Source organism: Lepidochelys olivacea, assembly GCF_965140295.1.
Source record: "Lepidochelys olivacea isolate rLepOli2 genome assembly, chromosome: 20".
In the NCBI taxonomy this organism is placed as follows: Eukaryota; Metazoa; Chordata; order Testudines; family Cheloniidae; genus Lepidochelys; species Lepidochelys olivacea.
The window spans coordinates 18,500,130-18,562,105 of record NC_140430.1 but is presented as its reverse complement, the minus strand read 5'-3'; the positions used below and the strand labels follow the sequence as shown (position 1 = coordinate 18,562,105).

At 61.4% G+C, this 61,976-nt stretch overlaps 3 protein-coding genes across 9 annotated transcripts in view; 2 read left to right on the top strand and 1 right to left on the bottom strand.

Moving 5' to 3' along the window:
- Window positions 1–13,693, top strand: part of ELAVL3 (ELAV like RNA binding protein 3) — a 42,941-nt gene extending 29,248 nt beyond the window's left edge. For 2 of the 6 annotated variants that reach the window (XM_084610185.1, XM_084610188.1), the window contains 6 exons: window positions 5,099–5,321; window positions 6,660–6,763; window positions 7,183–7,336; window positions 8,053–8,278; window positions 11,266–11,304; window positions 12,605–13,693. In XM_084610185.1, the coding sequence (XP_084466311.1) occupies window positions 5,099–5,321; window positions 6,660–6,763; window positions 7,183–7,336; window positions 8,053–8,278; window positions 11,266–11,304; window positions 12,605–12,953 (1,095 nt within the window). In that variant the 3' untranslated portion in view covers window positions 12,954–13,693. The remainder of the gene's footprint in view (window positions 1–5,098; window positions 5,322–6,659; window positions 6,764–7,182; window positions 7,337–8,052; window positions 8,279–11,265; window positions 11,305–12,604) is intronic. The other 4 variants (XM_084610186.1, XM_084610190.1, XM_084610189.1 and 1 more) reach the window with 4 other exon arrangements.
- A 9,433-nt stretch (window positions 13,694–23,126) lies between these two features.
- PRKCSH (PRKCSH beta subunit of glucosidase II) lies at window positions 23,127–49,020 on the bottom strand. The gene is made up of 18 exons (XM_084610508.1): window positions 48,920–49,020; window positions 48,116–48,225; window positions 46,940–47,056; window positions 46,118–46,213; window positions 45,956–46,013; window positions 45,016–45,133; window positions 44,213–44,342; window positions 43,482–43,566; window positions 42,594–42,672; window positions 40,463–40,549; window positions 39,756–39,914; window positions 38,884–38,980; window positions 32,064–32,133; window positions 27,674–27,763; window positions 25,623–25,697; window positions 24,886–24,985; window positions 24,082–24,239; window positions 23,127–23,774 (listed from the first exon to the last, which is right to left on the bottom strand). Exons 2-17 carry the CDS (start codon window positions 48,198–48,200, stop codon window positions 24,099–24,101), a joined length of 1,587 nt encoding a protein of 528 aa, XP_084466634.1. The 5' UTR covers window positions 48,201–48,225; window positions 48,920–49,020; the 3' UTR covers window positions 23,127–23,774; window positions 24,082–24,098.
- A 463-nt stretch (window positions 49,021–49,483) lies between these two features.
- On the top strand, window positions 49,484–61,519 carry ODAD3 (outer dynein arm docking complex subunit 3). 2 transcript variants are annotated; one of them, XM_084610505.1, is made up of 13 exons: window positions 49,484–50,239; window positions 51,816–51,937; window positions 53,982–54,059; window positions 54,575–54,754; window positions 56,131–56,232; window positions 56,491–56,616; window positions 57,097–57,219; window positions 57,680–57,838; window positions 59,009–59,169; window positions 59,670–59,826; window positions 60,164–60,316; window positions 60,441–60,525; window positions 60,783–61,519. In XM_084610505.1, exons 1-13 carry the CDS (start codon window positions 50,155–50,157, stop codon window positions 60,908–60,910), a joined length of 1,659 nt encoding a protein of 552 aa, XP_084466631.1. In that variant the 5' UTR covers window positions 49,484–50,154; the 3' UTR covers window positions 60,911–61,519. The 2 variants fall into 2 exon arrangements, with proteins under 2 accessions (XP_084466631.1, XP_084466630.1); XM_084610504.1 differs by having other exon boundaries at window positions 49,486–50,239; window positions 60,161–60,316; window positions 60,783–61,518.
- Window positions 61,520–61,976: the final 457 nt, after the last annotated feature.

Below are 61,976 nucleotides of genomic sequence, written 5' to 3'. Positions count from 1 at the left end.
CAGGAGAAGGAGTCTGGGGTCCACCAGGTGTGGGGCGGGGCTGGGAGTCAGGACTCCTGGGTTCTATCTCAGCTCGGGGAGGGAAGTGGGGATCCAATGGGTAAAAACACGTGGAGGGAGGTTGCATTTGGGACCCCCCACACTCCCTGGGGCCCAGGCCCTCGGGCGAGGGGAGCATTCAGGTGGGTTTGCACAGGTCTGGGTCGGGGTGGGGAGGAGGGACCCGCAAACCCAGCCCCACAACAGGGTCTGGGAATGACCCCCAGTGCAAGGGGGGCCACGGAGGGGCTTCCAGTTCCCAGGGTGCTGGGGGGACGCATAGGAACCCCAGAGAGATCTCCCGCCTTCCACACCAAGGCAGCGGGATGTCTGCTCCGGGGGGCTAGGGCTGGGACAGCAGGGGGCTGAGGAGCGTTGCCGGGTGCGGTTTGGCTGGTAGTTCACCGCCGAGGGATTTGGTGTCTGGCCTGGGGCCGGGGATAATGTCGAGATCGATGGACGGATCAATAACCCGACAGGGAGCTGACGGCCACACCAGAGCAGCTGCAGGGGCCACCCAGCGCAGCAGGGTGGGGGTGGAGGGGTCGGTGGCAGGCAGGGTGTTGGCAGTGTGGGGGTGCTCTGCAGGCTTTGCCATCTGCCATGGGCCAAATCCTGCTCCCCCGGCAGCCAGTGCTGGCCCTGGTGCTCCAGGTCAGCACTAGGGGGCGCTGTGTTGTAGTCAGTGGGATGGGGGACTCAGCAGGGGGCGCCCTCCCCTGGCAATCCGCGCTGGCCCAATGCCCCAGAGCGGCGCTAGGGGGCGCTGTGCTGCAGGGAGCGGGGCCGGGGCTCCGTAAGGGGCGCTCTCCCCTCGCAGTTGGTCCTGCATGGCGCTAGGGGGCACTGTGGTTGCTTCTTCCTGATCAAATCGAAATCCTAGGCCGGGGGCAGGGCGGGGGTCAGTAGTGTCCCTTGGGACGCTTTTTGCAGCTGTTGGGGAAGGCGTGACCTTGGCCAAACACCCCAGCCCCTGGCGGCTTCCTTCGGGCCCTAAGCTGTGGGGCGGGGGTTGAGTGTGAGGCCCGGTGGATGCACAGAATTTGCCCGGGTATAACCGCGTGGCTTCGCGGGTCCGATTTGCTAGGTATCCCAGACATGCCCTGGGCCAGCTGCCCAGGGGAGAACTTTGCTAGCCCGGCTGGTCAGTCGGGAGCGTGGAAAAGCTCCGACCCAGACGAGCTGGCAAAAGCCCTAGGGCAGAGCCGGTGACACCAGCCGATCTGTGCTTTTGCCGGGCTAGCGTATTTCACTCGGGGGCGCTGGGGAGAGCGATGCCAGCCTGGCAGCATCCCTGCTAGGGACACTTTGCCAGGCCCCCTATGCTGGCAAAAGCCTCTAACACAGACCCAGCCTCGTCTATCCCGGAAAGTGAATTTGGACTAAGGTAGGGGGTGAATCAAAAGGCCCTGCGCCTGGGGAATGCCACGTGGGGATGGACGCTCGTGTGCTGGAAGGAAAAGGCCTTGTGTCGCCCATGCAATTGGGTTAAACGGTGCCATTTTTGGCCAAGGTATCTCAGCCCGGGTCTACATTGCAACCGTTGGCTGGCAGAGCTCTGCTGAGCAGGGGCGTAGCAGCACCGGCAAACTGCCCCTGGCGTAGATCCAGCCTTCCCCGTTTCCCCTGCGGCCGTCGAGTCCTTGCTGCCACCAGGGCGGTTTCGGCAGAACGGGCTCGCCTTTCCGGTGCCGTGTCCCCTCAGTGCGCCGGGCTACGGTTTCCAACCCCCTTCTCCCTCAGGCGCGCGGCTGCGGCATGGGGCGGCACGGCTCGGGCCAATGGATCCCTAACGGAGCCGCCGGGGGACTGACAGAACCGAGGAGGAGAAGCTGATACAGCCATGGCCTCCTGCAGGCATCCCCGGGGCGGCAGGAGGCGCGCCGAGATCGGTTTGTGGCGCTGATCTGGCTGCTGAATTTTGGGGCCCAGCAGGCCGCAGTCTTGGATCCATGCGCCGGGCTTGTCCTTGCTGTTGGCTCAATGAGGGCAGCTCTCCGGTGGGGGCACTCAGCACCCAGGGGCACAAGGCCACTGGGCACCTCCTGCTGCTGGAATTGCACCTCCGGGCCGCGCGCAGGATACGAGAGATGGGTTTGAGGAAATTGGCTCCCCGAGTCACATACCCCGATCCTGCTTCCCCCCTGCTAGCTGCTGAGAAAGGGGGATGTCTCCGGGGTCCTGCATCGCTGAGGGGCATTTCACCGACATTAATGTTGGCTGATCAGATGGGCCACGACCCCTCCCGTCTTTGGGGACTTTTGCACAAGCTGCAGGCAGGGCCATTTTCCCCCTGGCTTGGCCCGGTCTCACCAGAGGGACGTCAATGCCCCCTGAATGGGAATCGCCTCCTGGGATCTGCCCTGTGCTTCCTTGACTCACGAAGCAGGATGCGGCAGGATGGCTGCAGGGACAGGCGACTGACCATGGAGCAGGCTCATGGCCGATTAAAGGGCCGTTGGTGATGGAGGCTGGATTGGAGTGCGGGACAAGGTCTTTTCAGTCTGGTTGACAAGGGTCAGTGGCTGGGAGTTGAAGGTAGATAAATCCGGCCCTGGAATAAGACACAGGGAGGTGATGATGTGGCGAAGCTGCTTCCCGGGAAGGGGCTGGACTCACCATCGCTTGGGGGGCTTTGAAAGATGATCTCTCACTTCTGGGAGCGATTCTACAGCCGGGGGGGGGGGAGGGCCTGGTCATGGGGGTCCCCTCTGGCCTTGGAATCTGTCAGCCCCACTGTTCGTCCCCTTCCATCACGGACAATGAGAAGAGGAATCTCTGCATTCCCTCCGCACGCTCCCGGCTCTGCATTAAGGCAATGGCTAGAATCCAACCTCATGCTTCAGGCCTGCAGCCGGTTGCCTGCAGGGGTCAGGAAGGGCTGTCCCTTCCCCCACAGTGCAACTGAGCAGATGGATCCTGTCTTCCCTCCTCCCCCTAGTCTTCCTCTAAAGCGTCAGAGCTCAGCCAGAGAAGCATCCTATCGCTAGGTGCTGGCTGGTGGGGCTTGCTCAGGGTCAGACTGGCTGCCCGATCAGGGACAGGGAGGAATTTCTTCAGGTCAGATTGGCAGAGATAGGGGGTGGGGAGGAGGTTCGCCTTCCTCTGCAGTGTGGGGCTGGGAGTATCTGGGCATGTCCCTGCCATGGCGGCGGTGTCGGGGGCTCCTGGCTCCCCCCGGTCTCTGCCTGAGGCTGGTTTAGGTGCGATCCTCGGGCTCCACACGGGGCGTCCGGGGGGAAGGAACGGCCTGGAGGTCAGGCTAGAGCCACAGGCTGTCGACGCAAGGCACCTTCCCTGCAGCCAGGGCGGCGCTGCAAGTGCTGGGTTTGCTCAGCCTGGCTGGATGCAGGCCACCGGGGAGCTGAGTGCTCTGTGTACACCCCAGGGTGGGGGGCGCGCGAGGGCGGCGTGGGCCCAAGAGCAAACAGGGACAGACCAAGGCTGGACGTGGGGCGGTTTCTGGCTGCTAGGGGAAGGCAGATCTGGTGCCCCCAGAGGAGCCGGGCAGGCGAATGCATTGGAAAGTGGATCAGTGTCTCAAGGGGAGGGTCTGGGGGGAGACCTGGGGCAGCCGGGCCTGGAGGATCCAGCGTCCTCGGAGCGGGAGGCGGGTGGCTGAGGCAGGGTTAAGAGCACTGGCTGCAGCCAGGACTGGGACGGGGGTGTTAGGAAGGGGGGGCAGCTGATTCGGGGTTCATTGGGGCATTGGAGGGGGTTGGTTTTCCCACGCTAGATGGGGCAGAAATAACCAGGCCAGGGTGGGGGTTGGAGCTGGCTCCTCATTGCTCCGTGTGGGGGGAGGGGAAGGGGTCCTGCTGCAGGGAGCGCACGGGGGGGGGAGGCATTTGGGGGCTTGGCTCCCCAAAGTGTTAGAGCAGCTGGGACTGTCTGTGTCCCCCCTGTCTGTCTGTCCCCTCTGCCCCGTGTCTGTCCCCTCGCCCGTCTGTCTGTCCCACCTCGCCCTTCTGTCTGTCCCCTTGCCCATCTGGCTGTCCCCCCTGCCTGTCTGTCTGTCCCCTCCTACCCGTCTGTCCCCCCTCACCTGTCTGTCTGTCCCCCCGCCTGTCTGTCTGTCCCCTTAACCTGGCCGTCTGTCTCTCCTTGGCCTGACTGTCTGTCCCCGCACTGCCCGTCTGTCTGTATGTCCCCCGTTCCTGGCCCGTCTGTCTGTCCCCCCTCCCTGGCCCAGCCATCTGCCCCCCAACCGTCTGTCTGTCCCCTCTGCCCAGCTGTCTGTCCCTTCCTGGCCTGGCCATCTGTCCCCTCTTCCCTGTCTGTCTGTCCGTCTCCCCTTCTCGGCTCGTCTGTCTGTCCCCCCTCCCTGGCCCAGCCATCTCTTCTCCCAGCCTGTCTGTCTGTCCCTTCCCCCTGGCCTGGCTGCCTGTCTCCCTTGGCCTGTCTGTCTGTCTGTGCCCCTCGGCCCAGCTGTCTGTGACCCCCAGCAGTCGGTCCCTCCATCCCCGGGTTTCCTGGGCTCTGGATTTGGCAGCCTGGCCGGGGTTTGCCAACAGAGCTTCCCCGGTCCCTTGGCTTTTCCCTGAGTGTGGGTGGGAGGGTGTGTGTCCATCTGTCTGTCCATAGTGCCCCGCGATGTCTCCACTCCCCGGGGCTGAACCGGCCTGGCACCAGGACGCTTGGCGACCCATTGGGGTGGCAGCGAACGCCAGGGCATCCTGCTAGATCTCCCCCATTGAAGAATTCCCCCAACCCCGTGGAGTGCCCCCTTGGATCAGTCCCCTCTCCCCACACAGCGTCCCTCCTCCACGCAGCACCCCCTAACCCCATCCATCACCCTCTGTCCCACTCAGGGCCCTTCCCCCAAGAGGTACCCCTTCGCCCCCACAGTGCCCCCTAACCCCATCCACCAGCCCCTCTCTCTGCCCCACACAGAGCCCCTTCTCCCCTCCCCCTGGCAGCACTCCCCTTCCCCCCACGCCTCCCCCACAGATCCCCCTAACCTCATCCAGCACCCCCCCATCCAGTGCCTCCTTCCCCCTGCCCCACACAGCGCCCCCTGCCTGCAGAGCGATCACCCCCTGCCCCCTCTTGTCTCCAGCAGATAATCAGCACCATGGAGACCCAGGTGTCCAACGGCCCCACCAGTAACAGCGGCCTCCCCAACGGGCCGCCCCTGAGCGCCAATGGGGCGGCCGACGACAGCAAAACCAACCTCATCGTCAACTACCTGCCCCAGAACATGACGCAGGAGGAGTTCAAGAGCCTCTTCGGCAGCATCGGGGAGATCGAGTCCTGCAAGCTGGTCCGGGACAAGATCACAGGTACGGGGGGCTAGGGGTCGGGAGTGAGGGGCACCGGCAGAGCCCGGGGCGCGGGGCAGGGGTAGCGGGGGGCTAGGGGTCGGGAGTGAGGGGCACCGGCAGAGCCCGGGGCGCGGGGCAGGGGTAGCGGGGGGCTAGGGGCCGGGAGTGAGGGGCACCGGCAGAGCCCGGGGCGCGGGGCAGGGGTAGCGGGGGGCTAGGGGCCGGGAGTGAGGGGCACCGGCAGAGCCCGGGGCGCGGGGCAGGGGTAGCGGGGGGCTAGGGGCCGGGAGTGAGGGGCACCGGCAGAGCCCGGGGCGCGGGGCAGGGGTAGCGGGGGGCTAGGGGCCGGGAGTGAGGGGCACCGGCAGAGCCCGGGGCGCGGGGCAGGGGTAGCGGGAGGCTAGGGGTCGGGAGTGAGGGGCACCGGCAGAGCCCGGGGCGCGGGGCAGGGGTAGCGGGGGGCTAGGGGGCGGGAGTGAGGGGCACCGGCAGAGCCCAGGCCGCGGGGCAGGGGTAGCGGGGGGCTAGGGGCCGGGAGTGAGGGGCACCGGCAGAGCCCAGGGCGCGGGGCAGGGGTAGCGGGGGGCTAGGGGCCGGGAGTGAGGGGCACCGGCAGAGCCCGGGGCGCGGGGCAGGGGTAGCGGGGGGCTAGGGGCCGGGAGTGAGGGGCACCGGCAGAGCCCGGGGCGCGGGGCAGGGGTAGCGGGGGGCTAGGGGCCGGGAGTGAGGGGCACCGGCAGAGCCCGGGGCGCGGGGCAGGGGTAGCGGGGGGCTAGGGGCCGGGAGTGAGGGGCACCGGCAGAGCCCGGGGCGCGGGGCAGGGGTAGCGGGAGGCTAGGGGTCGGGAGTGAGGGGCACCGGCAGAGCCCGGGGCGCGGGGCAGGGGTAGCGGGGGGCTAGGGGCCGGGAGTGAGGGGCACCGGCAGAGCCCAGGGCGCGGGGCAGGGGTAGCGGGGGGCTAGGGGCCGGGAGTGAGGGGCACCGGCAGAGCCCGGGGCGCGGGGCAGGGGTAGCGGGGGGCTAGGGGCCGGGAGTGAGGGGCACCGGCAGAGCCCGGGGCGCGGGGCAGGGGTAGCGGGGGGCTAGGGGCCGGGAGTGAGGGGCACTGGCAGAGCCTGGGGCGCGGGGCAGGGGTAGCGGGGGGCTAGGGGCCGGGAGTGAGGGGCACTGGCAGAGCCTGGGGCGCGGGGCAGGGGTAGCGGGGGGCTAGGGGTCGGGAGTGAGGGGCACCGGCAGAGCCCGGGGGGCAGGGCTGGGGTAGCGGGGGGCTAGGGGTCGGGAGTGAGGGGCACCGGCAGAGCTGTGCGGATAGGGGCTCAATACCCCCCCCCCACTCACTCCTCTCCCCACCCCCAGGGCAGAGTTTAGGTTACGGGTTCGTGAATTACGTGGACCCAAATGACGCAGACAAAGCGATTAACACCCTGAATGGGCTGAAACTGCAGATGAAAACCATCAAGGTGAGCGGGGGGCTGGGGGGGCTGGGGGTGAGGCTGGGGGGGGCGGGACGAGGGGATGAGGCTGGGGGGCTGGGGAGTGAGGGGATGAGGCTGGGGTGGCTGGAGTTGAGGTTGGGGGGGAGAAGGGGATGAGGATGGGGGCGGATGAGGGGATGGAGGGACGGAGCTGGTTGGATTCAAAGACAGGGAGGGGTTGGGGGGGTAGCCAGGAACCCCCCCCCCCAGCAACAGACAGACCCATGGAGTCGGGGGGGAGGAAGCACCACAGATCCTGCCCCCAGCTCGGATCAAGGCCTAGTTAGAGCAGGGGGCTGGGCGCCAGGACTCCGGGGAGGGGAGGGGCGAAGCGCGAGGCAGTGGAGGGGTTGCCCCCTCTTGTCTCCCTGGCGCCCCCGTCTGACCCCTCCCCACCCCACAAGGTCTCCTACGCCCGGCCCAGCTCGGCCTCCATCCGCGACGCCAACCTGTACGTGAGCGGCCTGCCCAAGAGCATGAGCCAGAAGGAGATGGAGCAGCTCTTCTCCCAGTATGGCCGCATCATCACCTCCCGCATCCTGGTGGACCAGGTCACAGGTAGCGGCTGGGAGCCCCCTGCTCCCGGGGCGGGGGGTGGGAGCCCGGACTCCAGGGTTCTCTCCGAGGGGCTGGATCAGTGGGGCCCGGCAACTTCAGCAGCATCCTGCTCCGGCCCCTCCCATGCCCCCCCCGGGTCAGACCTATGGGCCCATCTGGGCCTGGAGACCGATGGGCTGGGGGGGACGGACCCATGGCTCTGATTTGGCCCAAATGGGGGAGGGGGACGATCCTCATCTTGATGGGCCCAGGCTGCTGTGAAAAATCACCTGGACACCCATGAGTGCTCAGAGCCCCCTGTCCTGTGGTGCCCCCCCACTGGCCCTCTGCCCCACAGTAGCCCCCACTGACCTCCTGCTCCACGGCACCCCCTACTGACTCCCCCACTCCCTGCAGCACAATGCCCCCTGCTGTCCCTCTGCCCCGCTCCCTGTCCCATGGTGCACTCCCCCACTGGCCCCCTTCCCCACGGGACTCCCTACTGACCCCCCTGCTCCCTGCAGCACAGCACCCCCTACTGCCCCCTGCCCCACGGTGCCCCTCACTGACCCCCTGCTCCGCTCTCCGCCCCACGGCATCCCCTGCCAAGCCCCACCCTGGCCCCCTGCCCCACAGGGCCCGCTACTGACCCCACAGCCCCCTGCCCCACGGTGCCCCTCGGCGCCACGCTGAGACCAGCCCAGCCCCCCCCGACCTGGCTGCGCTCCCCCCCCCAGGCGTCTCCCGAGGGGTGGGCTTCATCCGCTTCGACAAGAGGATAGAGGCGGAGGAGGCCATCAAGGGGCTGAACGGGCAGAAGCCGCTGGGGGCCAGCGAGCCCATCACCGTCAAGTTCGCCAACAACCCCAGCCAGAAGACGGGCCAGGCGCTGCTGAGCCACCTGTACCAGACCACGGCGCGGCGCTACACGGGGCCGCTGCACCACCAGACCCAGCGCTTCAGGTGAGGCGCCCCAGGGCATTGGCCCCGCCCCTCTGCTTGGGAGCCCCGCCCCTTTCCGGGTCACCCCACCCCTTCAGGCCCTGGCTCCGCCCTCCTACTGCTAGCACCTGCCCTTTCGCCAGTAGCCCCGCCTCCTGTGCCCTGGCCCCGCCCCTTTTACTATTAGCTCCTTCCCATGACCCCTCCCCTTTTGCCCCACCCCCTCATCCTTTATGGTTAGCACCTTTCCCAGCCCCTCTTATTAGCTCCTCCCATTTCACTAGTAACTCCTCCCCCTTTGCTGCTGACGCCTCCCCTTGTTCTATTAGCATGTCCCCTTGTGGCCCTTTTTACCATTGGCCCCACCCCTTAAACTAGGAGCCCCACCTCCTTTGTTCCTGCCCCACCCCTTTGCCAATAGCCCCACCCATCTCTGCACACAGCTCAGTTAGTCCTGGTTGCCCCGTGACGAGGTCGGGGACTGTGAAATGACCCCCCTGGGTACCTCTCCCCCGGGCACCCCACCCCCACCCCCACCCCCTCTGTCTCTGCTGGGGCTGGGGGGCTCCCCATCACCTCTCTCCCCCCGTCCACTGCTGTCACCCCTGCCCCCGCTGTCATGGGCGCTGGCTCCATCACAGAGGTGTGAACCGTCTGGGACCCCTGGGGGGGGCCCGGTCCCCAGAGCCGGGCGGTGGGGACAGCTCAGTGCTAAGCAGGGTCAGGCCGTAGATAGGACTTGGATGGGAGACACCCCCACAAGGGGCTGAATTGGCAGCAGGGAAGTCACCACTTGCTGGGCCGGGGTGGGGGGGGCACCACCTTGCAGAGGAGATATAAAACTCAGTTCTTAGTAGCTGGGGTCCGGGGCATGAACCCAGGCATCCTGGCTGAAATCCCGTCCTGCCCCCAAACTCCTGCCAGGGCTGGGCTCCTCCCCCATTGCCTGGCGCCATCTGTCATGCGGCATTGGCTAGAAAACCAGGCCCCACCCCAGAGCCGGCTGCATCCCAGCAATGGGGCTGGATCCCCAGGTGTCGAGGGAGAGATGTCCGTGCACGCCGGCCGGGGGGTCTGGCTCTGTGGGGCAGGAAGGAAGGGGGCAGCTGGGACACTGTTGGCCGTATCTGCCCGTCTGAAAGGCAGGTAATGGGTGGCATCTTGGGCAGGGCACCCTGTGCAGGGACTCGAGGGATCCTTGGAGAAACAACCCCCTGCCTCACCCCAGAGGTGGCTGCATCTCAGCCCTGGGCATCAAGGCTAGGTGGGCAGCAAATGAGCGGGGTGGGGTGGTGGAGACCATTCCTGGGGAGCCGGCGATTCAGGGACCTCAACTGTCTCAACCATAAGGAGAGGGAGTGGGGGGAGAGGGGCATACTGGGTGCATGGGGGGGTGGCGGGGGGCAGGTGCCTGGGTTGCCATGGCATCTGTAATTCCCCCCTCCCAATCTCAGTAGATTCCGCCCCCCCCCCCGCCATTTTAATGTTCTCACACATCAGGGGCTTCGTTACTGCAGCCTGGGAATGAGGGGCTCTGAATCTGAGGCCCCCCCACAAACAGCCAGTCCTTCACCCCCAGACAGGCGCCCATCCCCCTCAGCCCCCCGTTGTCTCCAGCTAGGTCCAGTTCTGGAACCAAGCCTGCTTTCCTTGTATATTTAACCCTCCAGCTTTAAAATTAACCCCCCACAACAGTATAATAGGGCCTGACCCCCCCCATGCACCCCAAGCCAGGACTGCAGCGTGTATACAGCCCCGCGGGCAGAGCCTCCGCACACGCGTGACCCGTGTCCCACTCCCTGCGTGCGCCACCCGTGGCCGAACCGCTCGGACGAGTTTGTGTCCACGGGGGTTGCTGGCCTGAGTGTGAGAAAAAAATTACATGCAACATGCATGTGCATCCAGCAGTGTCCGTGTGCATCATGCCTGCATCATGCATGCAGCGGGACCCGTGTGCTGTGTGTGCAGCCCCTGCAGGGGGTGCGTGGGCTATTCCACACGCTGCAATGCCGCGTGGCGCACACACGGCATGCGTGTTGCACGTCTCTTCTAAGCAGCCACACGTAGCATGCCGTGTGATTCAATAACTCCTACACAGCTCCTGAGCCCACATGTGTGAACTGCCACACGTGGCCAGGCAACACGCATGTGTGTGAAGCACACACGCCTTCATGGATGCAGCATGTGCTACATGGAACATTCATGCTGCCAGGCACATGTGTAACACATGCAACAGAGTCACTGTGCATGCGTGTGCATTTACCCGTGCCACACAATCCTCGTGCATGCGTGTGTATTTACCCGTGCCACACAGCCCTTGTGCATGCGTGTGTATTTACCTGTGCCACACAATCCTCGTGCATGCGTGTGCATTTACCCGTGCCACACAGCCCTTGTGCATGCGTGTGCATTTACCCGTGCCAAACAATCCTCGTGCATGCGTGTGTATTTACCCGTGCCACACAGCCCTTGTGCATGCGTGTGTATTTACCCGTGCCACACAATCCTCGTGCATGTGTGTGCATTTACCCATGCCACACAGCCCTTGTGCATGCGTGTGCATTTACCCGTGCCAAACAATCCTCGTGCATGCGTGTGTATTTACCCGTGCCACACAATCCTCGTGCATGCGTGTGCATTTACCCGTGCCACACAATCCTCATGCATGTGTGTGCATTTACACGTGCCACACAATCCTTGTGCATGCGTGTGCATTTACACGTGCCACAGAGCCCTCGTGAATGCGTGTGCACTCTCACCTACACCCAGGTGCACTGACACGTGTGATGCGGCCGCCGTGCAAACACATGCAGGGCAGCCATCACGCAGCCGGGTGCCCTCCCATGGGCAATGCAGCCGGTGTCGCACACATCCCCCATCTACACGCGGTGCCCGGCCCTTTTCTGCCCCATAACCAAGCCAGAGGACCACGCAGGGCCCCCCTCCCCGCTTTACAGGGTCAGCTACTAACCGCGGCCTCTCCTCTCCTCTCCGTCTTCCTCCCACAGGCTGGACAATTTGCTAAACATGGCCTACGGCGTTAAGAGGTAACGAGCCCCCCCCATCCCCCCCAGCCCCAGCCACCAGCGCTCGGAATTAACTAGCCCCCCCGTACTGCCCGTCCCCTCCCCAAGCCCCCCTGCCAAGCCCAGCCTGACAGCACAGACCCCCCCCAACTTCCCCCATCTCCCCCTGGGACCTTGGGCTCTGCCACCAACCAGATCCCTTCCCTGTGTGCCTGGGGTGGAGTGTTGGGGCGGGGGTCCTGGCCAGCGGGATGCCAGGGGCCTGGTTCCATTTCAGGCCTGCTGTTGGAAAGGAAAGAACTTTTGGGGGTCAATTCTGTGGCGTCTTCTTTTAAATCATAATCACAACCCCCTTCCCCCCCCCGCATGGGAACAGCTGGCCAGTGCAGAATGCCCAGCCCCCACCCCCGGGGTGTCAGGGCCTTGGGAGTCCGGCGGGGGGTGGGGGACACATGGGACGCGTCACTCAATTATCCCCTCCCTTGGGTTGGGGTTTGACGCTCTTCAGAGCCTGGTCGGTGTGCGGGTGGTGGGGGCGGGAACGTGCCCAGAGGGGCCTTCGAGTCAGAGCCCCCCCCCACAGCTGGCCCGGGCGGGAACATGCCCAGAGGGGCCTTCGAGTCAGAGCCCCCCCCCCCCCCCCACACACACAGCTGGCCCCAGCCACACTGGCTGCCTTGCCTGGTACCTGCTTTTGTTATTAGGCTTAGAGACCCCGCCCGAGATCCAGCCCCCCTCAGACCTCAAACAAGACCTGGGCCCCTGTTGTGCCAGGCACTGCCCAGACCCAGGGACAGACAGTCCCTGCCTCGAAGACTTTACAATCGAAATAGACCCAGGAAGGATCATTATCCCCATTGCACATGTGGGGAAACTGAGGCCCAGAGAGCGCCAGTGGCTTGGCCAGGGTCACCCAGGGAGTTTGGGGCAGAGCGGGGAGATGAACCCGATTCCGGGTTAGGGCAGCGCAGTCCAAAGCCGCCATGCCCGGGGGTGGGGGCTCAAATCCTGGTCTGGCCCCCTCCCAATGGAATTGCGGTGGGGGAGGGGCGGAGGGCGCTGCAGGCGAGAGCGAGTTTGAATCCAGATCCCAGGCTCTGCTGCCTCCCTCGAACCTTTGCCCCCCGGAGCTGATCTTAGGGGCTGGCTAGAATGTAGGGCCCCCTGCACCAGGCCTGGGGTGGTGGCCAAGGAGGGACCCCGCTCCCCGTGCCCCGGGCAGGCGGGTCCCCGCTCCCCGTGCCCAGGGCGGGCGGGTGCTGTGCTCCGGTCCAGCCCACGCCCGCCCGCCGCGCCGATGCCCACGTTACACCCAAGGTAGTCCTCTGTCCTTGATCTCCAGGTTCTCGCCCATCACCATCGACAGCATGACCAGCCTGGCGGGCGTCAACCTGACGGGCGCCTCCAGCGGGGGCTGGTGCATCTTCGTCTACAACCTGTCGCCGGAGGCGGACGAAAGCGTCCTGTGGCAGCTCTTCGGGCCCTTCGGCGCTGTCACCAACGTCAAGGTGATCCGCGACTTCGCCACCAACAAGTGCAAGGGCTTCGGCTTCGTCACCATGACCAACTACGAGGAGGCGGCCATGGCCATCGCCAGCCTCAACGGGTACCGGCTGGGCGACCGCATCCTGCAGGTCTCTTTCAAGACCAGCAAGCAGCACAAGGCCTGAGCGAGGGCCCGAGCCGAGGGCAGGAGAGAGGAGCCATGGCAGAGACTGGGCAGCCCCCCCCTCGACACCCCGACCTGATGGAAAGAAAGACAACCCCTCCCCCAGAACCTCCCGCCCCATGGCGGGCATCGTCCCCCACCCCGTAGTGGGCTCCGTCCTCCCCAATTCCATGGCGGGCACCATCTTCCCCCCCGATGACCCCGATGGCGAGCGATGGTGCCCAGCCCTGTGGCGGGCACCGTCCCCCCCAGTCCCATGGCGAGTGACCCGTGGATGGCGTGCGATGCCCCCTGGGGGGGATCAGAAGGAAATGAACGCCTCGCAGCCTCGGTGAAGAGAAATGAGCTGCCAGGGAGCTGTGACGGGACATCGAGGGGGCGCCGGAGTCCCACCCCGCCCACAGGCAAGGCAAACGTAAGCCTGACCTCCCCATGCTTCCCCCCCCGGAACTGTGCCCCATGGCATTGCGAGGACCCCAGCGGGGGCAGGAGAGGGGACCCCCGTTATGTGCTGAATTCCAATGGCCCCTCCGTTTTGCGGTCCCCCTGGACCTCCCTTTACATCCTGGCCCCTCTAACAGCCATCCTGAGGTTCCCCCCAACATTGTCCCCCATCTCTCCCCCTTGGATTCCCCCAACCCACATGTGTGGGGAGGGGATTCCTGGCAGGGCTCTCAGTGGTGATCAAGAAGCACCCCTGGGCTGGGGGGGCAGATGGGTGAGACGTTATTGGGGGTCGGGGCTGCTATTCCCAATTAGCACTGGGCAGGGGGTGGGGTGGGGAGGGGCTGCTGCTGTTGAGTTGCTGGGGGGTAAAATGCTCCCCTGAGCCCCCGCTCCCTTCGCCATCAGAACATGGGGTCCCAGCCTGGCTGTCGGGGAAGGGCCATGGTGCCATCTGCCATTGCAAAGCGGACTCCTGCTTTCACCCAGCTGGGGCGGGCTCAGGGGCGGACTCGGGGGATCGGGGCCGGTGAACCTCAGCTCGAGTGACTCCAGCCGGGGCTCGTTCCTGACTAAAGCCCCGATCCTGGCAAGGCTGGTGTGTGTGTGTGGGGGGGGCATTCGGGTGACCGGTGTCTTTAAAATCCAGGCATGCGTCTCTTCCAGCCCCGACTCAAGAGCCACTGGTTTTGCCGACAGCTCGGCCCTGACACAAGGGCCACATAGTCCAAAGGACCCGGTCCCTGGGGCCAGTGGGTGCTTAGCGCCAAAAGCAGGGCATTAGTACAAGCCCCACCCACTTAGTGCAAAGGCCATGCCCATTCTGCGAATGCCACACCCACTTGGTGGGTAGGCCATGCCCACTCCGTGTGGCACTCTGTCCCCCTCTAGTGGTGGCTGGATCACACACAGAGGTGGAGGAGCCTATGCCTACTTGGTTAACAGGTGGTAGCAACCCTTGTTTACAATGCAAGGTCCCGGGTTCAGGGCCCACAGCTGATGACCCCCCGCCCCGGTGTCACCCTAACACCTGCCTGGCTCCAACAGCGTCCGTGCGCCCTCCCTTTGCTCCCAGCGCCGTTCGCCGCACTGCGTTTCCAGGGGGCCGTGGTGATAAGCCCAGCCCCAGGGTGGCCATTGCATGGGTGGCTGGAGCCTCACGCATGCGTCGGCTGCTGGCAATTCATGCCGTCCAGGAGACGTGACTGGGCTGTTGTATCAAATCCGCGGGTTGACCCTTCAGAACCGTGCTCCAGGGCCCGAGGCTTAGGGGCCGCGTTTTAAAAGGCACTTGCTTGCAGAGAGGTGCCTGGGGGGGGTTTGATGTCAGTGGGAGTTAGGTCTGTAGCTTCAGTGCCTTTGAGGATCTGAGGTTAGGTGCCTCCCTTTAGGTGCCTAACCCCCTTTGACACCATTGGAGGTGCTGAGCCGTAGCGGCCTGCGTCTCATTGAAATATGGGCTGCTTAATTGGTCTAGAAATTGGATCCCTCCTTGTTCCCTGCACCCCCTAAAGAGCCCCGATCCCCAGGCAGCATTTACCCTTTCCCTGCTGCCCCCCCACCCTGCCACGCAGTCTTCAGATTGCCCCTGCTTTCTTTCCAAAACTGCCCCGAGAAAAATGAGGAAATGGGGAGGGGGGGGCACAAAGGGATGTTTAAATAAATGGATTGAACCCATTTGAAAAGCAAGAGAAAGTTACCCGCCCCCTCAACCTCCCCTCCCCGCCCCTGTGTTAATTTATTTCCTAAAGAACGGTTGTTTTTTTGTTGCCAAAAAGGGGTGGGGTGAGGGGGAAAGGAGCAGGGCTTCCTCTCTCAGCTCGTGAACGAACAAATGAAATAAAATAATAATAAATAATAATAATAATAGAAAAGGCTGAAAACAGAAATAATAAAAAACCAACAAAAAAATGGGAAAAAAATCTATTTTTATAAAAAAGGGAAAAAACCAACCTCGCTGGGAATTTTTACTGGGATTCTTGAACTTCACACACACACACATACACACACACACACAAAGCAAATAAAAATAAGAGAAAATCTTTTTTGTTTTTAACAAAGAGGTTCTGTGATTGCCCAACTCAGGGCCAAGATGGGAATGGAAATGGTTGTTTTCTTTCTCTGGGTTTCGTTTCAGAAGGGGGGGGGCGTGAGCATTCACGATTGTTACCGAGGATATTTTTTTATTTAACATTTTACGACAAAAAAAAAACAAAACAAAAAAAACCAAAAAAACAAAACAACAACAACAAAAATAAAACCTAGCAGAGAAAAGCAAGGGAAAAAAAATTTAAGAGAGGATTTAAAAAACGCCCCAAACTAACCAGAAACACAACTGATTTTATCCAGGGAAACATGCTTCATATTGACATTACTTACATTTACACCCAATTCCATATTTTTGAAAAAGAGCGGTGGTTTCCTCCTTCCCCTTGTTTCTGGGGTGAAAAACTTTGGCAGTGCGTGAACCTTTCTTATTGATTTAGTGTCTGTATCATAGTCATGCCTGGGAGCTCTAGGCTTGGATCAATCTCATTGTGCGAGGCCTGGCACAGATAATAAACCAGTCAATGGAAGTGGCACAAAAGCATTTCTGATGATCCAAGGTGAGGGTGGATAAAACAAATCCCAACCCTGAACAGAAATACAGGAGTGATTCGCTTATTGATGTCTCAGAATTGCATTTGACTGGGTCGAGAGGAGGATCAGTTTCAGGGCATCTCATATGCTCATGGGTTCATAGGCCTTGATAGGTTCATAAAGTTTCAGGGACCATTGGATCATCTAGTCCAGTGGTTCTCAAACTGTGGGTTGGGACCCCAAAGTGGGTTGCAACCCCATTTTAATGGGGTCACCAGGGCTGGCTTAGACTTGCTGGGGCCCAGGGCCAAAGCCCGAGCCCCACACCCAAGGCTCAGCCTGAGGGTTTCAGCCCTGCAAGTTGGGACTCAGGTTACAGGCTCCGCACCTGGGGCTGAAGCCCTTGGGCTTCAGCTTTGTCCCGCTATCCCTTCCCACCCCAACCCAGGTCAGTGGGGCTCAAGCAGGCTCAGGCTTTGGTCCCCCCTCCTTGGGTCGTGTAGTAATTTTTACTGTCAGAAGGGGGTCGCAATGCAATGAAGTTTGAGAACCCCTGCTCTAGTCCAACCGGCTGTATGGACCAGGCCAGAGAACTCCATCTGGCAATTCGCCGACCCAGCACATACCTTGTGGTTGCACTAGAGTGGCGTGTTTAGAAAGACAACTCCCCCGTCTGGATGTAAAAACTCCAGTTGCTGCACAGCCTGTCTTGCTCCGCGGGAGGCTGCTCCAGGGGTTCACCCTTCTCGCTGGGCAAACTCGGCACCACTGTTTCCACTCTGAAATTGTCTGGCTTGGAAGCTGGATCTCCCTTTGCCCTGTGGCATCAGCTCTGGTTCCCCAGAGTCGGGGACTGACTGGCAGTGGTCAAGCTGCTGCCTAAGCTTCGCTTCCATTGGCAAAATTGATTTGAGCCCTCCTGTGTCCCAGACTAAAGGCAAGTGTCCAGAGCCCAAAATTGCTCTCTGAGGCCTTCTCTGAACCGGCCCCAGTTTTTCCAACAGAGGAATGCCAAAGCCATCATGGTGGCAAGCTGCATGCTCTACCACGGTGCCCTGAGCATGAAATACCAGGCTCCAGCTAAAAGACAGGACCTCACCCACCCTGTCTCTCTAATACCATGAGGACACCAAGGTAGCAGAATGCCCATAGCATGGCCTACCATGATGCCCTGGCTGTGAGCTCTCATGGAAACACAATGCCCATAGCTGCCTCCTTCGTGCCTCATGTCTTCTCCCCTGAAACGGTGGCCTCAGCGATGCCTCAGCAAGAGAAGCCAAGCCCTGTGTACCCCCACCACATCACCTACGGCCATGCTACGAAACTGATCCACCCAGGAGACCCACATCTTTGCACCAGCCCTCCCCCTGATGGGGAGGTGCTACTTTCTTTCAAGCCATGGGATAGTCATGGGGATGGGATTTGTTTAAGAAGTCACTGTCCAGCCACCTATAGCCACCCTGGTCAATTACCCCAATTCCCAACCTTACAGCTGGGGGTAGGACTTACAACTGGCCAAAGCTGGCTCTCCTCCGCTCTCAGGAAGGTCTCTGGAGCTTAACCGAACGCTGCACGGGACTTTTTGGTCAAAACTCTTCCTGGGGACATCAAATTGTTGAAAAAAGGAGCATGTTCAGGGAAACGTCTCCTTCCCCCGCCCCCCCGACGTCCAGCTCCTGCATTGGAAACCTGAAAATGCAGGGCCCAAACCTGGAGTTTTAGGGTTTTCAGCTAAAAATGTCTCGGTTTTTTGCCAATATTTGGCTAACAAATTTCTGGTCACTGGCTGAATTCTGTTGTTTCAGTTTTATGCAGGAAATTTTCTAGGATTTGGGCCAGATTTTTCCAGGTTTTGGCCATCTCTGGCCAAACATTTACCCGGGTTAGGGAGGTTTGGGCCATAATATTTTGGGAGATTTGGGTCATTTCCCCCCATTTTCATCACTCCCCCCCCTCCCAGTTTTCAGCCAAAGGGTTTTCAGGTTTTAATTTTTGGTTCAACATTTACCAGTTGTTAACCGCTCAATTCCTCCCAGTTCTGAGATTTGTTTTGACCAATTCTTTTCCCTTTTCATTGGGTTTGGGTCAAATTTTCCCATTTTCAGCCAGTTTAGGCCATTTTTTAATATTTTGGGGACGTTTGGGGGCCAAAAAATGTACCAGTGTTTGACCGTTTTATTGTCAGGTTTCAAAAATGTTGGTCCAAATAAATTTCTGGTTTTGGTAATTTTCAGCCACCATTTTTCAGCTTTCTGCTGCCAAATGCTTAATTTGTTTTTGGTTTTCCAATGAAAAATCGACATTTTCCAACAGCGGGAAAAAGAAACCACTGTTCTCTCACCAGCTTGAATTTAACCACGGCCTCTGTCGGGAGCCACTTTCTCCCAGTGCTGATCGTTTGTAGCAAAGCTCTACCCTTGGTTAATTGCTTTTAAGGATGTTTCGTTTCAAGGCGTTCAAAGGGGCAATTTCCTGGATTTCTGTTGAAAAAACACTTTCCTTGAAGTCCAGCCATTTCTGAGAAAATATCTTCCAGTGTCTCACGTCTAAGCCAAAATATAGAGCGAATAAATCTTTCAGGAGTCCCGACAGACTTTTTAAACAATCATTCGTTTTGCTCTGTAGGCTTCTTTCGTTCGTAGCAGCACAGAGCAGCTTCAGTGATGGAAGGGAACGATCCGTAGAGTGGTGTTACTAACGCACCTGTCTGCTTTTCTTTTCTACTCCGCCCTTCCAAGAGCGAGCGGAAATTACGTTGATTTAAACTAACTCCCAAACCTTAAAAAGGGGGAAACGCAATTGCTCTTGCTTTAGCCAAGGCACGTCTTGGCGATTCACGTTACAGCTCACCTCCCAAACAACACACATCAGCTACTTTTGAGTTTAGGTTTTGTTTTTGGTTTTTTTTAATTTGATTTTCGATTTTTGGTTTGACAAAAACGAGACCAAGTCTTTCACTTTAGAAAACAAACGGGACAAAAAACAACGTAAAAAAGAGAACGTAATGATAATTAAACCTTTTAGCATTAGTTGAGTTTTAATTGTTTAAATGATTTAGAAGTTAGTTTAGGATTTCTTGATTTTTGAAGATAAATGTGTTCTGTGTTTGTAAGAATCTGTGAGAGCTTCTGTTTGCGAAAAAACATACAAAAATGACAAAAAAAAATTTTAACTGGCACCATTAACTTGTATCTTTTTGCGGATTTTAGCTTCTTGTAGTTTTAACTTATTGTTAACTTAAATATTTATTATTACTGCCTTGTACGAGTACATTTGTGTATATTTATGTTATCTCATCAGATTTGCAAGTTAAAAAGGAACTATTTTTTAATTTGCTGAGACGTGGTTTTACCTAATTTATTTATTAAAGAAAAAGGGAACAGAAAAATCAAATAATAATCATCATAATAAAAAAGACTAAAACGTGTAAGGACAGATTCTCCGATCGAGGCGAAGTGCACTGACTTAAATTAAGGGGGATAATGTAAGCAAAAAAAGAAAAGCATATAGATCGATTATCTACAAAAGTGTGTCTGTGGGAATCAATGTTACGTCGATTACTTTTGTCTTGTAGGGGGGAATTGCAAACCTGTTTCTGCTCTTCATTCTTCTAGCAGGTTAAGGGAATCAAATTTCTAGCTTGTCGTTTTTATCTATTCTTCTTCTTGTGTGTATTTATTAGCCCTTTCGCCCCTACATAACACAGCCCTCAGCACTCAACCACCCCCGCAACGTAAAAGCAAGGATCGATTTGATTTGGGTGATGGATTTCCTTTTATTTCAGTTTTTTTTTCTTTTAAAAAGAGCCTCCCATGAAGCCAATATTGTGCATGTTAAGGGGCAAATTGCAGTTCCCTCTGGACCTGATTCAGCAACAGATTTAAGCATGTGAGCAGGATTACAGAGCTAACTAAGATCAGGGGGTTTTACCTTGCTGGGCCCTGCACAAACCCTGACCGAGATCAGGGCCCCATTGTGCCGGGCGCTGCACAGACCCCGACCAAGATCATGGCCCCATTGTGTGGCGCAGGCACAGAGTGAGCAATGGTCCCTGTCCCGAAGAGCTAAATACACAAAGGCTGGGAGGGGAAACTGAGGCATGGCCCTGGGAAGTGACTTGCCCCAGGTCACACAGCAGAGAGAGGTGACCCTACCCACTGGCCACTCCACAGCCGTGCGGCATAAAGAACATTGCTGAATCAGGGCCGGTGGAGAAGAGCTGACTTTGCACCGCTGGGAGTTGCCGCCGGCTGGATTGGGCTGGAGAACCAAGGTCTGGTTTCTTTCAAGCCTCCCCCTCTACCCCCCACCCGTCCTTGGCATCTGATGCGCCGCCTGCAGCTGCAGACGAGCTCTCAGCAGGGGAAAGGAGAAAGCTTCTCTCCATAGCCGATCAGGTCAACCCGTCGCCCCCAATATTTTTTCTAGTAGCAATAAGCACTGTCGGGTTATTCAAGCGAACCGGAGATCAGAACAGGCCGAGTCTCCGGCCGAGCCAGCCCGGAGGAGACGACTCCTACTTCCTTTCCTAGTTGCGAGGACAATTTGCTCCCGAGAAATGGGTCGCGGAAATGGGGGGTGGGTTTCATAACCTGGGGGACATTCTCCTAATCCTCTCTCACCCTCCCCGCCACCTACCTTGTAGTGGATTTAGTGGAGGGGGCGAAGTGGGTTGCTGGAGACTGCGTATTTCCCCCCCCCTCCGCTCTGTAGTTTCACGCGGTTCATTTATTTGCAAGGGTTTTGAAGCCAAAACCGAAATCACGCCGGGCAGGGTGAGCGAGGGGCTGAGAGGAAGGGGGTTTAGGGGGAAAAAAAGAACAAAAAACTGCGGTAAAAAAAACACACACACAAAGCTAAAGCTGATTTCAATGACACTTTGCATTTAGTTAATTTATTACTGGGATTTCCGGCACAGCGACTGTAAGGAACTTTTACATGGACTTGTTGAATTATTTGTACTTTTCATGCCAGAAAATTAAAAAGTTCAGAATCTTACGCGTCTCTCTCTGTTGTGTGCGGGGTGGGTGGGTGGGGGACGACGCGTGGAGCTGGGCGTGTGTGTTTGTGCGTGCGAGGGGGTGTGTGTGTGTTCGCGTGGGGGTGCCTGGCGTTAGAGGGGTGGGCGTTCAACCCTCCCCAGGCCGCAGCATTCCCAACTGCCAAATTGTAAACCAATCACTCCCGAGGCCTTCAAAATCCTGAGCGTGGCTCAGAAATCATGGTATTTGTAACAAGCACGTGGGTTCAGATGTGCGTGGGTTCACGTGTGCGCAGGTCATAGAGTATCGGGGTTGGAAGGGACCTCAGGAGGGTCTAGTCCAACCCCCTGCTCCAAGCAGGACCAATCCCCAACTAAATCATCCCAGCCAGGGCTTTGTCAAGACGGGCCTTAAACACCTCCAAGGAAGGGGATTCCACCACCTCCCTAGGGAACCCATTCCAGTGCTTCACCACCCTTCTCGTGAAAAAGTTTTTCCTAATATCCAACCTAGACCTCCCCCACGGCAACTTGAGACCATCGCTCCTCGTTCTCTCATCAGCTACCACTGAGAACAGCCGAGCTCCCTCCTCTCTGGAACCCCCTTTCAGGTAGTGGAAAACAGCTATCAAATCCCCCCTCATTCTTCTCTTCTGCAGACGAAACAATCCCAGTTCCCTCAGCCTCTCCTCGTAAGCCATGTGCTCCAGCCCCCTATTCATTTTTGTTGCCCTCCGCTGGACTCTCTCCAACTTTTCCGCATCCTTCTTGTCGTGTGGGGCCCAACACTGGACACAGGACTCCAGATGAGGCCTCACCAATGCCGAATAGAGGGGAACGATCACGTCCCTCGATCTGCTGGCCATGCCCCTACTTATACAGCCCCAAATGCCATTAGCCTTCTTGGCAATAAGGACACCTTGTTGACTCCTATCCAGCTTCTCGTCCACTGTAATCTCCAGATCCTTTTCTGCATAGGGCTTTTTGTTTCCTGTTGTGACCCTTTTGGGGGTTACGTTCTCCAGACACCCTTTCCACGAGGGGGGGGATGGGACACCCATTCTGAGCATGGCAGGCCCGAGCCGCTGGCGAGGAGCGCAGGAATGGGAGGTGCTCTGGGGGCATTAAGCCGTGTTGCTAAAAGACCCTGAGCCCTTCCAGAAAGCTGGTCATCAGCCAAGCACGCAGCACTGTCCAAACGCGCTCAGCCCCATTTGACAGGTGGGGAAACTGAGGCAGAGGGCGGGACCATGACTTGCCCAAGGGTTGGGCAGAGGCAGGGCTCAAAGCCAGGGCTCCAGGGGCCCAGATCGGTACTCTCGCCCCTGCCCATTAAACCCCTGACCGACCGTTTGGAAATGGAGACTTCCTCTAAAATGGGAGTGTTCCCTCGGCTAGGGTGGCCAAGCTCCCTTGGACTCCAGCAGCTGGGGCTTTCCGAGCGAGACGCCAAGGGGCACGACCCGGAAGGGCAGCAGAACAGACTCAGGGCCCAGAGCGCAGCTCTGCCCTGCCTTGCCAGGCACTGGGGTGGGACGATGCAGACTGGGCAGCTTGGCTGGGCACTGCCCGGGGCCTTCCGCTCCCCCGCCTGGGCCCCCTTCCTCCCCTATCCGCCTCCAATGGGTCGGGGGGGGGGGATCTGGGGCAGATCAGCTGGGGCACAAAGGCCAGAGAGGCCTCCCCTCCCGCACAAGACACGAGCTTAGTGCAGAGCCCCCCTTAAAACTCAGGCAGGTGGGAGAGGAAGGAGCCTGCCCCACCCTCCCCCTTGATGGGGGGATGACCTGGGGCACTGTCTGTGCTGGGAGCTCCCCCCCCACCCAGCAGGCACCTGGGGGCTCAGCTAGGAGTGGGGGCAGGGGGGGCCCTTTGTTATGGAAATGGGGTGGGGGCAGCAACAGGAGGGAGCAGAGGAAAGGCACCAAAGGCCCCCCCTTAGCTCCCTGCCAGCCCAGAGCCGGCAGCAGCGGGAGAGGTCCATGGGATGGACATGGCGGGGAGGGGCGCTCCCCCCCAGATCTGCCAGTGCCCCTCACTCCCGGCCCGCAGCCCCCTGCTAGCCCAGCCCCTGTGCTCCTGCCTGCTCCACCGGTACCCCTCACTCCCGCCCTGCAGACCCCGGCTAGCCCAGCCCCGCTGGTGATGGGCTCAGGACAGACGCAGAGCTGGAGCGAAACTTTTCTTTATTGAGATGGAAATCCTTGACGCATGTTCTCTCCGCTCGCTCCCGTGGCGCTGGCCGGGAGCCGGGACCCCTGAGTGCCTCCCCGCCCTCGGCCTCCCGGCCTGGCTCAGTCGACAGCAGGGGCTGGGGCAAGGGGCAGCTCCTGGGTGTGAGGGGGGCACCCTCCTGGCATGGAAGTTTTTGGCCTCAGGACCCTCTGCTGATGACAGGAGCCCCCGAGTCGCTGGGCACGTGGGCGGCGCCCCCAGCAGATCCACCCAGGGCGTCGGGGGCACTGCCAGGGACCTGTGCCAGGCTGAAGGGGAATCCAGTGGAGGCAACCTGTAGCAGCAGGGCCCGGCCCTGTGCCGGGTGGGGAGCTGGCAGCTGCCCGGCGGGCACAGGGTACGACTCTCATTCTGGTGTAGAAAAGGCACCAGGGATCTTGAAGATCCAAAATTGGCTGGCAGGCCATGGGCGTCTGTCCGGACAGGCGGGTGCTGGGAGATCCCGGTGGGGGCAGCAGGGGGCACAGCTGTGGGCAGTGGTGAGGTCTGGATCAGGGCTGGGGGAGGAGAGTCACTGGACCAGCATCCTCAGCCACCCCCTGGAATGGCCTGGTTGGGAAGTGGGGCCGTGGGAGAGATTCTCTGTGAGAGAAAGAGAAAGAGAGAGCGCGAGCAGGTGCTCCGTGAGATGGGGGGCACCAGGCACTGGGAAGGGGACGCAGCCCCACTAATGCCAGCAGGAAACCCCTGGGGCCCCCGAAGAGCAGCAAGGATCAGTCACACATGGGGAAACCGAGGCACGCCCAGCCTGGGCTATCGAAGGACCCATGGCTGGTCCTATCCCTGCTCCGGGCTCCAGTCGCTTCCCCCCCGAACCAGGATTGGACCCCCCTCCACTCCCGGTCCCCCCAGCGCCATGAGGTAGGGGGCTGGGCAAGGAGGCACATACCTGGCTCTCCTGGCCCCTCACAGCTCGTCGTGGTCGGCGGCGCCAGGGTCGCGGGGCTCCTGGCAGGCGGCTGGCGTCACCAGCTCCATCAGGTACTCGCAGCGGCTTGGCTCCGTGGTGGACGTGACCACGGTCTCTTTGCCGCATGTCAGCTTCACCTGAGGGCCGGAGGGCGATGGTGAGCCTGGGGTGCGGGGAGAGGTTCCCAGCCATGCCCTGGGGCACCTCCGGAAAAGCCCCCATGGCGATTTCTGTTTCAGTCTGCCTGTCTGGGCCCAGAGACACCCCCCCCGCCGCCAACCCCCCAGTGCCTGCCTCCAGCCCACAGCCAGCCGGGCGTCTGAGCCAGGAATGGCTGGGGGGCGGGCGGATCTGACTGGCTGTACACAGGGGCTCCCCATGGACCTGCGGGCTCTGACACTGAAGGGGGATGCAGCACTGGGGCGTGGGGGCAGAGCTAAGGGGGACACCGCTGCCGGCGGCTGCTCCAGGGCTCCCATCCTTCGCCGGGCAAACCTGGCATCACTATTCCCAGCCTGGCGCCGTCCCTCGCCCGCCCTCGGCTGGGGGTCAGAGGGCCCTTGGCACCAGCTCCCAGGACCGAGCCCTTCCCCAGCCCGCTGCCCTGTGCTCCTCTGATGCCAGCCCAGGCCGGCTCAGGGCAGGGGAGGGGCATCTCTGTGGGCACAGCGCCGGCTGGGCTCACGCCCCGCCATGGGAGGATGGGGTGGGGGGCAGAGGGTGGGGGCGGCAGGCCGGCTCAGGGCTGGGGTGGGGGGCACAGGGCCAGGCCGGGTCACTCACTGTCGTGGAGCGGTTGGGGCCCTGCCAGCAGCCTGTCCCGTGTTCATACTTCATGAGGCTGAACTTGTTCTCGTCCGGGCCGGCCCACGAACCCCACGTGCTGCAAGGGGGGTGTCAAAGGTCAGCACCCCACAGAAGCCACCCCTGATCCCCAATGCCGGGGGGGTGGGGGGAGATAGAGGCCTTGGGAATGGATCATGGGGCCTTTCCCCTCTAGCGCCCCGCTGGCTCTGCTCCCACCTCAGGGCAGGGACAGGCTGGCTTGGGAGGGGGCAGGGGATGGGGTGGAGAATGAGGTTCTTTCCCCGCTACGGGACTCCAGCTCCAGTCGAGTCCCAGGGTGAGGACTGGCTGGCCCAGGGGGGCAGGAAATAGGATTTGGGGCCTTTCCCCGCCGGGGGGCGCGGCTCCGGCACAGGGGGGCTGCTGGCCCGGGGGGCAGCGAACGGGGCCCGGGGCCTTTCCCCGCCGGGGGGCGCAGCTCCGGCACAGGGGGGCTGCTGGCCCGGGGGGCAGCGAACGGGGCCCGGGGCCTTTCCCCGCCGGGGGGCGCGGCTCCGGCACAGGGGGGCCGCTGGCCCGGGGGGCAGCGAACGGGGCCCGGGGCCTTTCCCCGCAGGGGGGCGCGGCTCCGGCACAGGGGGGCGGCGAACGGGACCTGGGGCCTTTCCCCGCCGGGGGGCGTGGCTCCGGCACAGGGGGGCCGCTGGCCCGGGGTGCCGCAAGCTCTGTCTTACCCCAAGTTGGTCTCGGCTCCGCCGTGTTTGGGTTTCTGGGACACTCTGTTGAAGGGGCAGAGCCGGTAAACGTACCTGCCGGGGGGGGGGGGGGAAGAGAGCGTGGTGAGGGACTGACACCCCCGCCCGGGGCAGAGCTGGCATCTCCCCAGCTCTGCCTGGCCCCAGCCTGCGTGACATGAGTTTGACGGGACTCGGCCCAGCTGCAGCCCCAGAAGTAGGCAGAGGCCAAGCGCCCCTCCTGGGGCTGGGGGGCCCCCCTACGCTTTCCTGCTGAGGCCCCGTTCCCATCCCCCTTCATTCCCCAGCCACCACCCCTGCTCCTCCCTTCCTACCCCCCTCCCGCTCCATTTCCCAGCTGATCCCCCACCTCCCCCCTCGTGGTGCTACCTCCTGGGCAATGATTTCAGGGGATTGGGGGGTGGGGGGAAGGAACCTGCCTTAAAGAGACAGGACAGCCATTGGGAGCTGCTCTGTGACTCTGGGGAAATTAGCCCTAAATAGCTACCAGGAAAAAACAACTCGTTAGTGAGCGCATCCATCTGGCAGCCAAGGAAATACGGGGGACGGGGACGGGGATGGGGGGGGACATGAAGCACAGCAGATACCACCCCCCTCCCCAGGGCTGTGCAGAGATCTGGAGAAGCTGATCCAGGCAGGTTAATTCCCCCTGCCAACGGCGTGAGGGCCGCCTGGATCTCAGAGCACTCCACACAGCGGTAGCCCCAAGAGAGTGAAAGGGGAAATCGAGGCACGGAGCCAGCAGCTTGTCCTAGGGTCAGAGCACAAGTGAGATGAGGCACTGAGGATAGAAACCAGCCCCCCAGTTTCCCAGCTTGGCACAAACCACCAGATCCCCCCTCCCGTCACAGAGCTTGGACAGAACCCAGGAGTCCGGATTCCCAGGCAACCCTCCTCCAAGAGGGGGGTGGGGTCTAGTGGTAAGAGCAAGGGAGGTGGGTGTCAGGACTCCTGGGTTTTATCCCCAGCTCAGCCATTACCACACCATGTGAGTGTGGGCAGATGATGCCCCCTCTGGGCCTCAGTTTCCCCATCTGTACAATGGAGATACGCTCATAGGGGGGTTGGGAGGATACATCTGTGAGAGATTAGGAGGGGTGAGAGAGAGACGGCACCACTCCTGTTAGGTTCCTAACAAGGGGCTGGGTTTTCCCAGTTCAAATCCCCAGGCGAGTGCTGAGCAGTTTAGGGGCGGGAAATCTGGGGGTGGGGATGGGGGGTTGAGCCCCAGGAAAAGTCCTGGCCTAGCAGCTCAGCTCTGCCCCCCAGCTTTCTGTAAAAGAATCGCTGAGCTGGAATCAGAGCTCAGACCCTGCCTCCCCCCGGAGCTGAGCCAGGCCTCAGGGACGAAGTTTGACCTGTTTTGAGGGGGGGAGGAAGAAGTGGGAGATTTTTCCGCTCCTCTCCGGGAGGGGCCATGCCACGCCGAGAGCCGCTCACCCCACGTCCGACGACTGGCCCAGCCAGATGCCAAGGAGTCAGCTCCGTTCCTGCTGCCCCCCACTGGCGCCCAAATGTGGGTTGGGCACCCAGCTGAGGTGGGCTGGAACAAAACGGGAGAGGTGCCAGGCTGAGTCAGGGCGTGGGAGCTAGTGGTTAGAGCAGGAGCGTGACAGGGTCAGGACTCCTGGGTTCTATTCCTGGCTCTGCCATTGTCATACTGTGACACCGGGGCCACTCCCCTGGTCTGTGCCCCACCCCCGACCGAGAGCTGAGTGGGAGGGGAAACTGAGGCACTGAGCAGGGAAGGGACTTGCCCCACGTCATTCAGCAGGCCGGCAGTGGAGCTTGAAAGAGAACCCAGGCGTCCTGATGACACCATCCCACGGGGCGTCGCTCGAGGTTAGCGGAGCGCCATGACGCTGGGTGTTGGGCGTCGCCCCCAAGGCAGAGCTGGAATCTGGCCTAAAACCTTGGGCTGGCTCGGAGATCCTGGAGGTGGGTCAGTCCCAGGGCGCCCCAGTGAAAGTCTGTGGTTCGAGGGCAGAGCCGTTCGGTAGGGGGGAATCAATCCGATCACCGGCACCTACTCATTGGTGGCGAGCTCGTAGCACTGGCTGTAGAGATACGCGAATTCCCCCTGGGGGCCAAAATCAAACGAGATCTCCTTCTCCAGACTCCTGGAAGGACAAAGTGGGGGGGGAAGGTCAGCCCCATGATTCAGCTGCTTTCAGACCCCTGGCTCTCTCAGGTACATACATGCCCCGCCCCCCCATCGCCGGAGTATCTGGGCTCCTCCCAATCCCCCTGTGAGGGATATTGTACTGCTGGGGAAACTGAGGCACAGAGCGGCTCAGTGACTGGCCCAAGTGACAGAGCAGGGACTCCACCCCCATGGCCCCTGCTTTGCTCCCTGGGCCACCTAGACTCCATGATTTCCTGCTCTCTCTGGGTCCATTGGGATGCCAGCCCTTTACTCCCAGTGGCAACTACGGGTTTACTAGATCCCTCCCCACATTCACCCTGTGTGGCAGGGCTAGGGCAGGGACTCCCCAGCACCCTTGGCTCAGGAGTCAGCGGTCCTGCTCCTTCCAGTGGCATTAGAGGTTCACGAGGGAGGAGCTGCCGGGCTTTGTTCTTCCCTTGCTCCCACCCCCCGTGGAGCTCGCTGGCATAACAAGGGCAGCTGGAGACAGCGTCCCCTTTCCCACAGCAGACGTGGCATCTCTCCCCCTCAGGCTGGGGAAAGTCACTTGCCCCATTTTAGAATGGGGAAACTGAGGCAAAAAGAGGCAACAGTATGCGGGGGGGTGTTTGTGTGTCAGGGCCTGAGGTAGGAATAGAATCCAGCCCCCACCACGCAATCCACTTGACCCCACTCCCCTCCCCAAGCTGAGAACAGAGCTTAGGAGTCCTGGCTCCTAGCTCCCCCCTGCTCTAACCACTAGACCCCACTCCCCTCCCAGAGCTGGGGATAGAACCCAGGAGTCCTGGCTCCCAGAGTTCACTTTGTGCCAAACAGGAATTCTCAGACCTCAAGTCATCTCCCACTTGCAATGGACCATCCCTGCCATCAGCCCCCTGGCCTAGCTCATGGAGTAGGGGGTGATATGGGGGGACACGTGGTGACCCAATGCCAGGCAGTTCCTGGGCTTGACCCCAGCCAGCCCCTGGGAGGGGCAGAGATGGGGTATTGGGGTGTATGCGTGTGGGTGTATAAACTTACTGGCCTCACTTTGCTCCCGCCACACTTGCCAGCTGCCACGGTCCGGACCCCAGAGGACTCGGGCACCTGCTGTCAGCGAGGGGGCTGTCTGGGTTACCTCCCCGGTATTGGTAGCTAAGGCTACTGCCAATTACTGGCCTCTCTTGGGCAGGCTGCTGCAGTCAGCCGGAGAAGAGGGGAGGGGGCCAGATGCCTTGGCCAAGCTGCTGAGCTCTAGCTTAATTGAGTGCTGGCAGCTGAGCTTTCCGCTCTGGGAGGGGAGTTGGGACTAGTGGTTAGAACAGGGGGCTGGGAGCCAGGACTCCTGGGTTCTATCCTCAGCTGTGCTGCTAACTTGCTCCTAGACCACGTAGTAAGTCACATCCCTCTCCCGTGCCTCTGTTTCCCCACCCGTGGATGGCAGAACAGAGAACCCCTGCACTGAGGATCATCTAAAGAACACTTTGTCGGAGTGGGGGCATGAACGGCAGACGCCTGGCCAAATCCCAGCCTGACGGATCTTCCCCCACAGCTTCCTATTCGATCAGCCCCGCTCCACTTCCTGTCCCACGCTGTCCAGCCTGGCCGCTGCGCTCCACCCCAGTATTGGGGGGCGGAGTGATGCGTGGAGTTTTCGTCCCCCCTGATGGGATGGAAGGCTCCATGTTCGCCCAGGCTGCTACTGGGGCTTGACCAATCCCACCCACCCTGTTCATAGGGACACAGGCCACAGAACTTCTATCTTGATTTCAAACCGGCCAGCGGCACCTTATGCTCCCTGTTAATTTCCAGCCCGAAGTTGTCTGGCTCCAGCTTCCAGCCACTGGATCACGCCGGACTTTCTCTGGCTCCTACCCTGTGGCTGCCCACTGCCCTTACACCTCAGCTCTCTCCAGCTCCCCGGGGCCGCTTGCTGTTTATGGAGCGAATCTGTCCCTCCCAGCTGGCTAATGGCTCAGACCGGTGTCCCCCGGGGAAGGCGTCACATGGCTGGGGGGGGGGGGGGGAACGCCCTTGGATTTGGAAGAGGGGCTCCACCTACAGGCCCAGTCTGGCACCTGCTGCTGTTTTAGGGGGTGTAATTGACATCGGTGGATTTTGACTGATCATAACAGGCTGCCCAGCTGGAACTCCAGGGGGGGCTGTCTACCTCACTCAGGGGGCCTGGTAGGAACAGGAGAAGGGTCTTTAGAGCCCACCCCCACCTCCCCCTGAAATGGGTTATAGCCTGTAGCTCGTTCTCACATTTAGAGAGGCGGGGAGCCAGGACTCCGGAGTTCTATCCCCAATTTCAGCAGGGAGATGTAGTGGTTAGAGCAAGAGCAGAGAGGGAGCCAGAATTTCAGGGTTCTCTCCCTGGCTCTGGAAGGAGAGTGGGGGGTGTGACGAAGTGGGACTGTTCTTAATGTTTCCTCTGAATAGTGTGGGGGTGCCTCAGTTTCCCATAAGCAGTTCTTAAGTATCTAGGGTGTGGGGTAAGAGTGTATGATCGTTGCAGAGCCCTAGAGGGCAGGTGTGTGCAGGGGTCTGGACACAGAGAATGGCCGACACCCTGTTTCCTGGCAACTGATGGCCTGGGCCCTTCCCCCCTGCAAGGTGAGAGCTAAAGGGTTGGAGAACAAAGGGATCCGGTGACCTCCTGGCCCGGGAAAGGGACAAAGCCCAGAGGAGGAGGGGCTGGAGAGAGTTTCAGTTGGGGGCTGGCTGGGGAGGAGGAGTGAAGTGCAGACGTGGTTGTCTGGCTCACTGCCCCCCAAAATGGGCCCAGCTGAGGGGTCCTGTTCTCTGCACCTCCAAGCTCTGTTTTAGACCATGTTCCTGTCATCTAATAAACCTTCTGTTTTACTGGCTGGCTGAGAGTCCCGTCTGACTGCGGAGTTGGGGGGCAGGACCCTCTAGCTTCCCCAGGACCCTGCCTGGGTGGACTCGCTGTGGGAAGCGCACGGAGGGGCAGAGGAGGTGAAGGCTCCGAGGTCAGACCCAGGAAGGTGGAAGCCAGGTGAGCTGTGTGTCCTGCAGACAGGCTGCTCCCAGAAAGGAGACTTCCCCAGAGTCCTGCCTGGCTTTGGAGGGAGCAGTTCCAGAGCATCGCCCGGGGACTCCGGGACAGGAGGGTAGTGGGTTAGAGACTGGTGAATGCAGCTCTTAGTGTGTGTCTACCCGTGGCTGGGCCCTGGCTGACTTGGGCTGCTGGGCCGTTTCATTGCTGCAGGGACTACTGGGCTCAGGCTGGAGCCCGAGCTGTGGGACCCTCCCGCCCCGCAGGGTCCTAGAGCCCAGCCCCAGCCTGAGCCCGAACATCTCCCCAGCAGCGAGTCAGCCCCGCAGCCCGCGTCAGCTGGCACGGGCCAGCCTCCAGTGCCTAGCTGCTGTGCACGCACCAGAGCCCAGTTCGGGAAGGTATCACGTTGTGAGAGATCTCCCAGCACGGGGGGGTGTTTCTCTCCGCTAAGGGTACTGCTGGGCCCGGAGTTCGGGGGGGGGGGGGCAGGGCGCAGCGGCCCATCATGTACGCGATCAATAGGAGACAGCTTGGGGGGGGTTTTTATAGTCAGCTTCCATCTCACTGTAATCCCCTGGGAGGTGTCAGGGCTGGGGTAGGAGGGAAGGAAAAGCTGATTTACTGCTCCAAATAAACAGCTCTGAGGGGACACGTGGTCCCCTGGGGGTGGGCGGGTGTCTCTATTAAAACCCCCTCCCCCCCCCAGGCAGCAACACTGCAGTCATAACAGCCAGGCTGTGACGTGTGACAGCAGCAGAGATCAAGGAGCATTGTCAAGAAGGGATTTTCAAAAATCCCCAATCCTCATTAACAGCTTAATTGGTGAAAGCTAATTGGCTTTTGGCCCTAGCTGCAGTTCATCTCCAGTACAACGCTACGCACTTTTACTTTCTGGGTCTCTGCAGCCTGATGCTTCGGTTGTTTATCCCACACCTGCGCTACCCACTGGACCACAATCCTCTCCCAGAGCGGGGAACAGAACCCAGGAGTCCTGCCTGCCCAGATCTACCCGCTACCTCACACCCCGTCCTAGAGTGGGGAACAGAACCCAGGAGTCCTGCCTGCCCATCTCACGCTTTAACCATAAAGTTCCCCACCCTCTAGCATGAGAAGCTTTGTCATGTTTCTCGGCATCTGAGGCTTCTCAAGTTAATTTTGTTAGGGGCCAGCCGGGGGGGAGGAGGGGGAGAACGACGTGGAAGTGGGGCCCCAATGCCAAGCCTGAACTCCTGCCACACCCCTTTCACCGCCCCCTCTCCGGTTGCCCCCTTACCGGATGGAATCCTCCATTTCCTTCAGAGACTTTTCGGCTTCTTCAAACTGCTCCCGGGCCTTCTGGGCGGCTGGAAGAGAGGGCAGGGAGGTGAGGACGGGGGCTGGAGAAGGCCACTCTGCTTTGCCTATGGTGTCCTTGGGGCGCAGCAGCCTGGAGCACCCCCTTCAGGAAAGCGGAGAGACAGACGCTGTGGCCCATTTGATCCCTGGCTGCCATGTCGATGGCAGAGGCAAGTTTGCGTGGCCTGTTAGGAGCCGGCGTGGGACTCACCAAGCTGCTTTCACGCAGGCCCAGCAGCCGGCTACTTCCTGACCTGGCTGGATTTGAACTCGCAGCCTGAGAGCCCAGGTCCCCACGAGCCACCTACAGCCCCCTGCAACAGCCTGGGGAGCTGGAGCTCTGCGATACATTCAGAGAGGCAGCCAGGCTCTGGGAGGGGAATGGGGGCTAGTGAGATATGAGGTGGGAGTCAGAACTCCTGGGTTCTTTCCCTGGCTCAGGAAGGGGAGGGGGGGCTAGCTGGGTGGCAATTCAGGACTCCTGGGTTCTAACTTCTTCCCCTTTGGGGGAGCAGTTGGACCATCCCTTCAGGGGATAGCTGCAGAGCCCTCACCCCCCCGACTTAGCGGCCCAGATCCACTGCCGAAGAGCCCCTCCTCCAATGGGAGGAGACAATCCAGCTCAGCCTGGGGGCTGGTTCGGAAGATGGTTTAGCTGTTGCTAGCAGGTGCTCTCTGCAGCTACCAGCAGGACTTGCCAGAGGCCGCGGCCACGCGCTGCTCCTGCCTTGAAGTCAGCCCAGTTAGAGGGTGGGAAGGGGAGAGGCCGCCCCACATCGGCACCAACCCCTTAGCCCGCGGAGAGAGAGGCGTGCGGTAAACAACCTACTGCGCCTGCGGGACAGGCAAAGAGGCTCATTCTGCCGCCCATCTCCGTGTGCCCCCCCCATCCATCTGCCGTGACTCCACTCAGACCCGTTTAACAGGGAGGGGGCAGAGACAGGGTGGCCCCGGGGATCTGGAAGGGGGCCATGAAGTCCTCCCATGGCTGGTGCCAACCTGAAGCCCAGGAAGTTAACAGGGGAGCAGAAGGCAGGGCCCATAAAGGCCTGTCTGCACAGGCACAAGTGAGTCCAGCATAGCGCCCTGGTGCGGAGGCTACCGCGCTTTGAATTCACACGCCAGCTTATTCGGGATTAACGCCCCAGCAGACGAGCCTAGGCTGGCCAGTGCCCCCCCTGCAGAGGCTGAGCCCACACCGGCCTGCTGGGCTTGACAGAATGATCTGAACTAGCCAGAGCAAGCAGACAGCAGCAGCTACTAGCCGTTCTAGGAAGGCCCACAGCTTGGCCCCTGCACTGCCTTTCTCTTCACCAGTCCGCTGGGCAAAGGGGTTCGCAGAGAGAGAGAGAGGACAGGCTGGTCTCTGGGACTGGAATCTGGAGCCCATTCCTGGCTCTGCCACCGATTCACAGAGAGCCCGGGCAAGTCACTGCATTTCTCTGGGAAAGGGAGGCCAGCCCGGAAGCCAGGGTGACAATCCTGCCAATGTCCGTTCCACCATCCCCAGCATGTTCTCAGCAGATCTCAAAGCCCTTTAAAAAGCAGCATTTCCCCCCTTTTACAGATGGGGAAACTGAGGCACAGGTGGGAAAGTGACTTACCCAAGGTCACCAGGCAGGCCAGAGGCACAGCTGGGAACAGACTGTAAATCAGCCACACCTAGGGAGCTGGATGGGGCGGGAGGGAGGGGGTGTTACTTTGACTAATTACTGCTAAGTAGGTGATTTGGGAACGGTTATTTATCCTTCTTCTCCATCCCCACCATGGGTTCCCCATCAGTATTTACCCTGGCCCCTGCACACCCTCCCTGGATTGACCTCACCTAGCAATGAGGCTCATCTTCGCCGGGATACCCCGGCGAGATGGGTGAGCTGCCGTACAAGGGCTTTCCTGCAGCGCCACCAAGGCCGGTGGGACATGCAGCGCCCAGCACGACGGGGCCCGGGTCTCCTGAGGCTCCCACAATCCAGTTAAGGGCTCGTCTCCACCAGTATCCGACCATACAAACCCGCCATGGGGACGCCAAGCCCTCCAAAGGCAGGGCTGCTGCTTCACAGCGGGTTTGGGGCTCTTAACAGGGTGCCGCAGGACACGGCGGCATCGATCTTCTGATGGTTTCAGCTTAGGGTTGGCTGGAAGGTGCTTCGATCAAACACACGTTTCCAGGCTTGGTGAAGACGAACTAATGGTGCCATCCGGCCTCCCCAGCTCATGGCCTGAGCGGGACCATCCTGCCTTTGCGACCAGCAGCGAATCTGGGGCAGAGCCAGGCGCCGGAGCCCCGCTCCCAAGGGCGGCGTTGGGCCATTTCAGCTCAAAGGAGCAGCTTTGGGTATCGATCGGCTTCCCGGAGGTCGCGGGCCCAGGAGAGGCAGCTGCGCTTAGCCAGGCAGACGCTGACGAGGCTGTGTTCCCGGGGAGATGCCCGCTTCCCGGACGCAGACGCCCCTGGGACCCTTCCAGCTGTTACATTGCGGCAGTAAAGAGCCCGGGCTTCTGTCTGGTACATTTCACTGGACTCTGCCTTGAAGTGTTGACAGCTCGGGTTGGAAGCAGCGATGACATCGGCCACTCAGGCAGGGAGGCAGCTGGGGGGCTTTTACCAGAACTCCCTTTCTCTTCAGGAGCTGTAACCGGCCTGACGCCCGGGTTGGACTTGCAGTTAAGGCGCCGGACCGGGATTCCGGAGATCTGGGTTCAAATCCTAGCTTAGGCACCTGTGTAATATTAACTTCGCAGAAACAGGGCTTGCATCTCTTCATGCGTTGAATGGGGCTCCGGAGAAAGCTGGGTTCAATGGGGTGTGGCTGCAGACAGGATGCTGGGGTAGATTGGCCCCCCGGTCTGAGACAATCCCCGTAGGCCTCATTTATTGCTGCACGTAACAAATGCTTGACAGAGAGAGCCAAGAGGCAACTTGGGCTGAGCCCTGGCACTGTGGGCTGCATGGTGCCAGCAGTCAAGCCCCGCAACGAGCAGAGAAGGGGACAGCGCCGCTGTTCAGAGAGGGAGCTGGACGCAGCCCGGCGGGGAAAAGGAAACTCGAGGCCACGCTGGAACAGCAGCATGGCAGAAGGGAGGTGGAGCACCAGCCCAGAACTGGCCAGCCCCTGCCCCACAAAGGTGACCTTGGGCAAGCCAAGCCGGGGTCCCCTTGCTGCATCGTTACCCCGGGGGATCGGCCCAGACAGCCCTGCCCGGCTGTGAGCATCCCCACTGCAAAGCCCGAGCCGAGCAAGGGCGCTTGCCCGGATGCGTCCCGCGGCACTCTGTGCTGAGCCGCTCGGGGGCGCTTTCCTAATCAGCGGGGGTAAACTTGTCTGCCCTTCGGGGGAATTGTGGGAAGGGGACAGGAGGACTAGGAGCTCGTGAGCAACTCAGCCTGTGTCCTCGCTGCAAGGCGGGCGGGTTCCAGCCAGCGTGAAACCGCAACCCAGGCTCCAACAATGTCACCCCTCCCCGGGGCTAAAAGCACCAACAAACCCGAGGCAACGGGTTCGCTATGTGGGGCGGACAGACCCTCTGGGCTCGTCTCTGCGCTCCAGCGAGAGCTGCCTAGCTGCGAATCCCCCTGCAGGCTGCAGCATGACCTGCCCATGTCAGAGAAGCCAGGGCCCCGTGGCAGGACAAGCCCCAACGCCGGCCGCACCCAGCTGGCTTGAGCCCAAAGCACCCGGCTAGAGGTGCGTGTGGACAGGAGTCGGGGGAGGGGCACCCCCGAGTTACACCTCGCCCTAAGAGCGGTGAAGGCCAGTCCTCAGCCTCTCTGAGCCTCAGTTTCCCCCATCTGTCCCTGGGGATAACAGCACCGCACCGCCCCCCGGCAGGTTGGAAAATCCTGAGGTGCTCAGACACACAGATGACACACAGCTAGGGGGGTTGCCAGCATTTTGGAGGACAGAGGGAGACCTGGGCTACAGACAACAAAATGACAAACGTAAGGTGCTGCCCTCAGGGAAGAAAAGCCAAATGCACAAATACAGACTGGGGGATAACCGGCTTGGCAGCAGCCCTGCTGGGAAGCATCGGGGACTTGTGGTGCATCACGGCCTCAACGTGAGTCAGCAATGCAAATGCAATTTTAGGTTGCATTAACAGAGGCTGAGCATGCAAGTCACGGGCGGCGAGTACCGCTCTGCTCAGCACTGGCTGGGCCTCAGGAGGAGGACTGTGTCCAGCTTTGGTCGCTGATTTCTAGAAAGGATGTAGAGAAGCTGGAGGGACCCAGAGGTGAGCGACAAAGACGATCCAAGGGATGGAACGCCAGCCACGCGAGCAAAGGCTGAAGGAACTGGGTACGCTGAGTTTGGAAAAGAGGAGATTGAGGGGGACTTGACAGCGGTCTTCAAATACCTTCTCTCTTGCGACAGAGGGCAGCACAAGGGACAACAGGTTCAAACTACAGCAGAGCAGATTTAGATTAAATCTCCGGGAAAACTTCCTGACCGGGGACAACCCTCACTGGAGGGTTCTGAGAGGAGGCTGGACAGCCACCTGTCCAGGATGGTTTAGATACAACGAACCCTGCATCTTGGCAGGGAGTGAGACCGGATGACCCTTCCAACCCTGCAATTTGACGGCCAGGCAAAGGGACTGGCCCCAGCAGCCGACAGACGGTTTCCACACCACTCCTCTGTAGAGGTGCTTTTTGTTCTCTGTGCGTACAGAGTCCAGCACAATGGGGTCCTGGTCCCTGTTTGGGGCTCCTGAACGCTACCTAATAGATCAGATTCTCGCAGCCCTGCCAGCGCTGTCTCAAAGCCAAGCCACCTCCCCCCACGCTGCTCTTCGCAAAGAGTTCAGCACAAGGAGGCGATGAGTCAGCTTCCCCCCCTTTTCTCCAGCGCTGCGGAAAGCAGAACTAGCTGCCGGAACAGATGGGGAAATGGGGGCTGGCAGGGGCGCTGCCATGAAATGGGCGCTTCAAACGCCCTAGAGATGGCAGAGGATTGCCACTGTCGCAGGCTGCGGCAGGAGCAATAAGGCAGGGGGAGGGAAGCGAGATTTTGGTTTGGCGCAGGGCAGGTTTGCTTTGCTAATGTGCCCTCCATCCTGTGACAGGTGGGTGGTCCCGGACAGGGCATGTCCCCCGAGGCTAGCTCGCTGGAAGCGCTGAGCTCCGGCCATTCCCCAAGTCAGCTCCATCTCTACACCCAGAGCTCCCAGGCAGGAGGATCCCGAGATCCCAAGATGCGAGATCGGCTGGCTGGCACCTGGGTTACAGGCTGGAGAATTCCACACAGTTTCCTCAGCGTTGGGCCCGATGAAATGTGCCTCTGGGTCTTGTGGGCAGAGCATAACCCATGGTCGGGGCACAGCGGGATGGAACCCAAGGCGGTCTGGCTATACAGATACCATCAAGGGAATGGCTGGGGGTAGGGGCCTTGCTCTGCCTGTGCGGAGATGAAGGTGCACCGGCCGCGAAGCTAAGAGGTGAAGAGAATTCTGGCTAGAGGAAGGATGGCACAGTGGTTAGAGCGCTAGCCTGTCAGACCTGGGGTCCAGGCCCAGCTCCGTCACGGACTCCCTGTGCAATCGTGGGCAAGTCACTCCGTCTCTGTGCCTCGGTTTCCCCATCTAGGACATGGGGATAACAGCACTGCGCTGCCTGAGGAGAACTACACTAAAGATTGTGAGGTGCCCAGATACCATGATGACAGGGGCCAGAGAAACAGGGTATTGCTAGCAACTGCCAGGTCCTGCTCACTGTGATTCAAGCTGCTGATACTTCGCCATCCTCGAACCCCTTCCCGTCACTTGGCAGCGTTGCTATGCGCCCCTAATCAGCGGCCGAGCCACCCCTCAGAGGTGGCTGCCCAGTTCCTACACTCCTTGGAACTGAAAGGAGCTCCATGAACACCAGTCATGACCCATCGTTGTATCTTTAGCCTTCTGACTTTGGCCCAGATCCTTGAAGGTACTGAGGTGCCTAAGTCCCCTTGAAATCAAAGGGAGTTAGGCACCTACGTGGTTTTGAAGATCCGGGCCCATCTTGGGCAGGGTGACCTGCCCTGGAAAGGAACGAATGGCGAGCCCTTGAGCCCGAAGGAGTCGAGAGGAACTGGAGAGTTCTTGGATACGCTCTGACTCACTCAAAGACACAAATCGGCTCTTCCTGCCCACGCACGAGCAGCCTGGAGATGCTGCACACGACGGCACGCACTCGATCCCGCTTAGAGCTAATGGCCCTTGCTTACAGATCAGGTGGCGTATTCAACCTGTGTTAAGCCCATAAGCCTCTTGGACATGGCATTTAAAGAGACGATCCGGGGGGAATAAAAGGAGTTAGTCAGAAGTGGCAAGGAACCCACTGCTGGAGGCTTCTGCACCCCTGGGTTGGGAGCCCAGATGCTAGTGAGGGACGCCGGCAAACACGCTTTGACTTCAGATGGTCACGGAGCGACCCTGAGCCAAGAGAAGCTGCCAGACTGGGCGCTGAGCGCCGATGGTCGCTAGGGGCTCACACGGCCACTGGCATTTGGACCAGGCTTCGGGATGCGGGGAAGGGGCGGCAGAGTCACGCGGCCAAGAGGGGCGACCCCAGTTTGAATTCGGGGCCCGGCTAAGGGATTTTGGGCCCCCTGCACTGCCCACTACATACACGGAGCTCCCCCTGGTGGTGCTGGGATGTCTGTACAGGGCCATTGGCAACCAGAAGTCGAGTTATCAGCATCATATTGGCACATTCCAGATCCTGCTGGGGGAGAATTCCCCACCCCCTGCGGGCAGTTCCTGTCTCTGATTTAAAGCCTTACTGTCAATGAGGGCCTGCGTTGCTTCATCATAAGGGGGCATCTTCTCCTCCTCGTCCTCCTCCGCTGCCTTGTCGGACGGCTGCTTGGGTGGCGGGACCTGAAGGGGAACAGGGAAGTTGGACTGGAACCCTGGCTTGTTGGGGGTGGGGTGGGGAAGAGGTTGCAGGGAGTCCCTGAACAGAAGGATGCATGGAGTCCATGCTGGGAGCATGCAACCCTCTAGCTATATGCAATTAGCCAGCAGAACTCACTGCCACATGAGGGCATGGAGCTCAGCAGGAGGGCAAGAGGGGCTGGGTGTTTAGATGGAGAATGAGATTATCCAGAGGGAGAATGACCAAGGGTTCGGGAGGGTTAGAACCATCCCTACCCCTGCCCCCTCCCCTTTGGGAAAAGTGCTGAGCTCTGATGGGGGTTCGGAGGAGCCTGTCCCTGGGGGCTGGTTATCCCACCACCACAAGGATTCTTGCTCCTTCCGCGGAGTCAGCTGGCCCTGGCTTACTGGAGATGGGATGCAGGGCTAGATGGGCCTGCCCCGGTCCAGTGATCCCAACGCTCCTGTGGGGTCACTTGCACGTCCCCTGAAGGACAGGGTAGACACTGGTGGGGAGTTGCAGGGATTTAGGAGCCTGAATCCTATCAGCTTCCTCATGCCCCTAATTCCCACAGGGGCTCGGGAGACCCCTGTAGGCTAGCAGGAAGGAGAGTCAAGCAGCTGGGATTAAATTGAGTGCTGGGGCAATCAGGAGGCGTCACTTGTGGGGAGATCGCTCCAAGGACTGGGGTCTTCAGAGAGATCCTGGGGTCTCCTATCTCTGCCCCAGCTGACCCGGATCCGCGAGGGCCAGGTCACAGCCCCTCCCCGGCGCTACCTTTGGCTCCTCTTCGTTGCTCTCATCATCGTCGCCCTCCTCCTCTTCCTCGTCATCATAGTCATCCTCGGGAGCTGGCTGCTCCAGGGACAGGTCCGGCTGGGGCTCTGGGGCCTCTTCTCTCGGGGCCTCGGGCAGGGGAGTGGCGTCGGGCAGGCCCTGGAAGCACACGGCAGCCACAGGCCAGCGTCAGCGCAGCACCCGGCTGCCCCCCGACGCCGCCAAACAGGGTCAGCGCACCACCCTGCTGCGGGGGCATCACTTCCCCGCTCCATGCCTCAGTTTCCCCACCTGCACAATGGGGACAACGATCCTCAGCTACTTTGTGAAGCACTTTTAGCTTCACCAACGAAAAGCATGAGAGAAGAGCTACGGAAACTGAGGCACTGATGGGGGCAGTGACTCGCCACCCTGGGCGCATCCAACGATCATCCCTTCACGCTGCACACTGCCAGGAGGTTTCACACCCAGTCACTGGTGACGCTGGCAACACCACATGCCCGCGAGCTGCATGTTAGGGCTGTAAGAGCTAGGGAAACTGAGGCACACAGCCCACCCAGCTGGCCTGCGGCAGAGCCAGCAGCAGAACCCAGGTCTCAGTCCATGCTCTATTCACTAGACAATGCTGCCAGGGGCTTGCTATGTTATTCCAAACAGAGAGGGATGCAGAGGCCCCCTTGGAGGAGCGCTGGCCCCAGAGCACTGACCTCGGGCTTGTAGTTCTCCTTGATTGCAGCCCACACGGTGTCCTGGAAGCTGGCGGCGTCGGCCTGCAAGGCGTTCCCCAGAAGAGTCTGAAAGAGAAGCATTGAGGCTTCAGTACAGCAGGGCACAGCAAGGTCTCTGGGACTCACTGCCACCGGATGCAGATGAGGCCAAGAGGAGGGCAAAACTAGACTACGATACTGAGCACGTGGCGGCAGACTGGAGAGGGTGAGACTTGCCGGGATCAGTGTGGCAGGGGCTACGCAGGCCCCGACTCCCACCCAGGAGCTGATCTCTAAGTGGCAGGACTGGGAGGCAGCCGCCCCCCCAGGAGAGAGTTAACCCAGCATAGTCTCCTGCAGGGGTTCTTCCTTTGCAGCAGCTGAGCAGAGCCAGGGCTAGCAGAGAGGCAGGCTGGACTAGTGGTTAAAGCACCCAGCTGGGACTCCGGGCTCAGCCACTGTCTCCCTGGCTAACTTCTGAATCTCTCTGTGCCTCGATTTCCCCACCTCTAAAGTGGGGACAACCATCCTTCCTTTTCCCTACCCTGTTGGGCAGGGTCTGTCTCTCCCTAGGGGTCTGTGCTGTGCCCCGCTCATTGGGGTCTCTCAGATCTGTGCTGCAGTCGACTCAATGGAGGGCCCCCACGAGCTCGGTGTAGGGAGCGGGGCAGTCTGTGCAGCGCCTGGCACGCCAGCAGCCCCCAGATCTCAGCTGTAGCCTCTAACCGCTACTGTAATGCGCCCCATAGATTGCTCCCTGGCCCGACAGTTCCTATCCTCCTGCATGAGCAGCCTTCCAAAATTGCCCTGGGGATGAGCCAATGTCGAGGGGCGAGATCCCATCCGGGGGGTGGAGAGCCTGGACTGATGCATCCCAGCAAGGTGCCATGCAGACCTTCCCCCGCGCCCGTCATCTAGAGAGGACATCGGCCACGCCAGGGAATGCCACGCCCTCCTGGCAACAAGCTCCTCCCGCGGCGGGTACGTGCTGCACCATGGTGCTGGTGATCCGGTGCCGAGCCTGCAAGATCGCCAGCATGCTGGCAGAGCCGGGGGCATGGGGCGCCGGGCCGGGCTGTGTGGGGCCAGCCCGACAAGGCTCCTGCCGAAATTCGGGCTGCGCTGGCAGCCCCCAGGAGAACGGGATTCTGGTCAGGCTACCAGCGATTTTCTGGCCTGTCTACTCGGGCAGCCAGTCCAAGCCAGGGAATGCTCCCCGGTGGTTCTGGGCCAAAGCCAGATTCCAACCGGCGACCCAGAGCACCTGGGGGGAGAGGAAGCTACTCAGTCCTCAGAGAAAACAGGGCTGATGGGGGGAATCTCCCCCCCTCCCCAAAACACCCTCAGTATTGGACACCCACAGCCTGCCTGTGAGCCACTACTGCCACCTGCTGGAGAACAGGGGGAACGGACGTTGGTGGCTGGGAGCCGTTCTGGTCCCTGGGGGGCTTTAGAATTGGGAATTGGGTTTTGGTGGGTTGGGGGCCAGGAGGGACCGAGCTGAATTTCTGCAGGTTTCATTGCGGCCACAGAAGCGAACACAGCAGCCCAAGCGCGGGAGGGTTTCCGCGAGCTGGGTGGAACTCGGCCTTTGTAACAGGATCAGACACCACCTTGGTAGGTGGGATTTAATTGCAAATGGGGTGGGGGGGCTTTGTGGGAAAGGGAAACGTAGCCCTGTTACATGACGGTAGTGGAAGCTGTTAAGCCGTGGCTGCTTCCCACCCCAGAGGTGGCTGCATTTCAGTGCGAGGTGAAACCATCCCTGGGTAGAGTTTACGAATCCGAGCATGGGATTCCATGCTGAGGGGAGTGAGGTCTAGTTGGTTAGAGCAGGGGGGCTGGGAGTCAGGACTCCTGGGTTCTATTGGCAGCTCTGGGAGGGGAGTGAGGTCAGTGGTTACAGTAGGGGGCGGGGCTGGGATTGAGGACTCCTGGGCTCTTTGCCCAGCTCTGTGAGTATGCAGCGTCATGCCACTGACTCTGCAAACTTGGTCAAGGCCCTTTCCTACCTCAGTTTCCCTGTTGGTGAATGGAGGACGCCCCCCCTTGGAGTGTTAATGTGAGACGTTCTAAGAACTGTTTGGCACATCACTGTGCTGCCGTCCTGGGAACGCCGCCCCCTGCGTACCTGGGCTTCTGTTTCTGAGAGGGTTCCATCTCCATCCACATCCAGCTCCGCGTGGGTCTGGAGCTCAGCCACCGACACCCTGCCGGCAGGAGAAGGGGGAGGGGAAAGACCAGACAGGATGCGTGAGCCGGTGCCCCCTATGCAGACGGCAGGTGTGGGGTCTGAATGCCTCCGACTGGCGAGCGGCCAAGCAGCTGGAGAGGAGCCTGCCGCACATGCCCATCTGCCAATCTCCTTTGTGACTTTGAAACAAACTGGGGGGGGGGGCAGGAGTGTCCCCCCCATCTTAGCTGGCACCTCAACGACCCGCGCAGATGGGTCACCTCTGACCTGCGCCCCTCCCCGGGTGCTCAGTGCAGCCGGCTCCCCCCACCTCTCCAAGTGCTCGGAGGCTGTAATTCAGCGCTGGCCTGTCATTCCATCAGCAACGAGCTGCCTGGCTGAACTGAGCTCCCCAGGCACGGGGTGAGCTCTGCCGGGGGGATCTTTCCCTGGGGCAGGTTATCCCAGCACCACAGGGACTCTTGTGCTGGCCCAGAGGGAGACTGGCGGAGGGGAGGGGCCGGGGCAGATAGCAGCAGGGATCGAAGGCAGAGTCCGAAGGCATCTGCAGAGACAGGCAGAGGGGTCTGGTCTCAGCCTCACCCACTTCTGTGAGGGGCAAAGGCACCGGCCAGGCCAGTCCCTACTGAGGATGCTGCTGGCCCCCGACACCCCCCGGGGATCCGGGCTACACAGCACGGAGCGCACACTGCTGGGGGCTCGTCCTGGCTGGCCAGGAGTTGCACCGGGGACAAGGGGGGCTCAGCACACACAGGCAGGGGGCGCTGGGCAGACGTCCCTTTGTCTGCTGGGATCCACCCCCACCAGCAAGCCCCAGAGACTCACAGGCCGTCCCCGTCATCGTCCAGGTCCTGGAAGGCTTCGCTGGCTCGGGCCTGCTCCTGCGCCGCCTTCTCGGCCGCCTTCTGTTCTGTGTGGGACCAGCCACAGAGCTCCGGTTAGAGCCCGGCGCCCCCTGCCCAGCCCCCCCGGCCCCAGTCACACTGGGCACCGCACTGACGTCAGGGAGCTGCGGCCCTGAGAGATCCAGTGACTTGCCCAAGTCGCTGTCGGAGCGGAGATTGGAAGCCGGATCCTCCAAGCCCCAGCCCAGAGCTCAGCCGCGTGGCCCCAGCTGGGAAGAGCCCGGAGCCGGGGTTTGCTAACAGCCAGCGAGCCCAGCCCAGAAGGCTGGAGTCCCTGCGAGAGGGACAAAGTGACGGCTCTGAATGAGCCGGAGCCTGCAAAGCCCCCCAGCGGCTTCCGAATCCCCCCACCCCATCTCCCCACCAGACCCTGCTCCTCTCCTGGAGGAAGGCACAGACCCGGGGGCCTGGTGCCCTGTTCCCTGATCTATCCAGTCTGCTGCACTCCCCTGGGAAAGGGGAGCCCGACTCCCACCCTGGTGCTCTGCCCACTGGGCCACGCTGCCTCTTTCACAGCAATGCTCCCAGCCCCACAGAGCCAGCCGGGCACCCTCCCCCTGCCCCAGAGCCCCACGGAGCAGGCACTGCCCTCCCCCTGCCCCAGAGTCCTCCCCCTGCCCCAGAGCCCCACGGAGCAGGCACTGCCCTCACCCTCCCACTTCTTTTGGTGAATCTCCTTGGCTTCCTTTTCTGGCTTCTCTGCTGCCTCCTTCCCCGATCTCAGCGTCTCCACTTGCTCTTCCAGAGACTTCTTCCCCTCCTGTAGCTCAGCCAGTGTCCTCTGCGCAGGGGGCAGGTGGGGGTGGGGGGTGTTAGGGAGCAGGTTGGCCCCTCCTACTCAGGGTCAGGGAGCAGGCTGGCCCCACCCCCCCTGCGGCTCAGTGTGGGTGGGGGGGTGGGGGGGTCGGAGAGCAGGCTGGGCCTGCCACACTCAGCAGTCACCAAGCAGCGGTCCCTGCCCAGCTAGGGGGGGTCAGGCCCTCAGGCCCAGCTCCCCACTCCCCCCCGGATTTACCCTCGCCACCCGTTGCAGGGATCATCTCTGATCCACACGCAGGGGACTGAGGCACGGGGGTGGGGGGGATGCAGCGACTTGCCCAAGGTTGCCCAGCAGCTGAGCAAGGAACTGAACCCAGAACTCCTGAGCCCCCGTCCATCCCCTTCCCGGATCGAAACCTCCCGCAGCTGGGAGCAGAACCAGCCAGCCTCCTCTCCCCTGGGCTCTGCTGCAGAGCCAGACTAGGAACCCAGTCCGTGGTGGGTTCACAGATTACACTGGCATGGGGCTGCCCTCACACCCTGTCTGCGGCGTCAACGGACCCAAGCAAGCGGCATCGATGCGCACCCGATGCTGCTCTGAGCTCCCTCCTCAGCAGCTGGGCCCCCGGCATGCTCCATGCCCACGGCCTGGCTGGGCTCACCAGACCCGGCCCCCAGCTCCCCGGTCCCCTCACCTGTTTGTCTTCCCTGCCCTTGCTCGCTTCTTCAATCAGCACCTGCTTGAGCTGGAAGCCTTCCCTGGCCACTTCTGCCATCTGCACCATTGCCTCCCGCTCCTTCCGGCCCATCTCTCTGCACGGGGTGGAGGGGAGGAGAGAGGCCCCAGATCAGCCAGTGGCACCACTGAGCCTGGGACCACTGGATCTAAGGGCAGGAGCTCTCCTGCCAGAGGGAGACACCCCGGGGCTGTTAGACTCACACCTGTACGGGTGCGGCCTCTAGAGAGGGGCACCACGTGATCACGGGCTGTGTTAGCAGGTGCAGTGGAGGTGGGACGCTTCAGGCGGCAGCTGGCTACTGGGCTGGTGCAGGGACGGGCCAGCCGAGCAGGGACGAGCCTTCCCTGGTCAATTTTACTGCCAGCGATAGGCGCTGAAGTTTAAGCTTCCCCCAGGAGCTGATGGGGTAAACAGCCAAGTTCCCTGCTCCCGCTCCCCCACCCCGCAGCACGAAGCAGCTCAGCCCTGGGTTGGAGGAGTCACCCCGGGTGGGCCACCCACTCCCGGGCCCCACTGACCCGTGGCTGCTTTGCTGAGATGGGGGGGCGCCAGCTTGGACAGCGATTTCCATGAGGCGACATCCACGTGCTGGGTACTGGACTGAACCCCCCTGGACAAGGCGCTAAACACAGGGGAGCAACTCAACGGGAAGCAGAGTCCTCAAGGGGAAAGGCCCCGTGTCCCGCCCCCTGTCCCTGAGCCAGCCACTTCCCCGCCCTGGGGCCAGGTCAGAGCCAGTACCCTCTACAGGGGAAAGGCCCGCATGTCCCATTCCCCGCCTCCTGCCCTGGGGCCAGATTGGAGCTGGTGCCCCCTAGAGGGAAGGGCCCCATGTCCCCCGAGCCATCCAGTCCCCCTAGACGAGTCTGATCCCCATCCCGGGGGCTGCTCTTACTTGCAGGTGTTCTCGCACACAAAGCCGCTGTTGTACTCATCCGTGGCATCGCAGCAATCTGAAAGCGAGACAACACCGGCCGTCAGGGCCCCACCCTGTGCCCCGAGGCACTCCCAGGCAGAGCAACCCCCCTGGTCCCCGAGCAGGGGCGGCCCAGCTTACCGCAGACGCCGTCGTTGACGCGGGAGGAGGGGATGTACTGTGGCCGGTAGCCAGCGTTGGTGCAGTGAAACCGGCCGTTAGGGCAAGCAGAGGTCCCTGAAAGACACACACGAGCCCTGTTGGTTGGCAGAGCACAGACCTGCAGCGGGCAGCTGCCAAGTCTCCTTGCCCTCAGGGCTGGGCTTCACAGCAGACGTAGCCCAAGTCCCGTCTACACCTCCCGCCGCCATGGCTAGCGCTCCAGTTGCAGGGGGCTGACAGGCCTCCAACGCCTTCCCACCCGCCCCGGGCAGATTCTCCTCCAATTCCCCGGGAAAGCACCCACCGTGTGGCTCAGCCATGGGGTGCGCTTAGTGCGGCCCCCGAGAGCTGAGGCAGCGAGAACACAGCAACGCGAGGCTTATTTCCGAGCGCCTGAACGCCAGAAGGGATCACCTGGCCTGTCCTCCTGGCCAGAGACGGTCCCCCAGGACGGGCCGTGATTTCAGTCCCACCCACATATTTCAGAACTCTGGAAGCTAAGCTGTGCCAAGGGCAGAGACCAGGAGGGACCAAGGTGCCACCGACGACCCCAGGGAATTGACTAGATGAGACGTGCTGAGCCACACTTGAGCTTGAGGGGAGCGAAGGACAATCCCTCAGTCCCCTCACCTCCTCCCTGCTTTGTGCCTCCCATCATGCCCTGCCCAGCTGCCTCATGTCCTCCCCCGCCACTCTCCACATGTGCCTCCTGCTCTTTCAGGCAGGACCTGCATTGGCGGGCACAGCCCCATGCCAACGCTGCTGCCTTATCGGCAGGGGGCTCTCCGGCCCGTCACACACCTGGCTCGTCCGAGCCGTCCTGACAGTCGCAGTAATCATCATTGACCCAGTCGAAGGCGATGGTCGAGGACCCGTCCAGGCAGGTGAACGGCTTCGATTCCTCGTAGAAGTGATGGTCTGGGAGGGAGAGAACCGGAGACGTGACAGGGAAGGGGGGATCTGTGGAGATTCACCCCCCAACCCCTCCCTCTCGGCACCTGTGCTCCCTCCAGACCTCACCCAATAGGCCTGGAGGAGCAACGACCACTAGGCCAGCTTTCCAGCCACACTGCCCAGGTGGCAACCAAGCAGGGCTCTTCGAGGCTCGGCACTTGGCTCAGGGTTGCTTCTTGGCTCCAGGCCCAGGGCTCCAAGTACTAGGACAAGCTACCACCCATCAGACCTGCCATCACTGACCCCGCAATCAAGAGAGGAGGAGTGGCTCATTAAGAAAGCCTCGATTTTAATGAACAGGTTGCAGAGCTTTTACTCTGCCACCCTCGCTTGCCAAATAGGAGGCAACTGCCGTACCCCAGGCGGCTGTACCCCAGGCCTCACAGGTGGAGCTGTGGGCTAGTAGCTAGAGCAGGGGGACTGGGAGTCAGGACCCCAGGTTCTCTTCTGAGCGGGGCTTTGGAGCGGAGCCTGGAGCTGGAGTGCGGAGCAGCTCCGGAGCAGTGGAGCTGCAGGTTTTTGCCTGGAGCTGGAGCAGAGCCGGAGCACATCTCCAAAGCCCTGCTTCTGGGATCTGGGAAGGGAGTGGTTAGAGCAAGGGGGCTGGGAGTCAGGACTCCTGGATTCTATTTCCAGCTCTGGAAGGGGCCTGGGGTCTAGTAATTAAAGCAGGGGGTGATAATTCAGGACTCGTGGATTCTAGTCCTGGCTCTGACCCTGATTTCCCAGAATGACCTTGGGGGTAAGCACACTCCTGCTCTGTGCCTCAGTTTCCCCATCTAGTTAAATATACTGCCCTACCTTGGAGGGGGAATTATGGAATGGCCATGAAACTCTGAGAGCCTCTAGCCAATGGTGGAGGCGCATGGGGGGATGCAGCACTCTGCCCACATAAAGGGGAACTAACTCTGCAGCGAGATGACAACGGGGCATTTCCTCTAGCTAGCCATGCCCCCAAGCACTCTTTAAAGGGCCAGGGACCCAGTTCAGTCTGGGACCATGTGACAGCTCCTGGTAACTTACTGGTCAAAGAGACACCCCGGGGTCGCTTCACCTCCACGGCAGAGGCCAGGGCGCTCAGTAGGGGCAGCAGCAGGGGCAGCAGCATGATCCACAGGCAGAGGCAGCAGATCCTGGTGGGGAGGGAAGAAAAGGGAGCCAGTGAAGCGAGTTGTTTCCTCTGCACCATTCCCGGGGGGCGGGGGGGGGCCTCAAATCCTATACAGGCCCCTGTAGGAACCTGCCCCTGGCCAGCCCAATGCTCCCCAGCTCCTCCCCCACTGAGGGGCCCAGTCCGCTATGGAGCCAGCCCCACACCCGCTGAGGCCCCATAGACCCCGCGCCTGTCTCTCACCCAGGGAGGCCTCTACAGAACTGAGCTCACGCCCCCATCAGGGCCCCTATAGATCCCGCCCCTCACTGCGGCCCCAGAGATACAGCCCAGCCCCATCCATCCCCCAGAGACCCCTATAGACATAGCTCCCATCCCCCGCTGAGTCCCCTATAGACCCATCTCCCCCCTCCCATGGAGACCCCTATAGAACGGAACTCACCCCCCCACCGGGCCCCTATAGACATAGCTCCCCTCCCCCGCTGAGGCCCCTATAGATCCAGCTCCAACCTCTCTCCCATGGAGACCCCTATAGAACGGAACTCACCCCCACCGGGCCCCTATAGACATAGCCCCCCCCGCTAAGGCCCCTATAGATCCAGCTCTCCTCCCCTCCCATGGAGGCCCCTATAGAACGGAACTCACCCCTCCGCCCCTATAGACATAGGCCAGCCCCTCCCCCCGCTGAGGCCCCTACAGACCCAGCCCCCCGGTACCCGAGGAAGGGGCGGAATCCCCGCGGAGAAGGGTCCAGGGTCCACGCCAGAGAAACCGGAAGTCAGCGGCTGCTCACATCCGCTTGGTCGCCCACAAAAGGCTGGAGGCGGGAGAGACAAAGGAAACGTCGTGTTCAGGCCGCCATTTTGAGAGTGGCATTGGTCGCCCCCAGCCCAATGGCGGGCCGCCATCTTGGATGTGGCGGAAGTATCTGACCCTCCCCCCCACCTTCTAACCACAATGTTACAGGTGCGTCTCCCTTTGGCGGCCACCTTGAATGTGGCGGAAGTCTCCCGGCCAACAATAGCAAGGGGGGCCGGGGGAGAGGAAGCGGGAGGGGGAGAAGAGGATGTCTCCCAGTCTCCCCCTCCTCCACTGGACGGCGGCGGAGTGGGGCAGCGCGGTTACCAAGCTCCCAAACAGTGGGTCAAAGGCCGGTGACCTTCTTCCCATCATGCCCCGCCGCACCCGCGCCCCGGCGGCCAATGGGAGGCTTTGTGTCAGCGTTGGTTGCCATGGCGAGCTGGGCGGAGGATGTTGAATGGGGAGCGGGGCCTTGGAGGGGCGCAGAGGCGGCTGCCGGGCGGGGGAAGCTCGGGCACTGAGGGGAGTGGAGCCACCCGCTGGGGTGCTACCTCCCCTCCCCGGGGTGCCCCCCATCTGCCCTAGTTTGCCCCCAGCGTGCCCCCCATCTTCCCTGGGGTGCTCCCCCTCCTGCCCCAGGGTGCCCCCATCTTCCCCAGGGTGCCCCCCATCTTCCCCAGGGTGCCCCCCATCTTTCCCTGGGTGCCCCCTCTCCTGTCCAGGGTGCTCCCTCTCCTGCCCTAGGGTGCCCCCATCTGCCCTAGGGTGCCCCCCATTGTGCCCCCCATCTTCCCCAGGGTACCCCCCGTCTTCCCCTGGGTGCCCCCTCTCCTGTCCAGGGTGCTCCCTCTCCTGCCCTAGGGTGCCCCCCATTGTGCCCCCCATCTTCCCCAGGGTACCCCCATCTTCCCCTGGGTACCCCCCATCTTCCCCTGGGTGCCCCCTCTCCTGCCCTAGGGTGCCCCCCATCTTCCCCTGGGTGCCCCTTCTCCGTGCCCAGAGTGCCCCCTCTCCATACCCAGGGTGCCCCATCTGCCCTAGGGTGCCCCCTCTCCCTGCCCAGGGTGCTCCCCTGAGAGCTCTAGCGTGCCTCTGTGCCTCGGCACCCTGCTCTCCAGCACCTTGCTAGTGCCAGGGGGCTGCTGCCACCATGCCTGCAACGCTGGACCCTGCCGGGGTGAAGCCCCCAGTCCACGAGCAGATCTCAGAGCTGCAGAATAAGATACAGCTCCTAGGTACGTAGCTGTTCCCCACCCACTGGGTGGGGTGGGGGTGCTTGCCCTGCGGGTGGGCAGGAGAGGGGGGTGGGGGTCAGCATTCAGAAGTGGGAGAGGTCCCTGCATGTGGCTCTCCATCTGCATCAGTGCTTCCTTCTCAACTCAAGCTGCCCCCAGCGTGCTGTTAACCCAGAGTGGGGTGGAGGGGGTTAAATTCTTCTCTCCAGCAACAGCTTCCTGCACAGCAAAATCCAGCCCCAAGCTGGGGATGATGAGGAAGAATAATCCCTCTCTTATATAGTGCTTCTTGTCCGTAGATCTCAAAGCGATTTACCAAGGCGGCTAGTACTATTATCCTCATTTTACCGAAGGGGAAACTGAGACACAGAGCAGGGAAATGGTTTGTGCGAGGTTGCCCAGCAGGCCAGTTGCAGAGTTGGGAATAGAATCCAGGTATCCTGAGTCCCAGTCCAGTGCTCCATCCCCTAGGAGTAGATGGGGCGGCGAGGAGAGCAGAGGTGCTTTAGCCACACAGCCTTTAGACTCTGGAACTCCCTGCCACTGGATGGCGCTGAGGTGGAGAACAGCAGGATTGGAAGAAGGACTGGCTATGGATAGGGTCCTACCAAATTCGCTGTCCATTTTGGTCAATTTCACAGTCATAGGATTTTAAAAATAGTCAATTTCATGATTTCCGGGATTTAAATCTGAAATTTCATGGTGTTGTACAGTAATAGCAGGGGGTCTGGACCCAAAAAGGAATTCTGGGGGGTTGCAAGGTTATTAGAGGGGAGTTGCCGTACTGCCACCCTTACTTCTGCGCTGCAGCTGCGGGGTGCTGCCTTCAGAGCTGGGCGCCCGGCCGACAGCTGCTGCTCTCCGGCCGCCCAGCTCTGAAGGCAAACCTTGTGATCCCCCTGCCACTCCCTTTTGGGGCAGGACCCCCAATCTGAGAAACGCTGGTCTCCCCCATGAAATCTGTGTAGTATGGGGTAGAAGCACACAAAAGACCAGATTTCATGGTCCGGGATGCATTTTTCATGGCCAAGAATTTGGTAGGGTTTTAGCTATGGATAACAAGATCCAGAGTTAGAACAGTTCATGCTATCAAAGAGCATTGGAAGGGATAAAACCCAATGCTTTGGCCAGTCTTGAGCTATTAGAGACTAGATGGGACCTCTGGGGAGCACACTAGCCCCCATCTGCTATTGCAGAGGGTTTCTTGTGCCTTCCGCTGAAGCTGTCTGCTTTCAGAGTCAGGGTGGTGAGCTAGATGGGCCCTGTATTTCCTGTGGATGTACCCCAGGTTTCAAAGCAAGTGACCTAAACAAGGCAAGGAGGCATTCAGAGGGGCCTTCCTATTGGGTTGCCTTTCTCTAGCTCAGTTGCAGAACATCTGGCTGATAAGTGCCCCCTAGGGACCAGGGTTCTTTGGTGGCACAGAGGGGAGAGCATCTCAGAGGTATCCCATCCAAGTCCTGGCCATGCTAGCCCTTGCTTTGATTGGGCGAGCCGAGGGCCTGACAGGCAGTGGCCCAGCTGCCTGTACTTGTTGGTAACTCCCCCACGTGGGGCTGTTTTGCCCCCTTGGTAGAGGGCGACCGGAAAGCTTTCTACGAGAGCTCCCAGTGGACCATCAAGAAGAACAGGGAGTCCATTGTCTGGCTGCGGCAGGAGAACAAAAAGCTGCACAAGAAGCTGGCGGCCATCCTGGCGGTGAGCAGTCCCCAGGGCTGGCAGGGCGCTCAGAGCCTGTGGCATGAGTGTGTGGCCCTGCTCCCTTCAGGGTGTGCTTTGGTTGCCCGTGAGCTGGAGAGCAGCAGCCCCCCACTCAGAGACTTCTTTCAGCTCTTGTTGTGGTCCAGTGTTGAGGCATTTCTGTGGGGTTGGGAGGTGTATGGGGCTGGGTGGGCGGGAGGTTTATGAGGGTGTGGCAGAGCGTTTTAGGGTGCACAGGTGCGGAAGACATGGGGTCCTGCGGGTGTGTGTATGCAGGTTGGGGTATATGTAGGGGTGTGAGCATGAGGGTGTGGGGGGTATAAGTGGGGGTGAGTATCTGTTGGGGTGGGTGGGGTGTTATTTTGGGGGTGTGCGTGGGAGATGTGAGCGTGAGGGTCTGGGGGATGGGTGGGGGGGTGAGCGTGTGGGTCTGTGGGGGTTATTTTTGGGGTGTGGGGGGGATGTGAGGGTCTATGGGGGTGGGGTGGGGGTGTAGGAGGGTGCAGGGAAGTGTATAGGGGTGTGCAGATGGGGAATATGTGTGAAGATGGAGGGTGTATCAGGTACTGTACATTATTAGGTGGATTACGGTAGGGCCTAGGGGCCCCAGCCTTGGCCCAGGACCCCGTTGTGCCAGGCGCTGCACGATCACAGAACAAAGAGACCATCCCTGCCCCGAAGAGCTTCCAAGCTAAGTAAAAGACAGGAGATGGCAGGTGGCGACAGGCAGGTGGGGAGACTTAAGCAAACTGACAGCATTGGTCAGCATGATGGGCCGTGGGCGTAGCTCACCGGCTGCCTACGTGTTGTGGAGGATTTTCCAGAGCAGGGTTGATAGCAGCCCCCCCCTTCTCTCTCCACACCAGGGTGTGGGTGACAAAAGGAGAAACCAAATATCTGCTTCAGCAGGATGTGCCTGAGATCTGCCTCCTGGACCAAAGTGTTCCCACCGCGATCTAGCAGCCGGTGAGCTGAGCCCGCTGGCCGGCACCGTCTCGCTGCCTGGCGCTCTCACCGGCCGTCTCCTGGTGTGCCGAATAGCGCCCTCGATTCCAGGGCCAGGAGGGACGACGGCGATCGTCTAGGCTGAGCTGTGAAGAACGCCGGCCGCAGAACTGCCCTGAATGATCTCCTGTTGGAGCTAGAGAAAAGAGCCAGCCTTGACTTTAAAACGGGCAGGGAGGGAGAGTCCCCGCAGGCCCTGGCGAATTGCTCCCCTGGGGTTAAAAATGAGCTACTTATTTCCAGTCTGAACTGGTCTAGCTGCAGCTCTTGTTAGGGCTTTGGCTGCTGGACTGGGGAGCTCCTCTGATCGTCTTGCTGGTCCCCACGCCGGCACTTTGAAATCGTGATCACGCCACCCCTTAACCGTCGCTTTGGGAAACTGACCCGATGCTGCTCCTTGGGCCTGCGGCTATCGGGCCTTTAATCGTTCTCCTGGCTCTTCTCTGAACCCTCTCCCAGTGACCTAGATAAGCTCTCCCGGGCCGGGATTGGCTTTGTGTTCTGTGCCTGTACAGCGCCTGGCACAACCGGGTCCTGTGCCATGGCCGGGGCTCCTAAACGCTACCATACTTCCCCTTATAAATAACACAGTGGGGTCCTGGCCCGTGCCTTGGGTGTCTAGGTGCTACCGTAATACTCCTAATAAATAATGTACAGCATTTAGCACCATGGGGTTCTGGCCCATGCCTTGGGTGCCTCGGTGCTACCGTAATACACCTAATAAATAATGTACAGCACCTACCACAATGGGGTCCTGGCCCATGTCTTGGGTTCCTAGGTGCTACCATAATACACCTAATGTACAGTACAGTGCTCAGCCCAATGGCTTATGACTGTGCTGCCAGGCTGCTACCACAATACAAACAGTGAAAGCTCATTCCCACCCACCTTGTCTGCTTGTTACTGGACCAAGGGACGGTGGGGGCAGGCGTGTCCAGGAATCGGGGCGTCTGTTCCGCAGATCAATGTGCCGGGACTGGAAGTGTCACCTGGCCCGAGGAGCTCTGAGGGTGACAGCAGCCGTCTCTTTCTGCAGGGAGAGGAACAAATCATAAAAGAGGTGTTCCGGGACCGGGCTGCCGAAAAGGCCTCGCTGAAAAATAAAAGTGGAGAGGTGTGTGGGTTTTTGCGCCGTGCTGTGTGCCAGGCCAGCTGGTCAAGGCTACGGATGAACGGTCGCCAGGCCCGCATTTCTAGGAGGGAAAAAGAGAGAAATCAGGGGCATCTGCAGAGGTGTCGGGAGCCCAGGGCTGGGATGGCAGGGGCTGTGGGTCGGGATTGGGGGCACTGGCAGAGCTGGGATATCAGGGGGCTGTGGGTCAGGATTGAGGGGGCACTAGAAGATCTGGGGGGGCAGGGCTGGGATAGCAGGGGGCTGTAGGTTGGGATTGAGGGTGGGTAACTCTGATCCCACGCTGAACATTGTGCAGGATCAGAGCCCGAAAGGGTCAGTTCTGTTTCCTGTTGGTATGAAACCAACCATGGGGTTTGGGGGCGGGGATCCCAGGGAAGGTCTGATTCAAGCTGAGGGCGACGTATTGGTGGGGTGATTTCAGTGGGAGCTGAGACGCTGCCTGGAAAACACCCCGCCCTGTACGATTTGCCCTTTCCCTCCTCTCTCCTCCCGAGGGCGCCATCGAGTTCATCAACCACCGCCTCTGCGAGAAGATCAACCGGCTGAACGACCTGAAGCACCAGGTGGAGGTGAGGAAGCGGCGGCTGGAGGAGCTGCAGCTGCAGTACGACTCCAAGGTGCGGGAGGCCCGGGGCTTCCAGGAGGTGGAGGAAGGGAATGTGGAGGCAGCCAAGGTGAGCGGGGGTTTCGGGGGGCAGGTGGGGGGTGAGGAGGCTTGCACTGACCCCAGCACAGCACTCACCCTTTCGGCGTTAGCCGGAGGGGGAGGTTCACTTCTGTGCTGAATGTGATTTATTAGGTGTATTACGATAATGCCCAGGACCCGGGCCTTGGCCCCGGGACCCTTTGTGCCAGGCTCTGTACACTAATAGTAGGTGTATTACGGTATCTCTGGCCTGGCTAATGCTCCGAGTGTGGGGACAAGGAGGGTGGGGAGGGTTTGGAACACCAGCCGCTGCCCCATTGGCTGTGGAGGCAGATCAGCCTGGGGGAGTCACAAACCATTGGCGACTTTTTTGGCTGGGAAGCTTCTGCCCTTGGGCACTGCCCATCCTGCTGACCACTAACCTTTCCCTTTGTCCCTGGGCTCCCCTTGTCTCCCTCCCGCTGATGTCTCTTGTGTTATATCGGGGAGGCAGCATGGCCTAGTGGATAGGCAGCTCTCCGGTCTGAGCTCTGAGCAGGGCAGCCGTAGCAAACTCATAAACCTGTGACACAGACCAGCCACTGGAGGGAGACAGCGCCCCTCGCTGCTGTCATGGGCCTGCCCCAGTTCTCAGGGTCAGAATCTCTGGCCCTGTTTCACGGGTGGGGAAACTGAGACACGGAGCGGGGATGTGACTGAGCTGGGACTAGAACCCTGGTCTCTGGAATTCCAGACCAGAGCCTCCTTCCCATGAGCCTCTGGGAGAGACCAGGGAAGCTAAGCCCACCCCCACCCTCCATGCAAGCACGAGTCATTTGCTGCCGTGAGTCGGCACTGGCAGCAGGGAGGGGGCATAAGAAGTTGCCGTTCCTGCCCCTCCTGCCGTGCTGAGAGCCGCCCGCCCTGCCCCAGGTTGCCTGGTGTGTGGCGTGATCACGGCTTCTCTTTTTGCTAAATAAATGGCAAATGCGGCTGTTTCCAAAACATGGGGAGGTATTTGGGGATCAAACTGGCCCTGGTGCCCGGAGTTGCCCTGCAGTAGGCCCAGAGGACGTGACAGGAGGGTGCCCTGGGCTCCGAGATGGGCACCAGGCTGTGCTGAATCCCTTTTGGCGCCGGTTCCTCCCGGCTGGCCGGCCCTGCTGCCTGCCGGGGCTGTAGGAGCCAGTAAAGTCTGCAGCACCACTGGTCCCGGACAGCCCTAATCTGAGGGTTCGGTTCAGCCCGCTCTGGGGACCAGGGGTCCTGGGAGGCAGGCCAAGGCCTCAGCCATCTGGGGAGGCAAGGGGGGGGCTCCCCACAGCCTGATCCAAAGCCGGGGAGTCCCTGGGCCTGGCTCCCATGGGGATCAGTGGCCTGCTGTGTGCGGGCGGCTCATTCGGTGGCATTCGTCTCCCCGCCCAGACCCTGCGCCGGCTGGAGAACCAGCTGGAGAAAGCCCGGCTGAAGGTGGAGGAGGCAGAGCACGTCACCGGCCTGTACCGCCAGCTCAAAGCTCACATGCAGGTGAGGGCCGCCGTGTGTGTACTGGACAGAGAAATTTCCCCCTTCATCCCACACACCCCCTGAGCTTCCGGGGTCAGGGCCTGGCCCTCCGCTCCCAGCCACCTCCAGCTCATGGATCCAGAGTGGTGGGATCCCCGCCGAGGTCCCCCCGGAGACCCGCAGGGTTGGGTCCAGGTGCCCTGGGGGTGGCTCCGAGCCGGGCACGTCCCCGCCCTCGGGAGCACAGCGGGGTGGGGAGCTGACACTGTTGCTCCCCAGGAGCAGAGCTTGACGGCGCAGACCCAGCTGGACGTGCTGGAAGCTGAGATCCTAAGGCTACACCAAGAGCTCCATGGCCTGCAAGCGATGAACACGGATGCACAGGCCACGCGGGATACCACCAGGGTATGGACGGGGGCACGAGGGTGTGGGTAGGAGATGGGGGGCACCAGGGTCTGGGCAGGGGACAGGGGGGCACCAGGGTCTGGGCGGGGAGTTGTGAGGGGATGGAGCATTGGGGGGCCACCAGGAGTTAGGGGAAACGCAGGCTCAGTGCAGCACCCAGTGAGATGGGGGCCACCAGGGCGAATCAGGACCCTGGTGCATCGAGGTGGGTATTCCTCCATCCTGCAGCAGTTCAGGCCAGTGGGTCAGCCCAGTACCCTCCACATCCCAGGTCAGACCCATGGGCCCATCTGAGACCGTACCCACCCACCCGCTCCATCCCAGCTCAGACCCGGGGGCCCGTCCTGGCCGGTACCCACTCGCTCCATCCCAGCTCAGACCCGGGGGCTTGTGACCAGCAGTGTCTGCTGGACTGACCTTTGCCCCGCACCTGGGCTTTTCCTCTGGGGGCTGACCCAGTGTTAACTGCCCCCCGTGCAGGAACAGCTCCAGCTCCAAGAAGACAGCATCTACCGGGAGAGGTACACGCGGGAGCTGAAGCTGTCGGAGCTGAAGAAGCAGGTGGAGGAGAGGAGGGCACAGAATGAGCGGGCAGAGAGACGGGTAAGGCTGGGGCGGGGGGGAGGGTGTACGCGGCACCCACCCTGGACAGCAGCAGCTCTCCAGCTGAGCAACCCCAGCTCATAACTGTTAGCCCCACTCGCCTCCCAGAGCTGGGAGAGAACCCAGGAGTCCTGGCTCCCAGCCCCTGCTCTCACCACTAGTCCCCACTCCGCTGCCACCATAGCGCTGAAGCGGTGCATCATGCCGGCCCTCCACCCTTGGGGCTTATCTCCCCCTCCCCCGGTGTCTGCTCAGCTGTGGGCTGCGGGTAGTGGAGGATGAGGGGAAATGTCATCTACCTTGGATCCAAGGCCACCCATAGGGGTTTACGTGAGACCCATAGAATATCAGGGTTGGAAGGGACCTCAGGAGGTCATCTAGTCCAACTCCCTGCTCAAAGCAGGACCAATCCCCAATTTTTGCCGGGCGGGGGGGCTCTGAGCGCCGCGTCTCTCCCCAGGCCCTGCGGGAGCGCCTGCCCTTGCAGACGGAGGAGCTGCTGAGCAACGCCCAGCGCAACAAGGGCACCATCCTCCGTGCCAGACAGCTGCTGGGCACAGTGGCGGTGGAGGAGACCTTCGAGAAGATCAAAACGGCCACCGGGGTCACCAACTCCAGGGTGAGAGGCTGAGGAGGGCTCTGCCCCCGGCACTGCCCCCAGGTCCCCAGCACTGCCCAGCCGAAACCACCACGGGCTCTAAGCACTAGGGTACGCTCCCCTCTCAGGGCCAAGGATACATCCCAGGAGTCCTGCTCTAACAGTTAGACTCCGCTGCCTCCCTGAGCCATGAACAGAACCCAGGAGTCCTGGCTCTAACCTCTCCCCCTCCCTCAGCCCGCCCCCCCATGGCATAGGTCTTGGTCCCGAGGCTGGGGTAGATCCAGGGGTAGCGAGGGGGTGCCCTCTGGCCAGTCCCATGACCCTCTCCCCAGCCCAGGCCCCCACGAGTCGCTCATGGCCCCTCCTCGCCATCGCATGGCAGCCAAACGACCTGCCCATCATTCGACCTCCGCCAGTCACCCGCCAACTCCCCCCGGCAGCGCGTGGGGGTGCCCCCACTCAGAAATCACCCCCCAACCCAGGAGAGTTGTGGCCAGCGGGGCCCCACCCCCCAGCTACCTGTCTCAGGGAGGAGGGGACGTGCCACTTCCCAAGGTCCTTGGGAAGCAGGTCGGTGCCAGCCGGCTGGTCTCCTTCACGCACGCCACTCACCCGGAGCCACTGCCATGGCGACGGCGGGCTGACAGCCAAGCTATCTTGGTTATCGGCTTCCCCGGCCAGAGCCGGAGCGGGAAGAGCCGCGGGCGCCGGCCCCCTGCCTGGAACAGCGAGCAGTTGGGTGGCCATGGGTGCCAGGCCTCTGGCTGTCCCTGCCAGCTGGGCACCGGGCTGCCCTCGTCTCTCCCCACACACTGATTCTCTTGGGGGGTTTGGAACGCTGGTGGGACAACGCAGCATGGGCAGTGCCCTCCCCGCTCCACCCCGCTGGAGGAGAGAACCCAGGAGTCCTGCCTCCCAGCCCCCCCATCTGCAGTAGCCACTAGCCTCCACTCCCCGCCCAGAGCTGGAGGAGAGAACCCAGGAGTCCTGCCTCCCAGCCCCCCCATCTGCAGTAGCCACTAGCCTCCACTCCCCGCCCAGAGCTGGAGGAGAGAACCCAGGAGTCCTGCCTCCCAGCCCCCCCCGCCCACTTCCACCCTCCCCGGAGGTGGCTGCGTTTTGGCAGAGAGGGGCGTAAGGGGCCTGGCCATGGCCCTGGGGGGCTCTAACACCCCGCACCCCCGGCAGGAGGTGGTGAAACGGTTCCTGGCCCAAGGAGAGACCTTCCAGCAGCTAGAGCAGCTGACGACGCAGAACGAGGAGGCCCTGGTACAGCTGCGGGAGGAGAAGGAGGCGCTGGAGGCCGAGCTGCAGGCCCTCACCTACTCGGGGGAGGCCCGGGTGACGGGGTGAGCTGCCAACCCCCCCACCCCTGCTGGTGTGTAGAGGCTGGAGGCCCCAGAGCCCTTCAGTACGTGGGGGGGTAGGGGGGGCGGCTCTTGTGTAAGGGGGGGGAGAGGGGGCTTGTGGTTAGAGCGGGGGTGGGCGTTCTGGGTGGCAGGACTCCTGGGTTCTGTCCCCAGCTCTGGGCTGGGAGTGGGGGCTTGTGGTTAGAGCGGGGGTGGGCGTTCTGGGTGACAGGACTCCTGGGTTCTGTCCCCAGCTCTCGGCAGGGAGTGGGGGCTTATGGTTAGAGCGAGAGTGGGGGTGCTGGGTGGCAGGACTCCTGGGTTCTGTCCCCAGCTCTGAGTGGGGAGTGGGAGCCAGTGGTTAGAGCGGGGGGGGAGGGGCTGGGAGCAAGAGCTCCCCCTGTGTTGGCTGGAGCTAAGGGCAGGAGTTCTCTGTCCCTGCCCCGCCCCCGGGGTAGGCAGTGCCCACAGCGCTGATGCCCACCCTGCCCCCTGCCCAGGGCCCAGCGCCTGCTGGAGGAGCTGCGAACTCACCTGCGCCAGGAGGAGACGCAGCGCGACGTGGCCAAGGGGCAGCTGGACAAGGTGACGCGGGTGCTGCTGGTGGCCAAGGCGGGCGTGGAGCACCTGGCCAGAAAGGTTCAGCATATCCAGCTGGTGAGCGAACAAGAGGGCAGCCCCCTGGCGCAGCACCCCCTGCAGGCTGCTGGGGCCAGGCTGGGGGTAGGAAGGGGCTGGCGGACACAGACGGACCCTGCAGTTTGTACTTGCCCTGCAGTGGCCGGTATCGCCACCAGGGGGCCCCTTGGCCACGCCCTGGGCTAAACACAAGGGAGGGGGTTGGTGAGTCGCAGGCTGGCATGAACGCTGCTGGGATCGGGGGTCAGGACTCCTGGGTCCTATCCCCAGCTCTGACACTGACCTACGGCGAGTCCCCGCCCACAGTCGTGCCTCAGTTTCCCCCATGCGGTGGACACTGTTATCCCCCCAGAAGAACGGGCGCTTTGCTGAGGCCCCGCCGGACGAGGTCGCCGGCGACTACGTGCTGGAGCTGCTGGCGGAGACAGAGGAGAAGCTGCTCAAGGTGCTGGCCGAGCTGGGCGACCAGGACCAGAGGGAGCTGCTGCAGAAAATCGCAGAGGAGGAGGTGGGCTCGGGGCAGGGCTCCCCTTTTCACCCCCTCCCTGACAGCCCCTCCAGCCTCCCCGTCCCCCATCCCCGGGACTGGGCCAGGCGCCCCCCGGCCGCTCTAACGCTGCCCTCTCTCGCAGTTCCACGCTAACCTGGAGGGGCGCCTGCCCAGCGCCAACGTCCGGGTGAAGCTGCCCGTCGCCCAGAAGCAGGACATGTACTATGGTGAGTGTGTGGGGGGGTCTCCCCAGATTGGAAGAGGCAAAGGTGCGCGTGGCAGGGGGTGAGATGTGGGCTGGGTGGGGGGTGAGGTGGAGTGGGGGGGCTGGGAGTGGGGCTATGGGGAGAATTGGGGTGGTACTGTGGGGGTGAGGGGAGCTGGTGGGGTGGGGGGCAAGGCCTGCTGGCAGCGCAGGGTGTGGGGGGGCAGCGGTTGCTCTGCCCCCCCCACACCAGCCTGCGCCCCCCGTCTCTGCCCCCAGACGAGGAAGACAGCGGGGACGAGGGCGACGTGGTGACGCGGGCTGCCCTCAAGCGCCAGTCCCAGCAGATCATTGAAGCCAAGACCAAGCGCCGCAACCGCCCCAAGAAGAAGGAGGGGAAGCTGTAGCCAGCCGGGGGGGGCTCGGAGCTCAGTCCCCCCCCCGCAGGGCCATTGCGAGGGTATTAAAGGCATAGCAAGCTCCAGTCCAGGCCCTTGACTGTGAGCCGCCCCCTCAAAGACCCTAGGCCCTGCCAGCCCGCCCCTGATCCCAGCAACCCCCCATGGTGGCCTCTAGGGCTGGGGGTCGGGGGTCGGGGGTCCAGGGTTAGTGGGGCGGCAGCCCCAGCCCCACGTAGCTCCTGCCCTTGGCGGGGGGGGGGCAGGGTGAAGGTCAGGGGCCCAAGTCAGTCGGCGGGGGGGCAGGGTGAAGGTCAGGGGCCCAAGTCAGTCGTGGAGGATGGGGAGCTGCCCCAGGGCGACCCCTCAGGCTGGGGAGCAAGCAGGGCTCCCTGGGGCTGGGCCCCTCCCCTTCCCCGCCTTAGGGGGGAAAACAGCCCCCTGCCCCCTCCTCCTGCCCCAACCCCCTCTCCTGCTCCCGCCACCCCCCGCCCGCAGGCAGAGGGTGAATCGCAGCCTGGGCCTCTCGGGCTCCCTGCTGCCTCTCGCGGCTTCCCCCCTCCGCACTGGGACCCCCAAGCACCCCCCCCGATGACCCCCCGTGTGCAGTGTGTGATTCAATAAAGCCACTCGGGCGGAGCAGCCCCTGGTTTGGTGCAGTGTGATGGACATCCCCTCCCCCGCGAGGCCTGGGGGCAGCATGGGGCACGGGGCGATTAGCATGACTAGCACCCCCTAACGCCCCCCTGGGGCCAGTGCTGACTGCGGGGGGAGAGCGCCCCCGGCCGAGCCCCCCCCACAGCACGGCGCCCCCTAACGCCGCTCTGGGGCCAGTGCTGACTGCGGGGGGAGAGCGCCCCCGGCCGAGCCCCCCCACAGCACGGCGCCCCCTAACGCCGCCCTGGGGCCAGTGCTGACTGCGGGGGGAGAGCGCCCCCGGCCGAGCCCCCCCACAGCACGGCGCCCCCTAACGCTGCCCTGGGGCCAGTGCTGACTGCGGGGGGAGAGCGCCCCCTGCCGAGCCCCCCCACAGCACGGCGCCCCCTAACGCCCCCCTGGGGCCAGTGCTGACTGA

Bases quoted from the DNA above. Each gene is read 5' to 3' on its own strand.
- PRKCSH (XM_084610508.1), bottom strand. From the start codon at position 48,200: ATGCTGCTGCCCCTGCTGCTGCCCCTACTGAGCGCCCTGGCCTCTGCC. The intron at 45,134-45,955 runs GTAAGAGCAGCC...CACCCCGTGCAG, and splicing joins GTGTGCGAGAACACCTGCAA to AGAGATGGGCCGGAAGGAGC. The intron at 44,343-45,015 runs GTGAGGGGACCG...CCCCCTGCGCAG, and splicing joins AGGGCAGGGAAGACAAACAG to AGGACACTGGCTGAGCTACA.
- ODAD3 (XM_084610504.1), top strand. From the start codon at position 50,155: ATGCCTGCAACGCTGGACCCTGCCGGGGTGAAGCCCCCAGTCCACGAG. The intron at 54,060-54,574 runs GTGTGTGGGTTT...TCTCCTCCCGAG, and splicing joins TGAAAAATAAAAGTGGAGAG to GGCGCCATCGAGTTCATCAA. The intron at 54,755-56,130 runs GTGAGCGGGGGT...CTCCCCGCCCAG, and splicing joins GGAATGTGGAGGCAGCCAAG to ACCCTGCGCCGGCTGGAGAA.